The sequence below is a fragment of the Sapajus apella genome, unplaced genomic scaffold (assembly GCF_009761245.1).
Source record: "Sapajus apella isolate SASKATOON/1434 unplaced genomic scaffold, GSC_monkey_1.0 scaffold99, whole genome shotgun sequence".
NCBI classification, from domain to species: domain Eukaryota; kingdom Metazoa; phylum Chordata; class Mammalia; order Primates; family Cebidae; genus Sapajus; species Sapajus apella.
The window spans coordinates 1-63,691 of record NW_022437039.1 but is presented as its reverse complement, the minus strand read 5'-3'; the positions used below and the strand labels follow the sequence as shown (position 1 = coordinate 63,691).

General features: G+C 55.5%; 4 protein-coding genes and 1 pseudogene across 13 annotated transcripts in view; 2 read left to right on the top strand and 3 right to left on the bottom strand.

The window, feature by feature from the left end:
- Positions 1-9,064, top strand: part of PKMYT1 (protein kinase, membrane associated tyrosine/threonine 1) — a 14,383-nt gene extending 5,319 nt beyond the window's left edge. For 2 of the 3 annotated variants that reach the window (XM_032257874.1, XM_032257873.1), the window contains 8 exons: positions 896-1,160; positions 4,866-5,233; positions 6,040-6,533; positions 7,205-7,311; positions 7,445-7,617; positions 7,699-7,856; positions 8,644-8,709; positions 8,791-9,064. In XM_032257874.1, coding sequence (XP_032113765.1) covers positions 1,151-1,160; positions 4,866-5,233; positions 6,040-6,533; positions 7,205-7,311; positions 7,445-7,617; positions 7,699-7,856; positions 8,644-8,709; positions 8,791-8,902 — 1,488 coding nt within the window. In that variant the 5' untranslated portion in view covers positions 896-1,150 and the 3' untranslated portion in view covers positions 8,903-9,064. Of the gene's footprint in view, positions 1-895; positions 1,161-3,365; positions 4,684-4,865; positions 5,234-6,039; positions 6,534-7,204; positions 7,312-7,444; positions 7,618-7,698; positions 7,857-8,643; positions 8,710-8,790 lie in introns of those variants that run through there. The other variant, XM_032257875.1, reaches the window with a different exon arrangement.
- Positions 8,373-12,582, bottom strand: PAQR4 (progestin and adipoQ receptor family member 4). The gene is made up of 3 exons (XM_032257880.1): positions 11,995-12,582; positions 10,476-10,697; positions 8,373-10,338 (listed from the first exon to the last, which is right to left on the bottom strand). Exons 1-3 carry the CDS (start codon positions 12,158-12,160, stop codon positions 9,905-9,907), a joined length of 822 nt encoding a protein of 273 aa, XP_032113771.1. The 5' UTR covers positions 12,161-12,582; the 3' UTR covers positions 8,373-9,904.
- An 858-nt stretch (positions 12,583-13,440) lies between these two features.
- KREMEN2 (kringle containing transmembrane protein 2) lies at positions 13,441-18,018 on the bottom strand. Of its 4 annotated transcripts, none has more exons than XM_032257876.1 (9): positions 17,569-18,018; positions 17,148-17,322; positions 15,616-15,707; positions 15,396-15,520; positions 15,050-15,203; positions 14,580-14,912; positions 14,377-14,502; positions 14,212-14,290; positions 13,441-14,027 (listed from the first exon to the last, which is right to left on the bottom strand). In XM_032257876.1, the coding sequence occupies exons 1-9, from the start codon at positions 17,660-17,662 to the stop codon at positions 13,817-13,819; spliced, it is 1,389 nt and encodes a 462-aa protein (XP_032113767.1). In that variant the 5' UTR covers positions 17,663-18,018; the 3' UTR covers positions 13,441-13,816. The 4 variants fall into 4 exon arrangements, with proteins under 4 accessions (XP_032113767.1, XP_032113769.1, XP_032113768.1 ...); XM_032257878.1 differs by having other exon boundaries at positions 15,050-15,086; XM_032257877.1 differs by lacking the exon at positions 14,212-14,290.
- A 14,024-nt stretch (positions 18,019-32,042) lies between these two features.
- Positions 32,043-58,069, bottom strand: FLYWCH1 (FLYWCH-type zinc finger 1). 5 transcript variants are annotated; one of them, XM_032257869.1, is made up of 10 exons: positions 57,326-58,064; positions 56,234-56,647; positions 55,356-55,829; positions 52,792-53,256; positions 52,395-52,658; positions 49,776-50,039; positions 48,788-49,060; positions 47,511-47,590; positions 36,127-36,132; positions 32,043-33,149 (listed from the first exon to the last, which is right to left on the bottom strand). In XM_032257869.1, exons 2-8 carry the CDS (start codon positions 56,547-56,549, stop codon positions 47,526-47,528), a joined length of 2,121 nt encoding a protein of 706 aa, XP_032113760.1. In that variant the 5' UTR covers positions 56,550-56,647; positions 57,326-58,064; the 3' UTR covers positions 32,043-33,149; positions 36,127-36,132; positions 47,511-47,525. The 5 variants fall into 5 exon arrangements, with proteins under 5 accessions (XP_032113760.1, XP_032113758.1, XP_032113759.1 ...); XM_032257867.1 differs by lacking the exon at positions 36,127-36,132 and having other exon boundaries at positions 47,530-47,590; positions 57,326-58,065; XM_032257868.1 differs by lacking the exon at positions 36,127-36,132 and having other exon boundaries at positions 47,530-47,590; positions 57,361-58,065.
- On the top strand, positions 33,672-35,391 carry LOC116536211 (annotated as a pseudogene).
- Positions 58,070-63,691: the final 5,622 nt, after the last annotated feature.

Here is a 63,691-nt window from a genome sequence, read left to right as displayed (position 1 = left end):
TGACAGCCCCTCTTCCCTGTGACACCCTCTCTTCCCCTGCGACAGCCCCTCTTCCCCTGGGATACCCCCTCTTCCCCTGGGACAGCCCCTCTTCCCCTGGGACAGCCCCTCTTCCACTGTGACAACCTGTCTTCCCCTAGGACAGACGCTCTTCCCCTGTGACAGACCCTCTTCCCCTGTGACAGCTCCACTTCCTCTAGGACAACCCCTCTTCCCCTGTGACACCCCTTCTTTCCCTGTGACACCCCCCTTCCCCTAGGACAGACCCTCTTCCCCTGTGACAGCCCCTCTACCCCTGTGACACCCCCTTTCCCCTAGGATACACCATCTTCCTCTGAGACACCCCCTCGTCCCCTGTGACACCCCCTCTTCCCCTAGGACAGTCCTTCTTCTCCTAGGACAGCTCCTCTTCCCCTGTGACACCTCTTCTTCCCCTGTGACACTCACTCTTCCCCTAGAACAGGCCCTCTTTCCCCAGGACACCCCCTCTTCCCCTGTGACAGCCCCTCTTCCCCTGTGACAGCCCCTCTTCCCGTGACAGCCCCTATTCCCCTGTGACACCCCCTCTTCCCCTAGGACAGCCCTTCTTCCCCTGTGACACCCCCTCTTCCCCTGTGACACCCCTTCTTCCCATGTGACAGCCCCTCTTCCCCTAGGACAGCCCATCTTCCCCTGTAAAACCTCCTCTTCCCCTAGGACAGCTCCTCTTCCCCTGCCACAGCCCCTTTTCCTGTGATAGACCCTTCCACTGTGACAGCCCCTCTTCGCCTATGACAGCCCCTCTTCCCCTGTGACAGCCCCTCTTTCCCTATGACAGCCCCTTCCCCTGTGACAGCCCCTCTTCCCTGGTGACAGCTGCTTCCAGTGATAGCCCGTTCCGTGCTCTGTTCGCCAGGGTTTCCCTACACCCACGTAGGTGAACTCAGCTGCCGCCCTGCCTGGGAGGAACTCACAGTCTATTGGAGAGGTGGCCAGCAGATGTGTCGGGCCCAGTGAGAGGGTGAGGCGAGAAGGTCCCATCACCCAGGTCCCTGGAAGCTGCGGAGGTCACCCCTGCCTGGCCTTAGCTCAGGGACACCCTGGATTCACGTGGGAGCCCCTGCTCCTACCTCCCCCATCCCACCACTGAGGCTCTTGGGCCGGGCCAGTCATGCTAGAACGTAAGTTGTAGGGCCCGTGGGAGAATTGGGTTAAGATGCACAGGCTCAAGTCCCCGAATGTGCCAGGGTTGGGCCTGAAGGCTGTGCCTGTGACCTGTGACCTCGAAGATCCCAACACTCTGGCTCCTCACTTTGAGAAACCCTGGTATGAGACTCTGAGGTAATTAGAGTCAAAGGAAGAGTCTCCACAGATGGAGGGCAGCCTATCAGCCAGGCCCAGGTAGCCTCCCTCCCCTCACCACTCCATTCCCTCAGGGACTGGAGGCTGCTTTTTTTTTTTCTTTTTCTTTTCTTTCTTTTCTTTTTTTTTTTTTTTTTTTTTTTTTCAAGATGGGGTTTCACCGTGTTGGTCAGGCTGGTCTTGAACTCCCGACCTCAGGTGATCCGCCCGCCTTGGCCTCCAGAGTGCTTGGATTACAGGCGTGAGCCACCACACCTGGCCTGGAGGCTGCTTTTTTTTAGATTTTTACTTATTCATTATATATTTATTATTTTGTGACAAAATCTCGCTCTGTCCCCCAGGCTGGAGTGGAGTGGCACCATCTCGGCTCACTGCAACCTCTACCTCCCAGGTTCAAGCCATTCTCCTGCCTCAGCCTCCTGAGTAGCTGGGATTACAGGCGCGCACCACCACACCTGGCTAAGTTTTGTATTTTTAGTAGAGATGGGGTTTCACCATGTTGGCCATCCTGGTCTCAAAATTTTTTTTTTTTTTTGAGACAGAGTCTTGCTCTGTTGTCCAGGCTGGAGTGCAATGGAGCGGTCTCGGTTCACTACAACTTCTACCTCCCAGGTTCAAGTGATTCTCATGCCTCAGCCTGCCAAGTACCTGGGATTACAGACGCCCACCACCATGCCTGGCTGATTTTTGTATTTTTAGTAAAGACAGGGTTTCACCCTGTTGGCCAGGCTGGTCTCAAACTCATGACCTTGTGATCCACCTGCCTTGGCCTCCCAAAGTGCTGGGATTACAAGTGTGAGCCACCAAGCCCGGCCTGCTTTCGAGTCTTTGTTAAATCTGACATTTGGAGGCTGGATGTGGTGGCTCACACCTATAATCCCGGCATTTTGGGAGGCTGAAGTGGGCAGATGGCTCAAGTCTAGGAGTTTGAGACCAGCCTGAGCAACATGGTGAACCCCTGTCTCTATATATTAGGTATGATGGTGCAAGCCTGTAGTCCCGGCTACTCAGGAGGCAAAAGTCGGAAGATCCCTTGAGCTTAGGAGGCGGAGGTTGCAGTGAGCTGTCGTGCCACTTCACTACAGTCTGAGTGATACAGTATGAACCTGTCTCAAGGAAAAAAATCTGACATTTGAGCAGTTTCTGTTGCCTGTTTTGTTTTTTCATGTGTACGGGTCATACTTTCTTGTGTCTTTGTGTATCTTGTAGTTTTGGTGAAAACTGGACATTTTTGGTATTAACTGCATGCTGGTTCTCCACCCTCCTCCAGGGCCTATGATTGCTGTTTATTTGTTGGTGGCTGGCTGGACTACTGCATTGCAGTCTGTTTCCCCTGCACATGAAGCCTCTCATGTCACTCCCCTGAGGGTGCAAACTTGGGCATGTCCATAGCCACCCTGGGGCAAGTGTGGTTTTAGGAGGGCTCACTCTAGTTTTGCCCCCAATGACACCCAGCTATTAGGCTCCACCAGTGATCAGCTTATTGTTCTATTGTTTTTTTATAATACGTTGGGGCATGAGCCTCGCCAGTATGGTGAAACCCCATCTCTACTAAAAATATAAAAATTAGCCAGGTGTGTTGGCACACGCTTGTAGTCCCAGCTACTTGGGAGGCTGAGGAAAGAGAATTGCTTGAACCCAGGAGGCAGAGGCTACAGTGAACTGAGATCATACCAATGCACTCCAGCCTGGGAGACAGAGTGAGACCTTGCCTCAAAAACAAACAGTACCTTGGGCCATAAATTGTTCCACAGGCTGATCCAATTAATTTTTTTTTTTTTTTTTTTCTTTTGAGACAGAGTCTCACTCTGTTGCCCAGGCTGGAGTGTAATGGCCCAATCTCCGCTCACTGCAACTTCTGCCTCCGAGGTTAGAGCAATTCTGCTGCCTCAGCCTACTGAGTAGCTGGGATTATAGGCACACACCACCATGCCTAGCTTATTTTTTTATTTTTAGCAGAGATGGGATTTCACCATGTTGGCCAGGCTGGTCTTGAACTACTGACCTCAGGTAATCCACTCACCTCAGCCTCCCAAAGTATGGGGTTGCAGGCATTAGCCACTGTGCCAGGCCAAATCCAATTAGTTTTGAGCTCCTTTGACGGAGTAGCTTTTGAGGTCAGTGTTTGAGGTTTGCTCTGACTGCAGGCAGGCTCTTCCTCTTTCCCCACTTCTCTGTAGTAGTCTAGCACATGAAGCCTCTCATGTCAGTCTCCTGAGGGTGCAGCCTTGGGTGTGTCGCTGACCTGTGGTTAGTTGGTTGCCCTAATGCAGGTACCAGTCTCTTAACGGCTCATGACTAAAACCTCCACTGATTTTGACAGAACTTGAACTCCCCAACACTGTTTCAAATCAAGCCAATTTTCAGGGGGATGGTGGGTGGGGAGAGCTCTGTTTATGACCTGTGTCTACCCCTAGGCTAAATCTCTGAGTCATGTTGTAGAACTGGGGGCAGTATAGTGCACCTGTGTGCTGCTGCTGCTGCTTTAGGAGCAGGTAGCTGGGTCCGGTAGAGCCTCTGGCCTTCGCTGTTTCCCTTTTCCAGTGTGAAACTTCCTTCCTACAAATGAGCTGGGACTCCTTGTTCCCCGCCTGCTGGGCCTGAGGTACAGCCTCTACTGCATGGGAGCAGGTGGAAGAAGGGAGCCTCCGGCCTGTCTGTCACACTCAGCTGGAGTTTAGCTTCTGCCACGTGGAGTTAGGAGGGTTGAGAAGTGCTGAGAACCTGGCTCTCTTGGCTCTTGACTGGAAGCTGGGGGAGAGGGAGCCCTTGTTGGCCACACCTACCCCCAGTGCTAGGCTAAGGGAGTGGGGTGCTGGGGGTGGGAGAGCAGGAGTGTCATGGCTCAGTTGCCAACAGGCTTGCTGTTATTCCGAAGCTTTGGCAGGTTTTGTGGTGTAAACCTTTGTTTGCTATGTGCCCTGGGCACCATGCCCAGAGGCTTTCAGTGCCTGGGTTTGAATAATTGTCACCAGTTGTGCCTGTTTCACTGAGGGGGGGCGGTCCACGGGCTTTGCCCACTGCCATTCTGGAACTGGACACCACTAAATATGTTTTGGCACAACAGCTATGAAAAGAAAGAAACTTGAGGGATTCTATTTTGTTTTTTTTTACTTTGGAATTGGAGATAAGGGATAGTGGCCCCTGTGGTCTCGGAAGAAGCTGTGTAGTTCAGGGTCAGCGACCTGGCTGTGATGAGGACAGGGGGCAGGTGGAGCCTCTCTGACTCCAGAACCATCTTGGTCTTAACCTCTCTACCTGACTGCAAGACCCTCAAGAACACAGGCCCCATGGGTTTCTTATGTTTCTATCATCTCTAAAATATAACAGCCTGGTGGGCAGGTGAGTATGAATCTGTCCTCTGCCTTTTCCTGGTAGGTGCTTGTTGCTCCCATGGCTGTTTAAAGCAGAATAGAGGGATGGTGTAGATGTAGCTCTCTTCTGTGGCCTCTTTGGGGCCACAGGGTCATGTGGTGTCAGAGTTGACACACTGCCCTGTCCTCAGCCTCTGTCTCTGCCCCCAGGGCCTCCTGCGCTGGCCATGCCCGTGCCCACGGAGGGCACCCCGCTGCCCCTGAGTGGCACTCCTGTCCCAGTCCCAGCTTACTTCCGCCACGCAGAACCTGGCTTCTCCCTCAAGAGGCCCAGGGGGCTCAGCCGGAGCCTCCCACCTCCGCCCCCTGCCAAGGGCAGCATCCCCATCAGCCGCCTCTTCCCTCCTCGGACCCCACGCTGGCACCAGCTGCGTCCCCGGCGGGTGTCATTCCGGGGCAAAGCCTCAGAGACCCTGCAGAGTCCTGGATATGACCCAAGCCGGCCAGAGTCCTTCTTCCAGCAGAACTTCCAGAGGCTCAGCCGCCTGGGCCATGGCTCCTACGGAGAGGTCTTCAAGGTGAGCGAGGGGGCGGCTTCCAGGTCCATCTGGGGGACCTCCTTTGTGTCCCTGCCACTCCCCTGGTGGGACAGGGTCCTGGTCAGCCTGTTCCCCTTCTGTTCCCTACAGCCTCCCTCCCCTCACCCCGCCCCGGGCTCTACATTTGACTTGGCCACTCCCATCACCCGCAATGCAGGCCCCTCCAGGGGCTGCTCTGTACACACTGGCCCCTTGTCCAGAGTCTGGCACACCCTTTGGCAGCCCCTGTGCCATCTCCTCTGGCCCTGGCACCAGCTGTGCAGGGTCCTTGGCAAGTCTGCCCATACCCCGCCCTCCCCAGGCTGGCAGGCTCTGAGCTACTGTGTGCCTGCCACCTTGTTTTTCTTAAACACAGTTTCCAGTCATTTATGTATTTTTTTAAAGAGTAGTTTTCTCTCGTACGAGTCCTGTGTGAAGACAATTTTGTTAAAAAGTACAAACAACATTGCCCCCAGGTCAGCTTTCCCACAGGGGAACCCACTTTTCATACAACAGCCTGTGCTGCCCATGTTGCTCTGCAGCTGCATGAGCAACACATCCAAGAGGTCCCCTGGGGTTGGCTCAGGTCGGCCCGGCTCCTCTATCGCCGGGTCTCCACGGACCCAACCCCAGGGACGGAGGTTTTTCCAGTTTTGCTGTTGCCCTGGGTAGGGGTCTGAGACTTGCTGGCTACACCACTGTCCTGTGTGTGAGCCCTTAATGGAGTCTGCCAGGTTGTCCCCCAACATGGTTGCGCCACTTGTGGCTCTCCCCCACCCTGCCTGTGGGTACCACCTCCTTTCCAGGTGCGCTCCAAGGAGGATGGCCAGCTCTATGCAGTAAAGCGTTCCATGTCGCCATTCCGGGGTCCCAAGGACCGGGCCCGCAAGCTGGCCGAGGTGGGCGGCCACGAGAAGGTGGGGCAGCACCCGCGCTGCGTGCGACTGGAGCAGGCCTGGGAGGAGGGAGGCATCCTGTACCTGCAGACGGAGCTCTGTGGGCCCAGCCTGCAGCAGCACTGTGAGGCCTGGGGTGCCAGCCTGCCTGAGGCCCAGGTCTGGGGCTACCTGCGGGACACGCTGCTTGCCCTGGCCCACCTGCATGGCCAGGGCCTGGTACACCTTGATGTGAAGCCTGCTAACATTTTCCTGGGGCCTCGGGGCCGCTGCAAGCTGGGTGACTTCGGACTGCTGGTGGAGCTGGGTACAGCAGGAGCTGGCGAGGTTCAGGAGGGAGATCCCCGCTACATGGCCCCCGAGCTGCTGCAGGGCTCCTATGGGACAGCAGCGGACGTGTTCAGGTGAGGACAGGGGATGCCAGGTGTTTGGCAGGCTGTGGGAAGCCCTTCCTGGGACAGAAGCTCTATTCCCCAGAATGGAAGCTCCATCCTAGCCCAGGACACCCAGCCTCAGAGCTACGAGGCTGAGACATCGTCCCTGCGCTGCAGTGGAAAGGCTCTGTCTGGTCAGGCTGCCTGTGAGCCTCGAACCCTCCAGAGCCCCTTTGTGTAACTTGCCTCCTCCTCACATCTCCATAGGAGAAACAATTGTCACTTCACTCACAGCCAGGTTTAAGGGCCTTGCTGGAGCCCATTGCTAGCAGGTGGCACAGCTGGAACTGGCTCCAGGTGCTGGGTTCCAGGGTCCACACTGGTAACCACTGCCCTGATCATCAGGATAATAATACCTGTCACCAGTAACCGTGGCACCTGTCCAGCAGGGCACTGGGAGGACCTACCACTGTGGCACGTGGGCTCCCTGGGAACGGGGCCTATATTCCATGATGTCCCCATCCTGCCCGGGGTTCATAATCAGCCCTGCTGGGGCCTCCCTTCCCTCTGCTTCTGCTCCTCCCTCACTGATCAAGGAAGACAGCAGCCCTCTCCCACCCACCTCCAAGAGGCAGCCCGGGACTGAGTCTGTGTTCCAAGGCCAACCCTGCCCTCTTCTGTCCCCATCCTGTCCCTGCCAGTCTGGGCCTCAGCATCTTGGAAGTAGCATGCAACATGGAGCTGCCCCACGGTGGAGAGGGCTGGCAGCAGCTGCGCCAGGGCTACCTGCCCCCCGAGTTCACTGCCGGTGAGTGGGTGAGGGTGGGAGGGGGTATAGCCATGGGCTCCTGGGGAGACAGCAGCTGGGCGTGGAGACACTGCTGGGCTCAGGGTGCAGTTGCCATTCTGGGACCCCTGATGTGGCCTTTCTTCATGGGCAGGTCTGTCTTCCGAGCTGCGTTCTGTCCTTGTCATGATGCTGGAGCCGGACCCCAAGCTGCGGGCCACGGCCGAGGCCCTGCTGGCACTGCCTGTGTTGAGGCAGCCGAGGGCCTGGGGTGCGTTGTGGTATATGGCAGCGGAGGCCCTGAGCCGAGGATGGGCCCTGTGGCAGGTAAGCTCCTGATAGTGGCGGCTGCCTGCCTAGCTCCCCAGCCCTGGGGCCTGCCCACATTCTGAGCTCCTCTCCCCACAGGCCCTGCTTGCCCTGCTGTGTTGGCTCTGGCATGGGCTGGCTCACCCTACTAGCTGGCTGCAGCCCCCAGGCCCACCGGCCACCCCACCTGGCTCACCACCCTGTAGCCTGCTCCTGGACAGCAGCCTCTCCAGCAACTGGGACGACGACAGCCTAGGGTGGGTGCGAGTGCAGGGTATGGGGGGCTGGGGGGACATCACTGGGTCTCCATGGAAATTCATGGTAAATGGGGACCATTCCCACAAACCTGGCCCCCATCACACCGTGGGGAAGAGAACCAAGGCTGGTAGGGTGCGGCCCGGCCAGACTGAATGCAGCTTGGTATGTACTGGCTGCTCAGGGCATGGCTTCACACTTAAGGCACCACCACACCAGGGATTGACCAGCTGCACAGCCCTGACCCCAGTGGAGACTGCCAGTGCCCAGGGACAAGAAATTGTCCCTTCTCTGGGAATAAAAAGCCTCTGGAGTCTGGAGAGCCCTGCTCCGGGAGGAAGTCCTTGGTCCCTGGGGGCTGCTGGCCAACTGAGAGGCTGTAATTAGGAAACTGCTGCAAAGGAAAACCACATGCTCAGGGCAGACAGCTCTTGAGGACTCTGCCATTAGGCCCTTCCTTATAAAAACATCGCCTCATCCCTCGGGGGCACTTTATAGTAGACAAGTTCCAGAAAGGCTTACATTTACTAAACGTTTACTTCCAATCCGCCTCCATCAAGTCTGTATCTTCTGAAAAGGACAGAGGGGCCTTTGAATGTAGCCAGATGGAAGGTCTTTGAAGGCTCTCCAAGTGCTGCTTTCAGAGTGCACCAAGCTTTTATTGTATCTGACCATGGCTCCCTGCCTGTTGGTCAGGTGGGAGCCTAAAGCCTGCCTAGGGACAAAGCTGGTCTCGTCCTGCACTCCCCACCCCTGAACACCTTGCTTGTCTCACCCGCCCTCCTGCAGGCCCTCACTGTCCCCTGAGGCTGTCCTGGCCCGGGCCTCCACCCCCAGGAGCAGGTGCACGCCCAGGTAAGCAGGCCCAGGGGCTGGGGTGGGCAGGGCAGGGCTGGCTTTCGGATCCTGAGTGTCACTCCTCTCCCCTCCTCCCAGGGATGCCCTGGACCTAAGTGACATCGACTCAGAGCCTCCTCGAGGCTCCTTCCCCTCCTTTGAGCCTCGGAACCTCCTCAGCCTGTTTGAGGACACCCTAGACCCAACCTGAGCCCCAGACTCCGCCACTGCACTTGTAATGTTTTACCCAGTGTCCCTCCCATCGCTCTTGAAAGCTGGGGCCCCTTGGGAACTCCCATGGTCTTTTCTGCCTGGCCATGTCTAATAAAAGGTATTTGAACCTTGGGAGCACCCAAGCTTGCTCGTGTGGCAACATGGCCCTTCCTGTCCCTTTATTGATGTCATCCAGCATCTTAGGCCCCTGAGGCTGAACCCTGCTGCAGAACTGTTTTCCTGGCCTTGGGCCAGCAGCCGGAGCGTGTGGCCAAGAGGTTTCCTGAGCAGGCACATCCCTGTGGGCAGCTGGAGCTGTTGGAGCATGGTACTCAAAGTGGAGGGCAGGCACGGCCCAGGGGTCCCAGGATCTGAGGCCACTGAATTCCATGTCCCAGTTGCCTGGAAGAAGCAGCTGCAGCCCTTGTGCCTGTGGCCAGCTGGTACAAGAAGGGTCCATGCCCCCTTGGTCCTTTTGCCCAGAATGCCTTCCTCCATGTCTCGGCAGAGGAAGCCAGGGCGGGCAAGCTTGTGGCTGCTGGGAGAGCTTGTATGCAGGGCAGAAAGATGGAGGTCAAGAAGCCTGGGCCCAAGGGGCTGGCCAGAGGCCTGGTGGGAGTAGCAGGACGGAGTGAGGGCTCTGAGTTGGCAGCCTGGAAAGCTGGCAGGACTTCAACTCTCAGAGCAAGACATGACCCCAGAGTCCCTCTGGTCCAAACCCACAGGTCACAGAGGGTAAACAGGTCCCAAGAGGGAAAGGTTTCCTTCCAGCTGACGCAGTAAAACAGGAGCTTGGAGGGAGAAGGCAGGGAAGTAAGTCGAAGGGCCACCGCATGGCTGAAGAGGTCAGTCCACAGGGAAGAATGGGTGAGGAGGGCTCCTGGCTAGACGTCTCCTGAGCTGGAAGCATCCAGGGAGCCAGCCCCTTGCAGACCAGGAGGGAGGAACACCTGGTGCTGCTAACTCTAGGAGGCTGCTGTGGGCAGGCTGTCTTGGCAGCTCAGTCCTGGGGACAGGCGTGGTGGGCAGCCCAGAGCAGGTCGGGCACGACACCGGCGTGCAGCTGTAGGATGGAGCCCACGCTCAGCAGGTGCATGATCTGGTGAGAGTTGCCCCAGTAGTCAAAGCGGCCGGGTCCCCAACGCTCGGGCAGGCGGGCCACGTTCACCAGCCCCCCAAGCAGCGCCAGTGCGTCCATGCGTAGGTAGCAGGGCAGGGAGCCTGGTGCCCCTGAGCCCAGCCCCACTCCCCGGGCCCCAAACACCAACAGGCGGGCAGCAGCCTGCCACCCAAATGCCCGGAGCCGAGCACTGGTGGAGGGGGCGGTGAGGGCACGCCAACCAGCCACACCCGACAGCAAGGTGTAGCCCACCAGGGCAGCTGGGCGCAGCCAGGGCCTGCAGGCCAGGGTGCAGTGGATGATGGGCAGGGCCCCTGCACAACGGAGAGAGCAGAAGAGGGCACGTCAGTCTGAGGGTCCACCTACCCTTCGCTACCCAGGGCTTGTATGAGTCTCCCATGCCTCCCCGAACCAGTGGCCCCAGATCCCATCCCTTGGGGCCCTGACTCACCAAGTGTGTTGACAAGGCAGACCCCACACATGTCCAGAGCGAGGAGCCGGGCATACACAGCGCTGCCCCCTTGATGGCACATAAAGAGGTGATAGAGCACAGAGCCTGCAGGAGGTGCCAGGCAGGCCACGCAGTGTGTGCCCCCCAGCCAGCCATCCTTGCCCAGCTGACCCCAGGGCATGGTCATCGGCACCAGCACCAGGAAACCCAGCAGGGCCAGCCCTAGGGAGGGAGACAGTCATCCACCAGACAGCCTCAGTCACGTCCTCAAGGGGACCCCAGTCCAGACATAACACAGGACAGAGCAAGGCAGGTCCAGGTAATGGTGTCATCCAGGTGGCAGCCTGGCTTTGGCCAGAGGCAGGCCCTGGGCAAAAGGCTTTTGGCACTGGTTACTTATGGCTCAGGATGGTCTGGGAAGTGGAGACCATGATCCCCACTTTGCAGGTGAGCCCAGTGGGTAAGCAATGGCAGAGGACAGGCCTGGGCCATCCTACTCTCACACTGCTTTCCCCCAGCAAGCAGGAGGCCACAGGCCCCTGGCCTAGGTCAGCAGAAGCCTAAGGTGGCAAGACTTCAGACTGAGTTGTAAACAGGACACATGGGCAGTGATGCCAGCCCATGGGCCACTGGGCTTGCTCTTTCCAACCCAAGTCCTCCCCTCTCCATAAGTGTCCATGCAAATGGAGGCATTGGGCCTTTTTGTCTTCCATAAAGGGGTGAGGCCTGGCAGGGGAAAGCAAGTCCAGAATGAAGGGAAGGGGACCCCGAGGGGCTTGTGTCATCTCCCGAGGCCCCTCCCGGGGAGTTTCATTCCTCCCTGCCTAAGCCTTTCTGGGAGGTCCCCACCCCTTCCCACCAGCCTCTAGCATTGGCCTCCCAGGGGCCAAATGGGGCTCCGCAGACTGCCCACTCTCGTGGGATCTGACCTGGTAGAAACTCGGAGAAGCTACCCAGGCTGGGCCCGGCCGCTCAGGGCCCCTCGCCTAGCTGGGGCAGCTCAAGGACGGGCTCGGCTGTGTCAGCAGAGCTCCGCGGGGTGCGGAGGAGGGGCCGGGTGCCTGTTGGGGGAGGAAGGAGCCGCCACCAGGTGGAGCCCCAAGACCGAGCTGCCTGGGTCGGGGGCGTCAGGGCGGCTGAGTTGGGAGGGGCGCGGCGGCTCCTCCCGGGCCTTCCGCATGGCAGTCAACACCATCTCCCGCCTGGGTGCTGGCGGGAGAGGGTGCCCGGGGCGCTGGGATTACAGAGGCCAGACACCAAGCTCCCTATCCCTAGGACTCAGAGGGATTAAGCAGGCTCAGCCCCCCACTCTGCTTCCCTCTCCTGACCCGGCCCCCACCCGCCGGGAAAGCGGAAGCTGGCAGCGCGGCCCGCCCGGGACAATGGCAGCTTTGTCACCAAGGCTTCTGGCCGTGCCAGCCCAGGTCTTGGGCGCTGGGACGCTTCTCGGCCTCAGCCCCCGGCCCAGCACGGGTAGGGCTGCCCGAGGTGTGGGAAGTGCGTTAGGGGCGCGGCTCACCGTGTGTGTAGATGTTGCCCAGTTCGTTGTGCAGGTAGAAGAGGCTGCGCAGGCAGCCCGAGCCGCTGCTGGCGGGCCGGTATCCGGTCAGCACGAACTTATTGAACTGCAGGTGAGGCGGCGAGCTGGCCCAGTCCAGCAGGCGCGGGCCGGCGAGGAATGCCATAGTCCGCACCGCGCTGGCGGCTCGCGCTCCTCCTGTCCTCGAGCCTCTTCCTCAGTGGGGTCGCAGCACGGGGAGGCCCATCACGGCCCGGCGCCCACTTGCCGCCCTGGGCTCGATTGGCGCACGCGCTGGTTTGGGGGTCCCAGCCCGCGCCCCTCCTGCGCTGCGCACGCGCGAGTCCAACGCCCCCGCGCCAGGGCGGAGGCTGGGGACGCGCCTGAGGCCTGGGCGCACTGCGGTCGGCTCCGCCAAGACAAGCGCGCTGCAGGGACAGCTCGCGGCAGGGGCAGCGGCAGCGGCGGCAGCCGGTCGTCTCTCCGCAGCCGGGAGGACGGGTGCGGCCGGCCACGGGAGGGGACGCCAGGCTCCGCCCCAGCTCCTAGTCCCCGCCGGCTGGCCGGTGTTTCGCGCGCTGCGCTCCTGACGTCGGCTCAGCGAGAGCCAATGGGCGCGGCCGGCGGGGAGGCTCCGCCCCGAAGCCGCCCAGGCCTCGCCTGCTAGTACCGTGTGCGCGATCCCAGCCTTATTTGCATAGGGTAGCTAGGGGCTTGCGACCCGACCTTCTGGGTCCTCGGACTCCGCTAGAGTGACCCGGGCACCTCGTGTCCCTCAGCACTGTGCATCCGGGCTTTCCGCGTGAATCCCAGGTCTCCGCACCTTTGGGCACCCCCCTCTCGAGGGCACGGTCCCGCCACCCAGCACCACCCTGCAGACCGGGCTCTGTCCAAGGTGCTGCCGGACGGGTCCGCCCTAGATCCCGTGAGCCCCCACTCCAGAGTGATCTTTCCGCCGGCTAGACTCCTCCCGAGTGCAGCTGGGCACTCCGGGGTACCCAGATCTCTGAAGGCGTCTGATGCGCCCGCAGCCGCCAGGCAAGTCACTGCCCTTCGCACCAGGCTTCTTGGAGCGTGGGCTTAGCACAACTCGCTCCCTGTTATCACCCACAAGGCGCACTCTTGCCGTGCCCTGACCAGGAGAGACAGGAAACAGTGAAGATATAAGGTTGGTGGCCAGGGGACCAAAGTCGGCCTCTGTCCCGTCCACCCTGAGCAGGTACCTTCTTCACCATAATGTTGCCCACGATCCTCCTCCCTTTCAATCCCTGCCTTCTACAGGATCCCACCCACCCATATGTCTGCGTTCTGGGTCCTTCTCTGCATTCCAGGCAGCTCCGCCGAAGTCTGCGTGCAACGCCCTTCATTTGCATGGACACAGCCCTCGGCGCCTGGACGCTCATTAACATGCTCCTCTTCCCACTACGGAAGAACTTTGGAGATCCATACCAAAATAGACCCTTTATTCAAAGTTTGTGGGGGTCTTTTTGACCATTTTGTTGACCTGTGACCTCTCACTGAGGACGGCAGTCCAGGACCACCCCAAGAGGGGTTCAAAGATCTCTAAAACCAGAGACCACCCTCACATAAAGGTCCATGGACAGGGGCTGGATTCCTCTTGCCCTTTGGCCTGGAGCAAGAGGAAGGTCAGGCCAAGTCTTGGGTAATAGCAGGATGTTTCCTGTCCGAATTCTGGTCTCCCCAAGGCGACCAGAGGTCGAACTGCCCCTAAACAGTCACAAGGCCGAGATAGGGGGCGCACACAGCATCTCAGGTGTCTATCTCGCTGATGGCGGGTCCAGCAGACCCTGGGGGCCTGGAGTCAGAGAGCAGAGATGAGGGAGCGCAGGGAGCTCTGGCTGGAGGCACTCAGAGGCCGGTAGCCTGCGGCAGGACCCTCAGCCTGGAGGTCTCCGGGGGGGCAGGGCAGGGCCACCCCTCGGGGCCGTCGGTACCACACGGCCCAGCTTCTTCTGGGGCCCCTGGAAGGCCCCAGAGCCGGGGGCCCTTTTCCCGGAGCCGGCAGACAGCTCCTAGAGAGGGAGCAGACATCAGCCGAGCCAGTCCAATCCTTGCGATCCTACGCGCTATTCTGTGTATGGACCCAAAGGCTAGCTCCCTTAAGAACCCAGGAGTTCCTTCCTGGCTCTTTTCCCCTCTGGGGCCCCAGCTCCCCACCACGGGTCCACCCTCAGGCCCTGCCCCAGCGCCCCGCACCGTCGGCGCAGCGGACGCAGCAGCCCTAGGAGCAGCAGCAGCAACACCGAGACAGCCATCACCGTCGAGAAGACCCGGGCTGCGGGCACACAGCTGCGGTGAGGATGGGCGGGAGGGGTCGGCTCCCTAAGTCCCTCCCGTCCCGGTCCCGCGCGCCCGCCTCACCCCCCATCGCGGCCTGCGGAGCCCCAGGTCTGGGGCTGCAGCTCACGTTGGCCCCGTCGAGGGGCGCTGCGGGGGTCTGGGCCGAGCCCTCGGGGGGCCCGGGGTCTTCTGCGGCGTCCGGCAGCCCTGCGGAGAGGGGCGTGAGGCTGGGTGGGGAGATGGGGGTGGGAATAGTGGGCAGGGCGCGCCGGGCCGTGGCTCACCGCGGTAGGTGAGCGCGAAGCCCTGCGCGTGGCCGCGCGCATCGCTGCGGAAGGTGAGCAGCAGCGCGGCGGTGCCCAGGCGTAGTGGCCCGGGCGGCGGCGGGCGGGCGCCGTCGAAGGCTCGGAGCAGGCTCCCAGAAGCCGCGTCGCGCAGCTCCAGCCGGTCGCGCGAGTCGGCCAGCTCGAAGAGACGGAAGGTGAGCTCCAGCGCGGCGCCCGGCGGGCCCAGGGCCCAGCTGCAGTTCCGGTCCGGCCCGTACTCGTCCGGGAAGTCCGGGGAGTAGATGACGCCCTGAGGCGCCGTCCAGTTCCCCTGGCAGGAGCCCACAGATACTGCGGGCGGGGCCGGCAGTCAGGACCCTGAGGTCCTGAGGCCTCAGGGAGACACCCACGAGACACCGCGGCTCTCCGGCCCCGCCAGGCCCCACCCCGAGGCCCGCCCAGGTCCCTGGCCCCCGCTCACTCCTCACCTTCATAGACGCCCAGCCGCCCATCGCCGCCGCACAGCTGTCCGGGGTGGCCGAAGCAGATCTGGTCACAGTCGGTGGCGGGGGCCAGGCGTCCCCGGGCCAGGTCGCTTTCAGAGCCACAGAAGCAGGCGTAACCGGCCTCCACGCCCGCCAGCTGGGAGCACAGACTGGGTGACCCCAGGGCAGGGGACGGGGTAGGGGTGAAGCGGTGGGGGCCAGGGATCGGGGTTGGAATCGGACTGGAGGTTCAGAAATAGGTGTCTGGGTTTGGCAATCGACTGCTGGGAGTTGAGTGGGATCCTTAGGTCCAGGTCAGGGGTCACCGGTCTGGGCCAGTGAGCAGTACCTGGTAGCCCTTCATGCGGCAGAAGCGAAGGCACACCTGGACCGTGAGCTTCGTGGAGGTGCCGCTGGGGCCGCTGAGGGCTGGGGGCGCGCCGGAGTCCACGAAGCAGCCCAGGTAGCCGGGCACTGAGGGGACAGAGAGTCAGCCTTCCATGCCTCCAAAATTGACCCTCCTCCCAGACACGGCAGCGTTCCCACCTCTGTGCAGCCGTGCCACTCACTGTGACATGTGGGAATGTCGCAGTAGCGCCAGTAGATTCCCTCCTCTGTCTCCGCCACGTAGCACCACGGCTGCACATCGCCGTCTGGGTTACTGGGGGCGGGAGGGAGGTGGTCGGGGTCCTGCCACCCCAAGAACAGCAAAGCCAGTCTCTGCTCAAAATGGCCGTCAAGGCTCTGTGCCTGTGACCAGTGTGTTTCCCCCGTCCACCCACAAATTCCAGTTTGGTCTACACAGAGCTCTGCCTGATGAAGGTACTGGACGGGGACTTCTGAGTGGACAGTGGGAAGTCATTAAAAGGGCCATGAGAGCTGTTTTTAGGCTTCAGCTGTTACTAGACTTGAGCTTTGAGGCCATCTGTAGTCTTTACCCCCACCCGGCATGACTCTCAGCCACTTCCGTCCCTCCAACCCCACTTGTGTGTGGGTTTTTTTTTTTTTTTTTTTTTCTTTTGAGATGGAGTTTCTGCTTTTGTTGCCCAAGCCCGTGCAACGGCGGGATCTCGGCTCACTGCAACTTCCGCCTCCCGGGTTCAAAAGATTCTCCTGCCTCAGCCTACCCAGTAGCTGGGATTGCAGGAGCGTGCCACCACGCCCGGCTAATTGTTTGTATTTTAAGTAGAAACGGGGTTTCACCATGGTAGCCAGGCTGGTCTCGAACTCCTGACCTCAGATAATCCGCTCACCTCATCTCGGCCTCCCAAAGTGCTGGGATTACAGGTGTGAGCCACCATGCCCGGACCCAATCTCACTTTATTTATTTTTTTTATTTTTTATTTATTTATTTATTTTTTTTTGAGACGGAGTTTCACTCTTGTTACCCAGGCTGGAGTGCAATGGCGCAATCTCGGCTCACCGCAACCTCCACCTCCTGGGTTCAGGCAATTCTCCTGCCTCAGCCTCCTGAGTAGCTGGGATTACAGGCATGTGCCACCATGCCCAGCTGATTTTTTTTGTATTTTTAGTAGAGACGGGGTTTCACCATGTTGACCGGGATGGTCTCGATCTCTTGACCTCGTGATCCACCCGCCTCGGCCTCCCAAAGTACTGGGATTACAGGCGTGAGCCACCGCGCCCGGCCTTCAATCTCACTTTAAAGCAGAAGTGATGAGCTTCTGAGATTTGAGGCTCTCCTCCTGCTCTGTCCGTCCTGCCTCAGGCCGCAGCTGTGGCTCTGATCCCCAATGCTCCAACGCCCCTCAAATAAGTTGGGTGACAAGAGCCCTCACTCCAGGGCCCTCCTCTGACCAGGCCCACCCATAGGGGTCCTTTGAATTCCCAGGTCCGTTTCTCTCCTGGCCCTGAACCGAGGCTCTGCAGAAATTGTGCACCTGAGGAGGACCCCTTTTGCGCCAGGGTTCCGCGCGTCCCGCCCCGTTCCGCCCCTCGTTCTGGCCCCGCCCTCAGGTTCTCCGGGGCGGCCGGGCTGCCAGTCCACCGCAGACCTCCACCCCGCGCGCATTGAGGCCCCGCCTCGGGCCGTCCCAACAACGGTGCGCCCAGCCTCGCCCCCAGCGCAGGCCCGGCCCCTCACCGGCAGAAGTTGTGTGCGCCCAGCCCCCAGCGGCCCTGGGGGTCGCTGGCGCTGCTGTAGCTGTGCTGCTGCGTCTGATCCCAGAAGAGGCACGGGCGGCCCGCCCCGCGCGGGCCAGTGCGGTTCTGGTGGCCGCGGTAGTCAGCCCCATTCACCTGGAAGCACTCGGACAGGACTGCATGGCAAAGGCAGGGCCTGGGGAGGTCCGGACCCACGCTGGGCATCCTCGAGCCCCTGCGCCACCTCCCGCCTGGGTCCCCAGCCAGCGCCCCCTCGCACCCGCTCCCGCTGGCGCCCTCCGGCTGCTCAGCTGCTCCAACCACCTGCTGTGTCCCCTTCCCCAGCCTTGGGGGCCTGGCCCTGGGGACGGAGGCCAAGGAGGGGATGGTGAACACGGCCCGGCAACCGTGCCCGGACTTACCTGGACTGTGCAGGCTCCCAGCCGAGGCCCCACGCGGCTGTAGCAGTGGGAGGAAGAGTAGAAGGAGGAAGCCCTGCGCGGCCTGTGTCCCCATCGCACCCAACCAAGATAGGTCGCCCTGGCCCGGACACGGCCCGGGCTGCCCCTGGGTTCGCTGCGGGGTCTCTCAGGCGACCTGGGGGGCGTTGTCCTCTGACCCTCTGCCCTCGTCCGACTCTGAGCCGCGCTCTCTGTCTGGGGTGGGTTCAGGGAGGTCTTTGCCTCCCAGGGCCTGTGCCCCTGGAGGCGTCTCTCTGCCCCAGTCCCTACCCGGGTCTCTGCGGGGGGATCTGGCTGGGGGCGTTCTCAATCTCCGTCTCAGCGAGCTCTGGGCGGTGCCTCGGACTCCACACCCGCCCCCTCCCACTGCGCCTTGCACTAGGCGTCTCCCTCGCCCAGGTCTCCAACGCGCTGGTTTCTGCCCCCCTTGCATCCTCCGTGGGTCCCTCCCCCCCGGGTCTCTCCCTTGCCCCAAGGGAGGCCAGGGAACCCCGCCCAGGACTGGAGCGGAGGCAGCAGGTCCAGACGCCTCCCACGCCCGCCCCCCCGGACCCCAGGCGTCCCGCGCCTCCCCGCCCTCTCCCCCTCAGGTCGGTGCCGGTTCTAGCGAGAGGGTGTGGTGGCGGACAGGCCTGGCAAGCGGACGGAAGGCCCTTAAAGTGGGAGATACAGAACCCCCTCCCGTGGCCGCACGCCCCGGGACACCCTGAGTCTCCGAGTTACAAGCGCCCTCCTTCCAGTGCACGCACGCGCTCGCACTGTCACCCATTCATTGACAGGCGCTCACTCGCACACTTTCTCCGGATCCACACGCCCCTCCCGCCCTGGTCCAGACGTCGCTGGCCTGAAGGAGGGAGCGCCACTCCCTGCCCCCGTGCCCACGAGACAGGCGGGACTCGTGGAAGCTCAGTCCGGGACAGGCAGGGCCAGCTGGTGTCTGGGGAGAAAGGCAGCTGCGCCTCAGGTCCCAGTCTGTCCCCTCCCCCTGCCCCTCCCCCGCCCCTCCCTGGGACCCCCAGCTCAGACTCTCCCGAGCCTTCGCACTGCGATGGAATTCCCCCAGCAGTGCCCCCCACCCGGCGGGGGAGGGGGAGGGGAGCAGGTCCAGGCAGGCGTGGGGGGAAATTCCCCGCCCCCTCCTCCTGGGCCCGACTCCTCCGAGTCCTCTGATCTCCCAGCGCCACCCGCCCGCTGCCCCCAGGGCTTGGGGGGAGGCCAGCGCAGGTGCGTGGGAGGGTGGAGGCGGGGCCGGGGGAAGGAGCTGGTGGGGACCGGGCGCCCAGAGCGGCCCCGCCCCACCCAGACCCCTTTGCCCCTGCGTCCAGCCTGCCCAGCCAGCACTAGGCCCTAGCCAAGCTGTCGAGCCCAGGCCAACCTGTCCTCACCCTGCAGCCTCCACACCCTCTCTGCCCCGGGGCCGAGGGAGAAGCAAGATGGGGTTCAGGGAGGTTTTGCCGGGCCCAGGTGCCCACTGCGGTGCTGGTACCCGCGGGGATCTTCCAGCTAGTGCCTCACACGAGTGTTCTGGAGGCGGGGCGTGGAGTCGAGGTGGGGGCATTTGAAGGAGATGGACTCGCTGAGACTCTAGACCAGGGTCCCCTGGCCTCCTCCGGGAGCTCCCTCAGCGGCCAGGCTGGCCGGGCTCACTGAGCCCTGAGCTGGGGTCTCCAGCATCCACAGACTCCCTGGAACCCAACTGGGCTTCCTGAGGAGGGAACAGGCTGGGGGGCACCCTCTCCAGCCTGTCTCTCTTGGTGGAGCTCATTGAAGTCGTCCCAGGCTCCAGCCCACAGAGAATGTCCTAGGGGCAGGCCTGGGAGATGGTGGTGCATGGGGAGCTTCACCCCCACGGCCACAGTCCTCTGAGGATGAGGCGAGGTGGGGACAGGGACAATTAAGGATTCCATGTGCAGAAAGGAGGCCAGGTTGGCACGCTAGTGGAGAAATCAGCCCCTTCCCTGGAGGAAGCTGGGCCTGAAAGAGCCTTCCTTCTGCCCTTGGCACTGTGACACCTGGTTCCGTCCTCCCAGGCCTGTCTCCTGCAGAGGGCACAGTGGGTGAGAGGAGGGGGGACTCAGTGCTGAGGCTGGGGCACTGAGATGGAGTGGGGTGGAGTATCCATGCTGCAGACTTTACTCTCACTCAGGTTACTCATGGAACCTTCCAGAACTAAGAAGCCTCCGCCCCACCACACTTCCCACGCAATCGGCATTCAGTGCTGTGCAACCAGCGACGTGTCTGCCCTCCTGACACCCTGCGAGGGAGGACATCCTCATCTCTCCATTCTGCAGACGGGGTGCAGAGGCGGTAAGTGACTCGCAGGGGTCACCAGGTATTAAGTGTTGGAACTGGGCTTCAAACTCCAGTTGGTCTGACCCCAGTGCTGGGCGCTGACTCTCACCTCCATCCTGCATCCAGGGTCTCTGATTCTTCTGGGACCGCTGGGTACACAGAGATACCCTCTCGTCTGCCCTGCGGAGGCCCCTCACCCTTCACATGTCCTTGCTGCCAGCTGACACCTCCAAAGCAGAATCTCCAGCAGCCCATTTCACAGACGGGGAGACTGAGGCCAGACTGGAGTCCCTAGGGCCTGACAGGCTGGGTTTGTCACCTCTGAGGGAAGCAGGTTCGCAGGTGCAGATTGGCCACATGGGGGCGGCAGAGAGAAAGAAGCCAACGAGATACGTGCAGAAGCAACCCAGGAGCCAGGCTCGCCTTCCTTTCCTTTGGAACATGGGACATGGCATTTGCTCTGTCCAGGTGGCAAGAAGGTGAGAAGTTGGGGGACCTGGATGAGAGGAGGGACCAGGCCACTTTGTCCCAGTCAGCCCCCCAGGAGGGGGAGGAGCAGGCTCAGCACTGCCCCTCTGACCACAATGTGGGGTGGGCTCTGGGTCAGGGCTGGACCCAGGGCAGTCAGGATGCCTGGGTTCCTCCTCCGCCTACTCAGCTGCCCTTGGTCTTCCTTTTTTTTTTTTTTTTTTTTTTGACAGAGTCTTGCTCTGTCACCCAGTCTGGAGAGCAGTGGTGGGATCTTGGCTCACTGCAACCTCTGCCTCCTGGGTTCAAGTGATTCTCCTGCCTTAGCCTGCAAAGTAGCTGGGATTACAGGCGGGTGCCACCACACAGGGCTAATTTTTGTATTTTTAGTGAGACAGGGTTTTGTTTGTTTGAGACGGAGTCTCTCTCTTGTCACCCACGCTGGAGTGCAATGGCGCGATCTTGGCTCACTGCAACTTCAAGATGGGGTTTTGCCATGTTGGCCAGGCTGGTCTCGAACTCCTGACCTCAGGTGATCCGCTCCCCCCTCCTTAGCCTCCTAAAGTTCTGAGATTACAGGCATGAGCCACCTTGCCTGGCCCGTCCTTCCTTTGGGGACAGTGTTCCATCTGGGGCCCACTAGTGCCTCATGGCAGGGCACATGAGGGCCACCAAGGCAAAAGGGGTCCCTGGAAATCTGTGGGCAGGGGTTCTCCCCAGAGGCCACTGAGGAGGCTCTGGGAGAGACGAACCAGGCCAGACCTCACCTCCACGCTCCGTATTCAGGAGGGTCAGTGGGCTACCTCTCCTGGGTGACAGCTAAGTGTGTAATGGGTGGGGTAGGGGTTTGGGGGCCCCTCTGAGACCCTGAGAGCAGCCCTGTGGGCTCTTTTGGGCCTTCCCAGGAGTTCAGAAAGAGGCCCCTGATGAGGGGCCGCAAGTCCCAGTGGTGACCTCACCCACTCTCAGCAGCAATGATACTTTGCCCTGTCCCCCTTCCTGGGACAGCCGTGTTCCTCCTGCCTGCTTCCTAGCTGCACCCCTACCTGTGTTTACTGACCCCGATTCTTTCAGCTCCTGCACAAACGCTGGGCTTGGTTTCCCCACCTCCCCTACATGAGGTGCAGCTAGCAGGGCAATGGTGAGCATGGCACCTCTCAATGCTCAAAGTTCGGTCCCTGGACCCACACCATCATCACTGGGGAGCTTGTTAGAAATGTGGTGCTGGCCGGATGTGGTGGCTCATGCCTGTAATCCCAGTGCTTTGGGAGGCCAAGGTGGGCTGAGGCAGTGGATCGCTTGAGGTCAGGAGTTCGAGACCAGCCTCCTCAACATGGTGAAACTCCCTCTCTACTGAAAAAAAAAATATATGAAAAGTTGGCCGGGTGTGGTAGTGAGCGCCTGTAATCCCAGCTACTCGGGAGGCTGAGGCAGGAGAATCACTTGCACCTGGAGGCGTTGTAGTGAGCCGAGATCTCGCCATTGCACTCCAGCCTGGGTGACAAGAGCGAAACTCCATCTCAAAAAATAAAACTAAATAAACAAATAAATAGAGACAGAGTCTACTTATGTCATCCAGGCTGGTCTCGAACTCCTGGGCTCAAGTGATCCACCACCTGGGCCTCCCAAAGTGCTGGGATGACAGACATGAGCCACCACACCGGGCTAGAAATTTTCACAAGATCCCTGGAAAGCCCCTGCCAGGTCTGGCCTGCCACAGCCTCAGTTTCTCTCTTCTCCGTCCACCGACTGAATGGAGGGGATGCCTAGGGGAGGGTGGAAGGAGCTGGATCCCTGAGTGACCTTGTGGAAGGTGCCTGCCAACCAGAAGTCTCAGCGCAGATCTCTGAATGACTGAAAAATAAACATCTGTGGGTTAAGCCACCAAGACCAGGGGCTTGCCAGGCACAGAGCTGACCCAGTCCCTCCTCCCTTGCCCATCCTACTCTTCTTCTGTGTTGGTGTCCTTGGTTGTAGAAGCCTTACTCTGTTTTCGTCTTCAGATAGTGTTCCTCCTGTGTGCAGCTCTGTGTCCAAATTCCACCCCTGCCCCTGTCACCTTATTTATTTATTTATGAGATGGGGTCTTGCTCTGTCGCCCAGGCTGGAGCGCAGTGGCCGATCATGGCTCGCTGAAGCCTCAATCTCTCAGGCTCAAGTGATTCTCCCACCTCAATCTCCCAAGTAGCCGGGACCACAGGGACGTGCTGCCACACTCAGCTAATTTATTTTTATTTTTCATTTTTGAAATGGAGATTTGCTCTTGTTGCCCAAGCTGGAGTGCAATGGCACGATCGTGGCTTACCGCAACCTCCGCCTCCCAGGTTCAAGATTCTCCTGCCTCAGCCTCCGAGTAACTGGAATTCCAGGCGTCCACCAACACGCCCGGCTAATTTTTTGTATATTAGTAGAGATGGGATTTCACCATGTTGGCCAGGCTGGTCTCAAGCTCCTGACCTCATGATCCACCTGCCTTGGCCTCCCAAAGTGCTGGGATTACAGGCGTGAGCCACTGTGCCCAGCCTCAACATGTGAATTTTATTTATTTATTTATTTATTTATTTTTGAGACAGAGTCCTGCTCTGTCACCCAGGCTGGAGTGCAATGGTGGCATCTTGGCTCACTGCAACCTCTGCCTGCCAGGTTTAAGCAATTCTTCCTGCCTCAGCCTCCTGAGTAGCTGGGATTACAGGCACCTACCACCACACATGGCTGGCTAATTTTTGTGTTTTTAGTAGAGATGGGTTTTTGTCATTTTGGCCAGGCTAGTCTTGAACTTCTGACCTCAGGTGATCTGCTTGCCTTGGCCTCTCAAAGTGCTGGGATTACAAGCGTGAGCCACTGCACCGGCCTTAACATGTGAATTTTAGAGGATGCAACTCAACGTGTAACATCTCTTGAGGATCTCTCGTCTCTTTTCCGCCCTGGCTGGCACCTCCAGCTCTTGCCTGGACAATGGCTCACCCAGGTGAGGTCCAACTCCTTACTCTCACCCTCTACCATCCTCGCCAGCAACCAGTCCTTTATCTGGTAATTAAACATTGAGCTATCAGATACATGACTGGAGAGTCATTAAACATTAAGTCAGATTGAGCGGCTGGTCTGATAAGCATCCTTTGGAAGCTTGCCCGGCTCAGTGGCTCATGCCTGTAATCCCCGCACTTTGGGACACTGAGATAGGTAGATAACTTGAGGTAAGGAGTTTGAGACTAACCTGAACAACATGGAAAAACCCTGTCTCTACTAAAAATACAAAAATTAGCTGGGCGTGATGATACTTGCCTGTAATCCCATCTACTTGGGAGACTGAGGCAGGAGAATTGCTTGACCCCAGCAGGCGGAGGTTGCGGCAAGCCGGGATCACAACACTGCACTCCAGCCTGGGTTAAAAAAAAAAAAAAAAAAAAAAAGAACCCTCTCGAAGTTCTCAGAACACTTCAAGGCGCTGCCTGGGCTGACCTGTGCCTTCCTGTGTGACCTCAGCCCCACCACAGCCCCACGCCCCAGTGTGATCTCCTCCTGGTCCCCAGGCCGTGTCCTTTCTTCCCTCTGGGCCATTGTCCTGCGGTTCCCGCGGCCTGATGTGCTTCTTCCTTACATTTTCACTTGGTAAATTCCTGCCGCAGAGCTCAGAGCTGCCTCCTCCAAGAAACGTTCCTTGATCCCTGCTCCTCCATCCTGTTGTCTGCCCTTGCCGACATTGCCTCCTGAGCTGCCTGGTTCCTCTGCGCCTCCCCCTTCCACCTGGGGAACAGGTGAGGGTGGGATACAGCAGGGGGCGAGATGCCCAAATCCAGGCTTGTTTCGGTGGGATGGGGTCACCTGCTGCCGGCTTGTCCTAGATGCTCTGGTCACCAGTCTGGGCAGAGCCAGGGAGGTACCCTGATTTGGAAACTCAGACTTAAACTCAGCTCATGAACTCCTGGGTAGATGAGGAGGGGTTTTCCCGTGAGGATGCTGGATGACTGGCCGTTACCCCCAAGGCTTGGTCTGCAGGACCTGCCCCTCTCAGATGAGGACACTGAGGCTGGCAGGGCCGGGAGTGCCCAGGGCTGGCTTCATTTGGGACCCAGGCCAGCCGGCTTAGAATGGCTCCTGGGGCACCTGTGGCCTCGACCTCCAAAAAGTCTGCATGATTTGCTGAAAGCAGCCTTGCCCTAGCTGGGCTGGGGTTCTGTCTGTCTGTCTGTCCGAACAGCCCACAGTGTTCTTGTGCAGGGCAGGGAGGAGCCCACCCAGGCAGCTCCAGGGGCCAGGCAGGTGAGCTAAGCCCTTTCTTCTTGTTCCTCCCTCTCAGATTGAGGCTTCAGTTTCCATCGAGAGAGTCCCCTTCCTGCATCCTGGGGAAGGAGGCTGTCCACAGGCACCCCAGGCCTGGTCAGTGGTGTGTGGCCTAAGTAGGGCGTGGGGGATGGGGAACCCCGGAAGGAGACCAAGAACCTTAGCTAGTCTGGGGGCTGATGTGGGGATGAGCAGGCCAGTTCGGCCCTTCCCAACGAGTAAGGACAACCATGACCTGGCCCCTGGAAGGGGGGACAGGGAGGGGAACCTGCCTCCACCCCACATGCCCTTTTCTCCACAGGCTCCTCCCCCAGCACCATGGTGGGTGGAGGGCTGCCCACGTCCCAGGGACCCCCGTTGCCCTCGGAGTCCTGGCCATCCTCACCTCCAGACTTTGATGTGCCTCGGCGCACACCACCCGCCCCCCCGACTTTCAGTGGCTCCTTCTGCTCCCAGTTTCCCACCCCTGGCTCCCTTTGCCCCAGGCCTGTAGGTCCGGTGAAGCCTGGCTGGCAGGGCTGGGGCGCCTCGGCCCCAGGAATGCCGAAGCTCGTCTCCACCCAGCCCAAATGCCGGCTCCTTGGTGGGCCCCCATCCCTCCCAGCTGCCTACCCTGCCATCCCCACCCTGAGGGCTTGAGGGGCACTAGAAGGGCCCTCAGCTTTGGATATAAGGAGGGCCCCCACCCCACATTGCTTCATAGAAGGGAGGAGTATTTGCCTCGAACATAACAAGTTCTCAGAACAAGGTCCCCTGTCCCCTGAGTGACAGCAAATCCGGGAGGCGAGGGTGGCGTCGACCCACATGGGCTCCTGCCACTCCTGTCTCTGTCTCACAGATGTCAGGTGTGGAGGAGGGAGGGACTGGGCAGAAGCTGCCCCTCCCTGGCCTGGGGCTTGGGATTTTTGGGGAAGTAGCAAAGGCCACTCTCCCGCCAGGTGGCACCCTTCCCTGCAGGCAAAGCCCGAAAGGCAAGCCGAGGGGCTGGTGAGGACCAGAGCAGGTGAGGAGAAGGCTGGGTGGCATGGAGCAGGTGGGGGTCCCAGGTCCTGGCACGCCATGCTGTCCTCATGTCTCCCAGTAGGCACGGCTTGGTCCCTGGCCTAGCCCCCAGGGAGCCTTCCCACGAACCCAGCCTTCCCAGCAGACTTCTGAGGCCCAGGCAGGCCTCTTCCCAGAACCCCAGGAGGGGTCCTGCTCTGTCACCCGGGCTGGAGTGCAATGGTGGCATCTTGGCTCACTGCAACCTCTGCATGCCAGGTTCAAGCAATTCTTCCTGCCTCAGCCTCCTGAGTAGCTGGGATTACAGGCACCTACCACCACACGTGGCTGGCTAATTTTTGTGTTTTTAGTAGAGACGGGGTTTTGTCATTTTGGCCAGGCCAGTCTTGAACTTCCAACCTCAGGTGATCTGCCTGCCTTGGCCTACCAAAGTGCTGGGATTACAAGCATGACCCACAGGAGGGGCCACCTGGGCACCCCACACAGCCCCCAAGGCTTCCTGCCTTAGACTGGGCAATACAGAGAAGGGGAACCCACAGGGTCTTTTCTGGAACCACATGGCTGGCAGGGGCACAGCCCAGCGGGGTCCTTCTGAGCCAGGGCACTTCTCCGAAGGCAGGCCCTCACACCCCCCTTCCCTGTGTGGCGCCCCTGTCGGGTCAGGGAAGGAGACTGGTGATAAGTAAGGGGGTGCGCTGGGAGCTGTAGCAGGCGGGATTCTGCTCTCCGTGTCTCCGCTCCCTGGAGTATGGACCACCCCTCCTTTGATGGGGTTGTTCTGTGGCTAAGGGATTCTTTTCTTTTCAACTCTCCTGTGGTGCTGCGGGAAGGGGTTTTGCAGCTGTGACTGGGGTCTCTCATCAGGCCACTTGGAGTTAATCAGAAGGGAGATTGGCCTGGGCCGGCCTGGCTTGCTCAGGTGTGGCTTTGAGAGGCTAGTAGCCCCAGAGCCGCCCCTTCCTACTGCCAAAGAAGCAAACGGCCATGGGCTCCACAGCTGCAAGAAATGGATCCTGCCCACAATCACGTGCGCTCCGGAGAGGACTGCGGGCCTTGGGTGAGATCTCAGCCCCAGCTGACAGCTTGAGTGCAGCCTGTGAGACCCTGAGCGGAGGACCCATTTCAGCAGTCCCTCCCCGGCGACCCTGAGCGGAGGACCCCCTTCAGCAGTCCCTCCCCGGCGACCCTGAGCGGAGGACCCCCTTCAGCAGTCCCTCCCCGGCCTCCTGCAACAGCCGAAGCCCTGAGAAGGTAAGTGTGCTTTCGAGACATTATGTTTCTAGTGGTTTGTTCTGCCAAGTTGTGCTCTGGAGTGTAGACGAGCTGGCAGGGTTGGGGGTGGTGAGTGGCGAGGCTCATTAGGCAGGGTATGGACCCCCAAAGGCAGCAAGGACAGCCCTATCAGGTCAAATACCCTCCCGTCAGCGGGGGCCTGGTCAGCCCTGGGCACAAAGGGACGCCTGCTATGGTTAATTGGTACCAGATGGGCCTGTTCCTCTGGGGCTTCAAAATGGGGATGGGGTGACTGGTCTCCTTCCTGGGGAGCTGGTTGTCTCCTGTTGGCCACACAGGAGGGGAGCAGAGCAGGTGGCTAGAGGCAGGAGGAGGGCCGGCGGAGCGGGTGGCTGGAGGCAGCTGTGGCTGGCGCTGGCAGACTGAGGCCAGGGATGGTCGTGCCCTTGGTCTCCAGAGAACCCCCTTGGGTATGTCTGGCTTCTGGTCCTTGAAACAGGTAGTTGTACCTGATATGAAAACCCGAGAGAGTACACCTGGGGCAGGTGCTGTGTGCTTCGATTTGCATTTTTAGGCCTGGGCGAGGTGGCTCACACCTGTAATCCCACCACTTTGGAAGGCTGAAGCAGATGAATTTCTTGAACGCAGGAGTTTAACCAGCCTGGGCAACATAGACTGTCTCCACGAACTTGCCCCAACCCTCCCCGCTGCAACCCCAGAACCCTGCAGATCCTGCCTCTCCCCACCCAAAAAAAAAAAAAACTGTCTCTACAAAAAAATTAAAAAATTAGGCAGTGGCTTGTGCCTGTAATCTCAGCACTTTGGGAAGCTGAGGCAGGTGGATCACCTGAGGTCAGGAGCTTGAGACCAGCCTAACATGGTGAAACCCCGTCTCTACAAACAAAAAAGCAAAATTAGCCAGGCATGGTGGCACATGCCTGTAATCTCATATACTTGGGAGGCTGAGGCAGGAGAACTGCTTGAACCTGGGAGGTGGAGTTTGTAGTGAGCTGAGATTCTGCCACTGCACTCCAGGTTGGGTTACAGAGGGAAACTCCATCTCAAAAAAAAAAAAAGTAAAAAATTAGATTGGTGTGGTAGTGCACACCTGTGGACCTAGCTCCTTGGGAGGCTGAGGTGGGAGGATCGCTTGAGCCCAGGAGTTTGAGGCTGCAGTGAGCCAAGGTCTCATGACTGTACTACGGCCTCGGTGACAGATGAGAGTGTTTCAGAAAGGAGGCCAGGGAAAGCACACGTGGGCAGGTGTGTGTGCTGGGATGTGCACTGAGGAAGCATCCTGTTCTCACTGAGCTATGGTGGGGCTGGGTTTTGCAGAGCGACAAATAAGAGACGGGATTGGAGACTGCGGCGGTCACACCCACCAGTGGCTGACCCGGCATGGGTCAGGCGCTGTGGGATGGGAATGTTTGAGTACAGGGACCCATGAAGGGGTTTCCTGTGCTGTCCCAGTTCCTTCCTTGGGTCCTGAAGATGCTCCCAACATTACACTCTAGAGGAAGGGGCCCCATCAGCCCCTCAGCACTTGGGTTAAGTAAATAGGCAGAGGGGTGGGGCGCAGTGGCTCGCACCTATCATCCCAGCACTTGGGGAAGTCAAGGCAGGTGAATTGCTTGAGCCCAGGAGTTCGAGACCAGCCTAGTCAACATTTTGAAACCCCACCTCTAGTGAAAGTACAAAAATTAGCTGGATGTGGCAGTGCACACCTGTAATGGCAGCTATTCAGGAGGCTAAGGCAAGAGAATTGCTTGAATCCGGGAGGCAGAGGTTGCAGTGAGCTGAGATGGCATCACTGAACTCTATCCCGGGCAGCACAGTGAGTCTGTCTCTAAAAAAAAAAAAAAAAAAAAAAAAAAAAAAGGCAGGCAGAGGGAGGGACAGCTTTTTAGGGTGATAAAAACGTTTTCAAATGAGATAGTTGTGATGGATGCACACTCTGTGGCTTTACACATATCAAAAGCCGTCGATATGAACACTTTTAACAGATGAATTGTATGGTATGTGAATTATATTGCAACAAAGCTGGTTTTTTTTTTTTTTTTTTTTTTTTTTTTTAAAAAAATTTTTTTTTCTCTCCCCAGGCAGGAGTGCAGTGGCACAATCTGCTCATTGCAACCTCCACCTCCTGGGTTCAAGTGATTCTCTTGCCTCAGTCTCCTGAGTAGCTGGAATTACAGGCATGTGCTACCACGCCTGGCTAATTTCTGTATTTTTAGTAGAGACAGGGTTTCACCATGTTGGTCAGGCTGGTCTTGAACTCCTGCCCTCAGGTGATCTGCCCACCTGAGCCTCCTAAAGTACTAGAATTACAGGCGTTAGCCACCACACCTGGCCACAAAGCTCTTTTTTTTTTTTTTTTTTTTGCTCTTTTTTTTTTTGAGACGGAGTTTCGCTCTTGTTACCCAGGCTGGAGTGCAATGGCGCGATCTCGGCTCACCGCAACCTCCGCCTCCTGGGTTCAGGCAATTCTCCTGCCTCAGCCTCCTGAGTAGCTGGGACTACAGGCACGCGCCACCATGCCCAGCTAATTTTTTGTATTTTTAGTAGAGACGGGGTTTCACCATGTTGACCAGGATGGTCTCGATCTCTTGACCTCGTGATCCACCCGCCTCGGCCTCCCAAAGTGCTGGGATTACAGGCTTGAGCCACCGCGCCCGGCCCACAAAGCTATTCTTAAAAGGCAAACCAGGCCAGGCACAGTGGCACACGCCTGTAATCCTGGCACTTTGCAAGACGGAGGCGGGTGGATCATATGACAGCAGGAGTTCGAGACCAGCCTGGCCAACATGGTGAAACTCTGTCTCTACTAATAATACAAAAATTAGCCAGGTGATGGCACACCTATAATTCCAGCTACTGAGGAAGCTGAGGCAGGAGAAACACTTGAACCCAGGAGGTGGAGGTTGCAGTGAGCCAAGATCACACCATTGCACTCCAGCCTGGGTAACAGAGTGAGACTCCCTCTTAAAAAAAAAAAAAGACAAACCAGGCAGGTGGTAGGCCCCGATGACTGATGGGATGCAGGACAGGCGTCGCAGGGATGCAGGGCGTCAAGGATGACTGGCTGTCTCACTCATCGTTGGTCTCCTCCCTCAGATGAGGACGGGGGACTATCCCCTCTGCCACCTGCACTGCTGGTGCTCATGGATGATGCTGGGCAGGGCCCAGGAGGCAGCTGGACACAGTGCTCAGGTCTCAATTACAGAAGTGAGGGCGGACTGACAAACTGAACCCCAAAGTGGCCGAGTAGAAGAGTGCTGAGGTCCACCCCCAAATCACCAACCCCCACTCCAAGGGTGGGCTGGGCCAAGGTGCACACCATGGAGGCTGGGAGGGGAAGCCAGAGGAGCCGGCACTAGGAGGGTCTTGGGGAGAGTGGTCAGTGCCCTTGGCCAGCTCAGAGACACACCTGCTGGCCTTAGCTACAGGGGTCCTGTGCCACCCTGTCTTGGCAGAGGTGGGACAGCAGGCTAGGTTGGGATCACTGGGGGATGGGGCCTGCCCTACAGCTGTGGGTCAGGGCCTGGGGGGCCAGGGACTCCCAGAGCTGGCCACTGTCCTCACCCTTGTTTTCAAAAGTAGAGTTCCTTGTTGATACCTTTCTGATGGCTTGCAAATTGTTTTAAATTTCATGAGACATCTGGCTGGGCATGGTGGCTCATGCCTGTAATGCCAGCACTTTGGGAGGGGGAGGCCGGTGCAAGAGGTCAGGAAATCGAGACCATCCTGGCCAACAAAGTGAAAACCCGTCTCTATTAAAAATCCGAAAATTAGCCGAGTGTAGTGGCACATGCCTGTAGTCCCAGCTACTCAGGAGGCTGAGGCAGGAGAATCACTTGAACTCGGGAGGTGGAGGTTGCAGTGAGCTGAGATCGTGCCACTGCACTCCAGCCTGGTAACAGAGTGAGACTCCATCTAAAAAAAAAAATTCACGAGACATCACTCACACTGTTGTGTCCAAGGGCACAGACACACCACGTGGTGCAGATGTCATAAAACGGGGTTTGTGGGGGTAGAAGCAGCTGAGCCAGGGCCCCGCTGAGCCGATGCTGGGCTACACACTCCACAGCTGGCACTCACCCACACACTTCAGCTCTGACAGTGACCGGGCAGTGGACATCTGGTGGCCCTGGAACTTTCCAAGAGGAAGGCTCTGAAGCTTACTCAATGGCTGATATCAGGCCCTTATCGTGGCTGAGTGGCCACCAGGGTGGGGGTAGGTGGCCGTGAAGCCACCCAAGGCAACAGCAGCATCCAAATTCAAGTCCACTGGGGAGTCTTAGCCCAGCGACGTGGACTGTCATCTGTCCTCTAAGGTCAAAGCAGGCGAGAGCCAGAGGAAGAGTGGGCCAGCCTCAGTCAATGACGCAGTGTCCAAAAAGGGAAGAGAAGCCGGTGTCCTTCCTCTCACTTGCCTCACACCTGCTTAGAGATGCCCAGAGCCCAGCCAAGGTGACAGGGCATGATCTCATGTGACTTGCGGCAGGAAGGTGCTGGCCATGGAGCCCCCAGGTACAGAGGGTGCGGTGACTCAGGCTGCTGTGACCTGGGCATGTATAGAGCTTTCCCCTCTGCAGGGAGCCTGACTGGAGGTGGGACACACTGGACCATCTTTCAGCAGGTATTTCTCAGGCGTGGCTGCCTCCTGTGGGTGTGCACACTTGTAACATGCAGTGGGAGTCGGGATTGAAGTGCTGGGTCTGCGGCCTTGGCCGTGAGTCCAGCTGAGGGCAGTTCAGCCTCAGGGAAGGATGCTCCAGGGCCGAGAGCACCACTCGAAATGGAGCCACTGTGCTGTGTCCCGGCAAAGGATGGACAGGTGGGCAAGTCCGCCTGGGCTTATGTAAATGAGTCCCGGGGAACTCAGGCTAATGGCCAGAGCAGAGCATCTGCCTCTTTCAGCAGCGTGACCTGCCACATCGGGGCCTGGGAGAGGCCACGGGCTGCAGCAGCCTCTCAGAGGCCCCAACTCCAGGCCCCTCATCCACTCTTGGTCCAGGGTACATGTGGGCCAGGTGACCGCAACTGCCTAGGTATTGGGGGGTCTCCCAGGCGTTGGCATGGAGACATGATGGGGTGTGGCTTCACAGTGGCTGACTGTGCCTGCAAGGGAGCCGTGAACACGCAGCAGCTACACGCAGTGAGATGCAAAACAGGATTTATTGGGGGAACCACACAAGCAGAGGAGAAGCATGGGCGCCTGGGCTGTCCCAGCCTTGCAGTGGATGGCGGGGATGTGCCTGCTGCCGGCACTCCCCCACAGTTACTTGGTGGGATGGAGCCACCTCTCGGGGCTGAGGACAGGTCCTTGTTGGTAAGCAGGAAGCTCTGCAGTCCCGGTGGGGTCATCTTGCCCCTCCGGACTGTTCCCTCTGACTGAAGCCGCACTGTGTGAAGCTGCTCCACAGAAGGGCACGTGCCTCTGCTGCCACCTGTCTAAGCTTCAGGCTTTAGTTGGACGTGGGCCACCCAGGACCCCACTGGCCTCAGCCAGGGCGTGTGTACCCAGCACTGGCCCCTGCCGACCTCTGGGCTGGCTCTAATCTCGGGACAACACCTGCCGTGGGTGTTGTGGAGAGGTTTAAGTTGGCAGGAGCACAGGGAGCAAAGTCTGGAGCGCGGAACAAGGCATGTGCTTTGGCCGGCTCTGGCTGCTGGGGATGGCCGCACTGTGGCAGCAGGCAGCCAGAGACCAGGAAAACCTACCCAGCACCTGTCCAGAAAAGACCAGTGTGGCCTGACCCAGCCTACACACGGCACAGCTCCCTTTGAAGCAGGAACTTCCCCAAGTATGCCCAGGCTCCAAGACAGTGGCATTCACTTTGCACTGTGCTGAGCAGAGCAGGGCCTTGCCAGGCGGAAAGCCCAGGGAAGGTGGCGTGCTCTGCAAAGCCAGGGGCGCTGGTAGCCAGACAGCAGGAGTGTCCACAACCAGGCAGCTTCCTTACATATTCCAAAGCTCAGGAAGGCGCCACTGCGCTGCCCCCCGCACCCGAATCTGCAAGCACCAGCTCTGAGCACCGTTCGCTGCCGACACGAGGACACCATCCAAGAATTCCTCCTGGGAGACCGCCTGAGGATATGTGAAGGCCAGTGATGCTTTGGAAGAATGAAGTTTCTGTCAAGCAAAACCTAAGTAGATGGGAAGCCTGCGTGGATGTGAAGCCGCCTCCTGTGGGCGGCACAGAGCCCCTCTGCGTGTGTCGCCTCACTGGGACTCGCCGGTCAGTCTGATGTCTCTGATGTCCCTGATTACAAAGAGACACATGTTTATCACACACATCAAAACATGGTGGAGATAGATAACACGGGAAGTTCAGGGTTCCTGGAATACTTTTACCTAGAGATACCACAGGCTACATAATTTACTTTTGAGAGGGAGTCTTGCTCTGTTGTCCAGGCTGGAGTGCAGTGGCGCAATCTAAGCTCACTGCAACCTGGGCCTCCCTAGTTCAAGCCATTCTCCCACCACAGCCTCCCTAGTAGCTGGGATTACAGGCATCCACCACCATGCCCAGCTAATTTTTTGTCCTGCCAGCCAGAACTTTTTTTTTTTTTTGAGACACAGTCTCGCTGTTGCCCAGGGTGGAGTGCAGTGGCATGATCTCAGCTTACTGCAACCTCTGCCTCCTGGGTTCAAGGGGTTCTCTTGCCTCAGCCTTCTAAGTAGCTTGAATTAAAGACATGTGTCACCATGCCCAGCTAATTTTTCTATTTTTAGTAGAGATGGGTTTTCACCATGTTGGCCAGGCTAGTCTTGAACTCCTGACCTCAGGTGATCCACCCACCTCGGCCTCCCAAAGTGTTGGGATTAAAGGTGTGAGCCACCTCGCCTGGCCAGCTAGATCACTTTTACACACACTTCCATCTATATCGATTCTGTTATGAGGTTGCTTCCTGACACACACTTGGGGAATTCCCTGCTTCCTACACCAGCATGATCGGGGAGAAACACCTAACACTTGCACAGAGCTTCAATTCCTGCCCTGGAAGTCACGGGCATCACAGCTGAGCCTTTTCAAGGTTCTTCATCAAGAAACACAAAATTGTCCTTTTATTACTTTATTTTCTGAGATATGGTCTCGGTCTGTCACCCATGCCTGAGTGCAGTGGTGCCACCACAGCTCACTGCAGCCTCGACCTTCTGGGCTCAAGCGATCCTTCCACCCCAGCCTCCTAAGTAGCTGGGAGCACAGGTGCACGCCAACACGCCTGGCTAATTTTTTTTTCCTCAGTCACCGCCACTAGCCCGCATGCAGTGTTCTTGGGCCGCTCCGCTGCCTCACTCCTCCTCTGGTCAGAATGGAAGAAGAAATCGCCATGCTCGTCATTGACAATGGCTCCGGCATGTGCAAAGCTGGCTTTGCTAGGGATGACGCCCCCCGACCCGAGCCGTGTTTACCTCCATCAGGCACCCCAGCACCAGGGCAGGGTGGTCGGCATGGGCCAGAAGGACTCCTACATGGGAGACGAGGCCTGGAGTAAGTGCAGCATCCTGACCCTGAAGTACCCCATTGAGCACAGCATCGTCACCAACTGGGACGACATAGGGAAGATCTGGCACCATACCTTCTACAACGAGCTGCGTGTGGCCCCAGAGGAGCACTCCATGCTGCTGACCGAGGCCCCCCTGAACCCCAAGGACAACAGACAAGATAACTCAGATCGTGTCTGAGACCTTCGACACCCCAGCCATGTACATCGCTATCTAGGTCGTGCTGTCCCTGTACAGCTCTGGGTGCACCACTGGCATTCTCATAGACTCTGGAGACGGGGTCGCCCACATGGTGCCCATCTACGAGGGCTACACCATCCTGCATCTGGACCTGGCTGGTGGGGACCTGACTGACTGCCTCACAAACATCCTCACGGAGTGGGGCTACAGCTTCACCACCGGCCGAGCGGGAGGTGGTGGGCAACATCAAGGAGAAGCTGTGCTACTTCGCCCTGGACTTTGAGCAGGAGATGGCCGCAGCTGTGTCCTCCTACTCCCTGGAGACGAGCTGCAAGCTGCCCAATGGTCAGGTCATCACCATCAGCAACAAGTGCTTCCGGTGTCAGGAGGCTGTTCCAGCCTTCCCTCCTGGGTGTGGAATCTTGTGCATCCATGAGACCACCTTCACCCCCATCGTGAAGTATGATGTGGACATCCACTAAGACCCGTACGCCAACACGGTACTATCTGGCGGCACTACCACGCACCCAGGCATCACCAACAGGACACAGATCACCGCCCTGGCGCCCAGCACCAGGAAGATCAAGATCATCGTGCATCCCCCCAGAGCACAAGTACTCGGTGTGGATCGGCGGCTCTATCCTGGCCTCGCTGTCCACCTTGCAGCAGATGTGGATGAGCAAGCAGGAGTGCGACGAGTCGGGCCCCTCCATCGTCCACCGCAAATGCTTCTAAATGGCCTGCAAGCAGATGTGTAGCATGTGCTGCATGGGTTAACTCCGAAGTATAAATTTGCCCCTGGCAAATGCATATACTTCATGCTAGCCTCATGAAACTGGGAGCTTTCGAAAAGAAATTGTCCTCGAAGCTGGTATCTGATATCAGCTCTGGATTGTAGAACTTGTTGCCAATTTTGACCTTGTGTTCAAGTTAACTGTTCCCCTTGGAATTTAATACTCTTTGTTTAATACAATATGTTTAATACAAATCTTTGATTTCAACCCTTAGTCCATGTGGCTTAGTCACTTTGTGGCTAAGAGCGTGCTTGTGGCAGACAAGCCTGTGGCTTGGTGACTCTACGTGGCCAGCAGTCTTCAATCTGTGCGGGGTAACCGTGTGTCAGGGCTGAGTGTTCTGGGATTGCTCTAGAGGCTGGCAAGGGCTCCCCGTCTGTCAGGCTGGAAAATCCAAGCCCTAAGATCCAGTTTCCTTTCTTAGCTGAATGTTTTCCTGCCTGACCACCATGGGCTGTTACTTGCCTTGAGTTGAAAGCGGTTTGCATTTACAGCTGTAAATGTATTCATCCTTTTAAGGTTTTTCTGTACGCAACTCAATTCTTTAAAGAGATGACAACAAATTTTGGTTTTCTACTGTGAAGTGAGAACGTTAGGCCCCAGCAACACGTCGTTGTGTAAAGAAAAAAGTGCTGCTGTAACTGGAAAAAGAAAGAAAAAAATTTATTTTTTGGTAGAGATGGGGGGCGGTCTCCCTATGTTGTCAAAGGTAGTCTCAAACTCCTAAACTCATGTGATCAGGTTCTCCTTTAGTACCGTCAGGGATTTCTTTTTTTTTGAGATGGCGTTTCACTGTTGTTGGCCCAAGCTGGAGTGCAATGGTGCACAGCAGCCTCTGCCTCCCAGGTTCAAGCGATTCTCCTGCCTCAGCCTCCCGAGTAGCTGGGATTGTAGATGCGTGCCACCAAGCCCAGCTAATTTTTTGTATTTTTAGTAGGGACGTGGTTTCACCATGTTAGCCAGGCTGGTCTCGAACTCCTGACCTCAGGTGATCTACCCGCCTCGGCCTCCCAAAGTGCTGGGATTACAGGCATGAGCCACAGCACCCGGCCAGGACTTTTAAGAGCTCTACTGAGCTATAATTCACAGACCATAAAGTCCATGTAAAATGTACAATTCAATGATTTGTAGTGTAGTCAGAGTTGTGCACCCCTCCCAAAAGAAACCTCAAATCCTTAGTATCACTCCCCAACCAATGTGCTTTTTGTCTCCCTAAATGTCCCTATTCTGGGCATTTCATATGAACAGAATTATATGTGCGCTTTGTGACTGGCTTTTTTCACTTAAGATGGTGTGTTCAAGGTTCATCCTCATTGTAGCATGCATCAGTACTTCATTCCGTTTTATGGACAAATATCTCACTGTATGAACAGACTATGTTTCATTGATGGACATTATGGGTTTTCAATTTCTGCCTGAAGGAATAACAATAAGCACATTCGTGTATATTTTTGTGTGGACCTGTGTTTCCAGTTCTCCTGGGTAGGTACCTAGAAGGGGAATTGCTGGGTCACAGGGTAACTCTATGTTGAACATTAAGAACTCCCACAGTGTTTTCCAAAGTGGCTGCACCATTTTGCATTGCCACCAAGAGTATGAGGGTTCCAGTTTCTCCATGTTCTCGCCAACACTTATGTCTTGTTAAATGCCATCCTAGTGGGTGTGAAGTGGTATCTCATAGTGGTCTTGATTTGTATTTCCCTGAAACTAATGATGTTGAGAGTCTTCAGTTATCCCTATTGGCTATTTTTATCTCTTTCAATTAATTGCAGAAATTAAATCTTCTTTGGAAAACTGTTTATTCAGGTCCTCTGCCGATTTGTTAACTGGGTTGTCTTTTCATTGTTATAAGAGTTCTGGGTGAGGCATGGTGACTCACTTCTATAATTCTAGCACTTTGGGAGGCCAGGGCAGGTGGATCACCTGAGGTCAGGAGTTGAAGACCAGCCTGGCCAACATGGTGAAACCCCATCGCTACTAAAAATACAAAATTAGTTTGTTTGGTGGCACATGCCTGTAATCCCAGCTACTCAGGAGGCTGAGGCAGGAGAATTAGGCAGAGGTTGCAGTGAGCTTGCACCACTGCAGTCCAGCCTGAGAGTCAGCGAGACTCCGTCTCAAAAAAAAAAAAAAAAGGAAAACCAAAATCAAAAAACTATGTTCTGAATACAAGTTCCTTATCAGGTATATGATTTGCAAATAGTTTCTCTATTCTGTGGGTTGTCTTTTCATCTTTTTAAAATTCCTCTTTTTATTTTATTTAGTTATTTTCATCTGTTTACTTTTTTTTTTTTTTTTTTTTCAGAACATAGTTTTTTGATTTTGGTTTTTTTTTTTTTTTTTTTTTTAAGATGGAGTCTTACTCAGCTGCTCAGGCTGGAATGCGATGGTTCGATCTTAGCTCACTGCAACCTCTGCCTCCCAGGCTGAGGCGATTGTCCCTGTCTCAGCCTCCCGAGTAGCTGGGATTACAGGTGCCCCCGCCCCACACCCAGCTAATTTTTATATTTTTATTAGAGATGAGGTTTTGCCTTTTGGCCAGGCTGGTCTTGAACTCTTGACCTCAGGTGATTGATCCACCTCAGCCACCCGAAGTACTGGGATTACAGGCGAGAGCCACCAAGCCTGGCCTGGTTACTTTCTTGATAGTGTTACGTGTTTTTAATTTTGATAAAGTCCAGTTTACTCTTTGATTGCATACGGTTTTGGCATGCTATCTAAAAACCTTTGTTGGCTGGGCAAGGTGGCTCACACCTGTAATTCCAGCACTGTAGGAGGCTGAGGTGGGTGGATCACCTGAGGTCAGAAGTTTGAGACCAGAATGGCCAACATGGTGAAACACTCTCTCTACTAAAAATACAAAACAATTAGTCAGGTGTGATGGCACATGCCTGCCTGTAATCCCACCTACTCAAGATGCTGAGGTAGGAGAATTGCTTGAACCCTGGAGGCAGAGGTTGAGGTGAGCTGACATTACGCCACTGCTCTCTAGCCTGGGTAACAGAGCAAGACTCTCAAAAAAAGAAAGCTGGCCAGGTACTGTGGCTTATGCCTGTAATCCTAGCACTTTGGGAGGCAAAGGTGGGTGGATCACCTGTCAGTTCTAGACCAGCCTGGCCAATATGGTCAAACACCATCTCTACTAAAAATACAAAAATTAGCTGGGTGTGGTGGCATGCTCCTGTAATCTCAGCTACTTGGGAGGCTGAAGCAGGAGAATCGCTTGAACCCAGGAGGTGGAGGTTGCAGTGAGCCGAGATTGCGTCACTGCACTCCAGCCTGGGCAACAAAACGAGACTCTGTCTCCCAAAAAAAAAAAAAAACTGTGTCTAATTCAAGGTTACAGGTTTACCTTTTGTGTTTGTTTTGTTTTTGAGATGCGGTTTTTATTTCTTGTAGCCCAGGCTGGAGTGCAATGGTGCCATCTCTGCTCACTGCAACTTCTGCCTCCTGGGTTCAAGTGATTCTCCTGCCTCGGCCTCCCAAGTAGCTGGGATTATTATCCTAAATAGCTGGGATTATAGGCATGCACTGTCATGCCCAGCTAATTTTTTTTGTATTTTTAGTGGAGATGGAGTTTTACCATATTGGTCAGACTAGTCTTCAACTCCTGACCTCAAGTGGTTCAGCTGCCACAGCTTCCCAAAGCGCTGGGATTACAGGCATGAGCCACCATGCCTGGTCTCCTTTTTGTGTTTTTAAAGAGTTTTAAAAGTAGCTGTTACCTTTAGGTCTATGACCCAGTTAGAGTTTAGTTTTTGTGTATGGTGTGATGAAGGGATTCAATTTATCTTTTCATATGAGGAAATGTCGTTGTCCCAGCACCATTTAGTGAAATTCCCCATCACACTGTCTTGGTATCTTTGTGGAAAACTGACCCTGTGTGTTTATTTCTGGACTCTCAGTTCTGAATCGGTATTTCCCCCTCTGCCAGTACTACAGTTTTGATGACTATAGCTTAGTAATGAGTTTTGAAATTTAAAAGTGCGAGTCCTCCAGTTTTCCTTTTTTCAAGATAGAGTCTCCCTCTGTTGCCAGGCTGGAGTGCAATGGCACAATCTCGGCTCACTGCAACCTCCACCTTCCAGGTTCAGGTGATCCTCCTGCCTCAGCCTCCCCAGTAGCTGGGACTTCTGGTGAACGCCACCACACTTGGCTAATCTTTTGTCTTTTTTAGTAGAGACGGGGTTTCACCATGTTGGCCAGGATGGTCTCGATCTCTTGACATCATGATCCTCCTGCCTCGGCCTCCCAAAGTGTTGGGATTACAGGTGTGAGCCACCACGCCTGGCCAAGTCCTCCAGTTTTGTTCTTTTTCAGGATTGTTTTGGCTATTCTCGGTTACTTGAGTTTTCATATAAATTTCAGGTCTTCCAATCAATCCATGAACATGGACTATATTTCCATTTAAAGTCATGTGTCACTTAATGACAGGAAAACATTCTGAGAAACGTCCTTAGACAATTTTGTTGTGTGAGCAGCACAGTGTACTCACACAAGCATAGATAACATGCTGTGTGGTTTACAGCCTGCCGCTCCTGGGTTACAGGCTTGTGCAGCATGTTACTGTACTGAATACGGTAGGCAACTGGAACACAACGGTGTCTGCGTATGTAAACATCTAAACATACTAAGGTACAGTATGTTTGGTATAAACCATAAAAAATGGTATACCCATATAGGGCACATAATATGAATCGAGCTTGCAGGGTGGGAAGTTGCTGTGGGTGAGTGGATGGGGAGGCTTAGAACATGACTGTACAGTACTATAGACTTAGCACACACCACTGAATACTCGGCTACACCACATTTATTTATTTTTTGAGATAGAGTTTCGCTCTTGTTGCCCAGGCTGGAGTGCAGTGGCACGATCTTGGCTCACTACAACCAACCTCTGCCTCCTGAGTTCAAACATTTCTCCTGCCTCAGCCTCCCAAGTTGCTAGAATTATAGGTGCCCACCACCATACCCAGCTAATTTTTGTTATTTTTAGTAGAAATGGGGTTTCACCATGTTGGTCAGGCTGGTCTCAAACTCCTGACCTCAGGTGCTCCACCTGCCTTAGCCTCCCAAAGTGCTGGACTGCATGCGGCCTAAATTTATTTAATTTTTTTTTTAAACAGAGTCTTGCTCTGTCGCCAGGCTGGAATACAGTGGCACGATCTCGGCTCACTGTGACCTCCAATTCTCAGGTTCAAGCCATTCTCCTGCCTCAGCCTCCCGAGTAGCTGGGGCTACAGGTGTGCGCCACTACGCCCAGCTAATTTTTGTATTTTTAGTAGAGATGGGGTTTCACCCTGTTGACCAAGAGGGTCTCCCTCTCTTGGCCTCGTGATCTTCCTGCCTTGGCCTCCCAAAGTGCTGGGATTATAGGCTTGAGCCACCACACCTGGCAAAGTTTTCATGAGTAATAAATTAATCTCAGCTTACTGTAACAATTTTTAAACTTTTTGCTTTTGTAGTGACACTTGGTTTAAAATACAAATACACTGTAGAGCTGTACACAAATATTTTTAGAACCTTATTCTATAACCTTCTATTTTTAAGGATTTTAAAAAAAATTTAGTTGGACTTTTTTTTTTTTTGATAGTCTTTGTTTTTTTGAGATGGAATCTCTCAGGCTGGAGTGCAATGGCATGATCTCAGTGTACTGCAGCCTCAGCCTCCTGAGTAGCTAGGATTACAGGCACATGCCATCATGCCTGGCTAATTTTTGTATTTTTAGTAGTACAGATGGGGTTTCACCACGTGGGCCAGGCTGGTCTCGAACTCGTGACCTTAAGTGATACGCCCACCTTAGCCTTCCAGAGTGCTGGGATTACAGGTGTGAGCCACTGTGCCTGGCCAAGGATTTTTTTTTTGTTTGTTTAAAAACTAAGACACACACACACACACACACACACACACACACACACACACACACACACACACACTAGCCTAGGCCTGCAAAGGGTCAGGGTCATCCATGTCACTGTCTTGCACCTCCACATCCTGTCCTGCTGGAAGGTCTTCAGAGGCAGTAATGCACTTGGAGCTGTCATCTTCTATGATGAGAATGCTTTCTTTTGGATACCTCCAAAATGTCCTGAAGGACCTGTCTGAGGCCATTTTACAATTAACCTTTGTTTGTTTGTTTTTGAGACAGAGTCTCACTCTGTTGCCCAGGCTGGAGTGCAATGCTGTCATCTGGGCTCACTGCAACCCCCACCTCCTGGGTTCAAGTGATTCTAGTGCCATAGCCTCCCAAGTAGCTGGAATTATAGGCACCTACTACCATGCCTGGCTAAATTTTGTATATTTAGTAGAGATGGGGTTTCACCGTATTTCCCAAGCTGATCTGGAACTCCTGACCTCCGGTGATCAGACCGCCTCAGCCTGCAGAAGGGCTGGGATTACAGGTGTGAGCCACCTCGCCTGGTCTACAGTTGACTTTTTAAATATGTAGGAGTATATTCTAAAGTAATGATAAAAAGCATAGTAAATACATAAACCAGGAACATACAGCTAGTGCTTGACTTACGACCATGGTCGGGACCTCGGACCAGTCGTAACATGATTTGGTTGTAAGTTGAGTAGGCTATATGCACGCGGAGATGGTAGTGCTGCCGGAAGCTGGTCCGCATTGTCGTACGTCCAGCTGGGCAACGTTTGCGCTGCCAGACGCGGAGCAGTTGTCGCTAGTAATTGTGGTCGTAAAGTCGAATGTTCGTAAGTTGCATAGGTGGTAAGTCGATCAATACCTGTAGTTGTTTAATCTCATTATCAATATTATGTACTACATAGAATTATATGTGCTGTTTTTGAGACGGGTTCTCTCTCTGTCCCCAGACTGGCACACAGCTGCATGATCATGGCGCAATGCAGCCTCAGCCTCCCAGGCTCAGGTGACCCTTCCATATCAGCCTCCCAAGTAGCTGGGACTATAGGCATGCACCACCACACAGAGCTAAGTTTTAAATTATTTGTAGAGATGGGATCTCACTATGTTGCCAAGGCTAGTCTTTTTTTTTTGAGGGGGAGTCTCTCTTTCTTGCTCAGGCCAGAGTGCAGTGGTGTGATCTCAGCTCACTGCAACCTCCACCTCCTGGGTTCAAGCAGTTCTCCTGCCTTAGCCTCCCGAGTAGCTGGGATTACAGGTGTGTGCCACCATGCCCATCTAATTTTGTATTAGTAGAGACAGGGTTTCACTCCACCCACCTCGGCATTCCAAAAGTGCTGGGATTATAGGCGTGAGCCACTGCACCTGGAGCCCAGGCTAGTCTTGAACTCCTGTCTTTGAACTCCAATCTTGCCCTCCCAATGTGCTGGGATTACAGGCATGAGCTACCATGCCTGGCATGTGCTTTTTTTTTTTTTTTTTTTGCTTGAGATGGGAGTCTTGCTCTGTCGCCAGGCTGGAGTGCAGTGGTGTGATGTTGGCTCACTACAACTTCTGACTCGCTGGTTCAAGTGATTCTCCTGCCTCAGCCTCCTGAGTAGCTGAGATTATAGGTACGTGCCACCATGCTCAGCTAGTTTTGATATTTTTAGTAGAGATGGGGTTTCACTATGTTGGCCAGGATGGTCTTGATCTCATGGCTACGTGATCTGCCCTCCTTGGCCTCCCAAAGTACTGGGATTACAGGTGTGAACCACTGCGCCTGGCCTTATTTTTTATTTTCTGAGATGGAATGTCACTCTGTTGCTCAGGCCGGAGAGCAGTGGTGGGATCTCGCTCACTGCAACCTCTGCCTCCTGGTTCAAGTGGTTCTCCTGCCTCAGCCTCCCGAGTAGCTGATATTACAGGCATGCACCACCATGCCCAACTAATTCTGATATTTTTAGTAGAGATGAGGTTTCACCATGTTGGCCAGGATGGTCTTGATCTCCTGACCTCGTGATCTGCCCGCCTTAGCTTCCCAAAGTGCTGGGATTGCAGGCTTGAGCCACTGCGCCCAGCTCTGTGCTCTTTTATATGACTGGCAGCACGATAGGTTTGTTGACGTCAGCATCACCACAGCCTCATAATGCACTGTGCTAGGATGGCAATATCCAGCTACGGTCACTTGGTGACAAGAGTTTTTCAGCCCCGTTACAATCTGACCGAGGGTCACTGCACATGTGTTACATTGCTGACTGAAATGACATTATGCAGCCCGTGACTGTGTTTAGGTGTTCTTCAATTTTTCAAAGACTATTTTCTAGTATGTAGAGTATATGTTTTACATCTTTGTTAAATTTATTCCTTTTTATTTTGATGCTATTGGAAATAAATTTTAAAAGGAAAATTTTTTTTTTTTTTTGAGGTGGAATCTCTCTCTTGTCACCCAGGCTGGAGTGCAGGGACGAGATCTTGGCTCACTGCAACCTCCACCTCCCAGGTTCAAGTGATTCTCCTGTCTCATCCTCCTGAGTAGCTGGGATTACAGGCATGTGCCACCACGCTCTGATAATTTTTTTTTTTTTTTAGTAGAGACAGGGTTTCACCATGTTGGTCAGGCTGGTCTGGAACTCCTGACCTCAGGTGATCCACCCACCTTGGCCTCCCAAAGTGCTGGGATTACAGGCCTGAGCCACCACACCCGGCTTGGATGTCTTTCATTCCTTTTTTTTTTTTTGCCTAATTGCCCTGACTGGAAGCTCCATGCAATGCTGAATAGAAGCAGAGACTGGAGATCCTTGTCCCATTCCTGATCTCAGAGAGAAAAATCCAGTCTTTCACTATTATGTTACCTGTGGGGTTTTCTCTTTTTTTTTTTTGGTAATTTTTGTTTTAGTAGAGACGTAGTTTTGCCATGTTAACCAGGCTGGTCTTGAACTCCTGACCTCACTCAATCTGCCCTACTCTGCCTCCCAAACTGCTTGGGATTACAGGCATGAGCCACCCCCGGCCTAAATTTTTTTTTTTTTTTAGACAGTTTCGCTGCACTTGCCCAAGCTGGAGTGCTCACTGCAACCTACGCCTCCTGGGTTTGAGCAGATCTCCTGCCTCAGCCTCCAAATAACAAAGATTATAGGCGCCCACCACCACGCCCAGCTAATTGTTTTATTTTTAGTAGAATGGGGGTTTCACCATGTTAGCCAGGCTGGTTTGTTGTTTTTATCAGGAAAGGGTGTTGGATTTTGCCAAATGCTTTGTGTCTATTCGGTGATCACATGGCTTCTGTCCTTTCGTCTACTGATGTGGTGTGCAGGCATCCCCAGATCAGTCCTAGGTTTGGCGATTTCACCAGGAGTCACAGGACAGCCTGTCGTTATACTCCTAAGATTTACTATGGAGAAAAGATGTGATGCAGAATTTGCAACAGGAAAAAGCAGGTGGGGTGAAGTCTGGAGGAAACCAGGTACAAGCTCCCAAAGTCCTCCCTGCCTGGAGTCACACAGAATGTGCTTAATCCTCTAGCCACAAGCTGTGACATGTGCAGGGGTTTTATTGGGGGTTGGTCATGTAGGTACATTGTGCCTGGGTGACTGAATATGGTCACCGAAATTCCAGACTCAGAAGAAAAGCAAATGTTCAGCGAATCTCACGTGATTTGTACAGAGAAGATTTGCAGTTGTTACTTAGGGATACCACTGTATCCACGCAGGCGCGCTCTACCAGTCAAGTTACAGATGCTGGCTGTGTGCGGTACTCTTATCTGTAATCCCAGCACTTTAGGAGTCCAAGGTGGGTGGATCACTTGAGGTCAGGAGTTTGAAAGCAGCCAGGCCAACATGGTGAAACCCCATCTCTACTAAAAATACAAAAAGTCAGCTGTGTGTGGTGGGCACCTGTAATCCCAGCTACTTGGGAGGCTGAGGTTGCAGTGAGCCAAGATCATGCCACTGCACTCCAGCCTGGCCGACAGAGTGAGATTCCATCTCGAAAAAAGTTCCTGGGTGCCAAGTAAGAGTGAACCTTGCACACAGGCTGTTCTTAGGGCAGCAGTCTCAGGCCTGCTGTGTTAAGTCTGATCTGTACATATGGTGTATTACATGAATTGGTTTTGCATGTGAATGAATTCCTAGGAGAAATCTTGGTTGTGGTATATAATCCTTTTTTAGGTTGCTGGATTCTGTTTGCTGGTATTTTCTGGAAGATTTTGTATTCTATATTCCTAAGAAATACTGGTCTGCAGTTTTCTTTTTGTGATTCCTTTGCTTGGTTTTGGTATTGGGATGACACTGGTCTTACAGAATGAGCTGGGGCCAGGCATCGTGGCTCATGCCTATGATTGCAGCACTTTGGGAGGCCAAGGCAGGTGGATTGCTTGAGACCAGCCTGGGCAACATGGCAAAACCCTGTCTCTACTAAAAATAAAAAATTAGCCAGGCGTGGTGGTGCGTGCCTGTAGTCCCAGCTTCTCAGGAGGCCGAGGTTGCAGTGAGCTGAGATGACACCACCACACTCCAGTCTGAATGTGAGAGGGAGACCCTGTCAGAATGAGGTCCATAGTAATGTCCCATCTTTCATTCCTGATTTTAGTATTTTCAGTACTCCTTCAGTTTTTTTGATCTTTAGCTAGAGCTAAATATTTCTCAGTTTTCTTGGTTTTACATTTCTTTCCTTCTGCTTTAGTTCTTTTTTCTAATTTTTGCTTTTTTGTGTGTGTGTGTGTGTGTGTGGAGATGGGGTCTCACCCTGTTGCCCAGGCTAGTATCGAAATCCTGGGCTCAAGTGATCCATCTTGGCCACCCAAAGTGCCAGGATTACCGGTGCAAGCCCCTGTGCCCAGCCCTGTTTATTCATTCAGAGATGGGCTCTTGCTGTCACCCCGCTGGCAGCGGTGGTGTAATGCCTCACTGCAGCTTCCACCTCCAGGTTCATGCGCTACCACCAGCACATGCTACCATGTCTGGCTAAGTTTTTGATTTTTTTGGTAGAGACGAGGTCTCACTACGTTGCCCAGGCTTCTTCCTTTTTAGTGTTTTTAGATACAGATTTCTCTCTAAGCGTGGCTTTCAGTGAAGCCCATAAGTTATGTCTCCATTTTCATTTATTTCAAAGTATTTTGTAATTATCTTCTTTGGCTCATTGTTCTAAATTACAGACAGGGTCACGCTCTGTTGCCACAGCTGGTTTCAAACTCCCGGGCTCGAGTGATCCTCCTGCCTCTGCCTCCCACAGTGCTGAGATTATAGGTGTGAGCCACTGTACCCAGCCTGACTCACTGGTTTCTTATAAATATGTACAAATTAACACACTCTTGAGTTTCCCACTTTTTTTTTTTTTTTTTTTTTTTTTTTCATTGACATGGTCTTGGCACAATCTTAGCTCACGGCAACCTCTACCTCCTTAGTAGCTGGGATTATAGGCATGTGCCATCACACCCAGCTAATTTCTGTATTTTTAGTAGAGATGGGGTTTCACTATGCTGGCCAGGCTGGTCTCGAACTGCCAATCTCAAATGATTTGCCAGCCTTGGCCTCCACAAGTCCTGGGATGGTATGAGCCACTTCGCCCAGCCCTAAAAGGACTGAAATCATACAGAGCATGTTCTTTGACCACAATGGGATATTACAGTCAACCACAAGGCCGGGCAAGGTGGCTCACACCTGTAATCCCAGCACTTTGGGAGGCTAAGGTGGGCAGATCATTTGAGGTCAGGAGTTTGAGACCAGCCTGGCCAACATGATGAAACCCTTTCTCCACTAAGAATATAAAAATTAGCTGGGTGTGGTGGCACATGCCTGTCATTCCAGCTACTAGGGAGGCTGTGGCAGGAGAATCACTTCAACCTGGGAGGTGGAGGTTGCAGTGAGCTTAGATCGAGCCAGTGTACTTCAGCCTGAGCAACAGAGACTCCATGACAAAAAAAAAAAAAAAAAAAAAGGTACCTTGCTTTATGGCCTGGCTGTGGTTGACCCTCAAGAGCATTCCACATATCTTGAGAAGAACTTGAATTCTGCTGCTGGCAGCTGCCCTCTCGTTCTTGCTCTGGGTTACTCACTTTGGGGGATGATGGCTGCCATGGGAAAGACACTCAAGCTGCCCCCAGGAGGGGTCCCTGTGGTGAGAAGCAGCTCTACCAGCCCACAGCCATGAGGCAGCAGATGCTCCAGGTGGCTGCTGCCCTGGCTCACACATTCTATTCATCCCAGCCTAGCCACTCCTAGCATGTTGACCCACAAAAGCCGAGACGGCACGTACTTGTTAATGTAACCAGTGACGCACCATTAGATAACCAGTACAATTACCCAGAAAGCAGCGGGCCTTCAGCAGAACATGTCTTGAAGCACAGTTCAACTTGGATCTTTTCTGAGAAAAAAAAAATAATGAAAACATGAATTAAGGCCATGAAGATAAAGACAGCCGGGTGGAGGGTGCTGGGAATTCAACATGTCAAGCTGCCTGTCCCTGAAAACATAAGCTACTTGAGATCTTAAGAGTCAGTCTTCAGCTGCTGTCATAGAAAGTACTGGGAGTCAACTAGACATCAAAGACAGGAGGCCAGGCCCCCAGCATAGCTTCTTGTTTAAACCCAGTAGTGGCTTTCTCGGCTGGGCGCAGTGGCTCACGCCTGTAATCCCAGCACTTTGGGAGGCCGAGATGGGCAGATCACCTGAGGTCAGGAGTTCAAGACCAGCCTGACCAACATGGAGAAACCCCATCTCTACTAAAAATACAAAATTAGCTGGGTGTGGTGGCACATGCCTGTAATCCCAACTACTCGGGAGGCTGAGGCAGGAGAAATGCCTTGAGCCTGGGAGTCGGAGGGTGCAGTGAGCCAAGATCATACCATTGTGCTCCAGCCTGGGCAACAAGAGGGAAATTCCGTCTCAAAAGAAAAAAAAAAAAATAGAAAATAGTGGCTTTCTCAAATCCTTTTTTCAAAAAAATTTTTTGTACAGATAGGGTCTTGTTCTGTCACCCAGGCTGGATGGCAGTGGTACAAACATGGCTCACTGCAGCCTCTATCTCCTGGGCTCAACTGATCCTACCCCCTCAGCCTCCTGAGGAGCTGCAGCCACCAGCATGTGCCACCACACCCAGCTGATTTAAAAAATTTTTAATTGTGTTTTAGAGACAAGGTTTTCCTATGTTGGCGAGGCTGGCCTCAAACTCTGGGGCTTAAGCGATCCTTGTGCCTTGGCCTCCCAAAGTGCTGGGATTACAGGGGTGAGCCACTGTGCCTGGCCAACTGAATTTATTGTTTTGAGACAGAGTCTTAATCTGTTGTCAGGCTGCAGTGGCACCATGTCGTACTTCAGCCTGAGCGACAACCTCCACCTCTGCCTACCGAGCAGCTGGGATTACAGGTGTGAGCCACCACACCTGGCCGACACACAGTGCTTTCTAAAGACTGGTTTTATATTCTGTTCATGTGAAGGGAACCCATTTTAGGTAAAATTCTTGTAAATATGTATGTGCACACAAGCACAGTCTCCTCCATGGGTGCTGGGCCTGGGGCATCAGTTCTGAGGGATAGGAGATGAAGATGTCCCCTGTCGGTACCTGGGTCCTCCTGCTGCGCCGTGCTGGGGAGCCGTTCCCGCTGCCTCAAGGCCTCCAGGCCCACCAGGTCGGGCTGGTGGCAGTGGCTGCGCATGACCATGACCCGGTGGCCCTGGGTGATGGCACGGCTGCGGCAGCCCAGCCGAGCCTGGTCCCGGCACATCCAGTACACCTTGTCCCCGGCCGCCTTCTCCTTCCTGTAGAGGAAGGACTCGTGCACCAGGAACCTGCCCCCCAAAGAAGTCCTCAGGAACTCCAGGGGCTGCAGGGGTTCTGAAAGGGAAAGTGACACTGTTGAGTGGGGCCTGGGTGTCAGGGTTGTGGGTCTATTTCATCCCCCTAGTAGGCCCCGTGGTGGTCCCTGCCCTCCTCCCCTCTACCTGCTCCTCCAGCCCCAACTCCCACGCTGGCTATCTCTTTCCAGGGGCTCGGGGGATGCCTGGGCAGGTGGCCTGGCAGCCGCTGGACCCTGAATGCTCCTAGAGGCCTATCCTGACCCCTTAGACCCATCCCCCAGGGCAGGGACTGGGCACCAAGGCCTCCTGGCTCCCTGTCCACATACCCCTCAGCCAGTGGGCAACCATTTGGACTCTGACTTTTAACAAGCTGAACTGAAAGGTTACATGATGTTGTGGTGGCCAGAGAGAACCCCGTGAGACAGGAGGCAGTTGGGGTGGTGCAGGGGTAGACACAGGGTGTCCAGGGTCCACCCTTTGGCCCCTCAGCAGATGCGAAGCACTATCTGCGGCTGCTGATGCCATCCCCGGCCGCCACCCCCAGCTGCCACCCCCTTCCTCTAGAGAGCTGAGTGGGTTTCTACCCCGACAGCAGAGGGCCAGCAGCAGGAGCGTGGAGCCTGCAGGTGGAGTTTACAGCCCAGGCTGCTGGACCACCATGTACAACACACACACCATGTCCCACAAGCAGCCTCCAGCCAGCCTGTGAGGCACAGGTTCCTGGAGACCGGGGTCACCGAGCCTGCCCGCACCTGGGCTGTCCCAGTGTGCCAGATTGGGGAAGTGCTCCCGCTGCCGCAGGGCCTCGAGGCCGCCCAGGTCCGGCGGGTGGCAGTGCCTGCGCATGACCATGACCCGCTGGCCCTGGGTGATGGCGCGGCTGCGGCAGCCCATGCGGGCCTGGTCCCGGCAGGTCCAGTACACCTTCTCCCCCGCCGCCTTCTCCCGCCGGTAGAGGAAGGACTCGTACACCAGGAAGCTGCCCCCCAGTGGTGTCTTTAGGAACTCAGGGCCTCCTGTTGAGAAATGGGAGAGGCAGTGAGGGCAGGGGAGGGAGGAGGAGAGGACACCAGCTCTCAGAGCGGAGATCAGCAGGGCAAGTGGTGATGCCACCATCCCCCCAACTCTGCTGGGGTCCCCCTCCGGAGGCTGGGGACTGGTCAGTGAGGCCCCACTGCACAATGCCTGCAGGGAGACAGTGTGCGCTGTGCCACACTTTCCCGGCGCCCACCCTGCTTAGCACGCAGGTGTGCCTGGTTGCTCAGAGGAATGACCCAGGGCCTTCAGAGACAAAGCAGCTCAGAAGCTGGATAGGGCTGAGAGGGGTCGCCCCTGGGAGCCAGGCAGGTGGAGATGTGACCCAAGGGCTGTGGGCAGGAAGCAAGGGAGCAGCGCCCACTGTCCTGGATGTGGTGAGGGCAGGACCCTGGGGGTTGGCTGTGCCTTGCCCAGAGGATGCCCTTTCCTCCGTGCAGGCACAGGGGCCACAGAGGCGGGGAGGCAGACTGGGGTGTCTGGGGAACATCAGGTAGCAGTGGAAGCAGGGGATGGGGGTGGGTAGCAGCCCTAGAGGAGGAGGGGACAGAGGGTGGAACCACCTTCAAGAGGGACCGAGAGGGTGACACAGAGCAGGGAGACTTGGAGGTGGGAGGACCCTGCAGGGCACAGCAGCACAGGAGTCTGGGGACAGAGCTGGCCAGAAGGAAGGTGGGACCCCCAGACCACAGGCACACTGCATCCCCTTCCACATGTGAGGAAAACACCCAGCAGGGGCTGGGCGTGGGGGCTCAGCCTTTAATCCCAGCACCTTGGGAGGCCAAGGCGGGTGGATGATCTGAGGTCAGGAGTTTGAGACCAGCCTGACCAACATGGTGAAACCCCATCTCTACTAAAAATACAAAATTAGCCAGGTGTGGTGGCACATGCCTGTAATCCCAGCTACTTGGGAGGCTGAAACAGGAGAATCACCTGACTCTGGGAGGCTGGGGTTGAAGTGAGATTGTGCCACTGCACTCCAGCCTAGGCAACAGAGTGAGACCTGGCTCAAAAAATTAATTTGAAAAAAATTTAAGTTTCAGACAGTACTGCAAAAATGACCCCTCAGGCCAGGCATGGTGGCTCACACCTGTAATCCCAGCAACTTGGGAGGCGGGCGGATCACCTGAGGTCGGGAGTTTGAGACCAGCCTGGCTAACATGGTGAAACCCTGTTTCTATCTATTTAGAGACGCGGTTTCACCATGGCCAGGATGGTCTCGATCTCTTGACTTCGTGATCGGCCCACCTTGGCCTCCCAAAGTGCTGGGATTACAGGCATGAGCCACCGTGCTCAGCCTTGAAACCCTGTTTCTACTAAAAATACTAAAAATTAGCCGGGTGCGGTGGTGGGCACCTGCAATCCGAGCTACTCCAGAGGCTGAGGCAGGAGTATCACTTAAACTCGGGAAGTGGAGGTTTCATTGAGCCAAGATCTCATTATTGCACTCCAGCCTGAGCAACGAGTGAAACTCCATCTCAAAGAAAAAAAAAAAAAAAAAAACCACCACACACCAGACACTGCGGGGGGGGTCTGGGCCGACTGCATGGATGACGACAGAGACAGTCATGACTCTCATGGGCCCGCCTTTCCGGACATTATGTGTGTCTATGGAACTGCTGGCCCAGAGGAGAAGCTGCATGCATGTAAATATCACCTCCTCAATCCTTATCTCCCCACCTTAGGACAGGCTCACACCATAGCAACATGAGACTGACCGTGTGCAGTCACTGGCCTCTATTAAACACCATGAACTCTTTTTTTTTGAGACGGAGTTTCGCTCTTGTTACCCAGGCTGGAGTGCAATGGCGCGATCTCGGCTCACCGCAACCTCCGCCTCCTGGGTTCAGGCAATTCTCCTGCCTCAGCCTCATGAGTAGCTGGGATTACAGGCACGCACCACCATGCCCAGCTAATTTTTTGTATTTTTAGTAAAGACGGGGTTTCACCGTGTTGACCAGGATGGTCTCGATCTCTTGACCTCGTGATCCACCCACCTCGGCCTCCCAAAGTGCTGGGATTACAGGCGTGGGCCACCGCGCCCGGCCAACACCATGAGCTCTTAAACAGGAGGAGGAGAGCAAGGAGGTCTAGCCCTGCTGCGGCTACTGTGGGGCAGGCTGGCCAGAAGGGTGAGGCTGGGCAGGAAGGCGGGACCCCACCATTGAAAGCAGAACCAGGGGGGCCAAGGAGGAGGCCAGGGCCATAGGTCCTTCTATGATGTTCAAAGAAGCGAACAGGACGTTTGCCAGCAGGACATGCAGGGTTTAGGGGGAAAGGCAGCATGGGCTCCTGCCTGCTTCCCAGGGCCCAACTCCCCGCCCATCCCCAGGTACCTGTGCTCCCCCGCTGCACCGGGTTGGGACGTTTCTCCCGCTGCCTCAGGGCCTCCAGGCCCCCCAGGTCGGGTGGGTGGCAGTGGCCGCGCATCACAGTCACCCGCCGGCCCTGGGTGATGGCGCGGCTGCGGCAGCCCATGCGGGCCTGGTCCCGGCAGGTCCAGTACACCTTCTCCCCGGCCGCCTTCTCTCGCCGGTAGAGGAAGGACTCGTATACCAGGAAGCTGCCCCCCAGGGGCGTCTTCAGGAACTCAGGGCCTCCTGGGGAGATTGGGGAGGCCATCAGAGGAGGAGGCAGGGGCTGGGCAGGCCTGATTCCACCCACTCCCATCCCTGGACCTCTGGAAGCAAGAGTCCAGGCAGGGCTGGCGAGCCCCAAAGGAAGGAGGCTCACCAGGGTCTGCGTCCATGCCCTGGTCCTCGTCTGGGGATACTTCGGGGGCTTGGGGCTGGGTTGGCAGCTCCTGGTCCTCGAGCTTTGCTCGCTTTCTGGGCTGGGGCCTGGTGAGAGTCAGGGGGCCGGGGCCCCTGCGGTAGAGCAGACTGTCCACGCCTCGAAGCAGCGTGTCCACTTGGCTCCCAGGGCCGTCCTGCCCAGCCTGAAGCATCTCCATGGTCTTCTCCTGCTGCCGCCGGGCCTCCAGGCCCTCCACGTCAGGTGGGTGGCAGTGGCCACGCATCACGGTCACCCGCTGTCCCTGGGTGATGGCGCGGCTCCGGCAGCTGTACAGCGCATGGTCCCGGCAGGTCCAGTACACCTTGTCCCCAACAGCCTTCTCCCGCTTGTAGAGGAATGACTCATGCACCAGGAAGCTGCCCCCATAGCACGTCCTCAGGAACTCGAGGGGCCGGGCCTGTCCTGGAGGAGGGACTCAGGCGGTCACAGCCCCTGGGGATGGGGAGGAACCCAGGACGGGGCAGCCACTGCAGACTCTGGGGGCTCACATGAGCCTTTCTCCTTTACGGCTGAAATTTACTCTGGCCTCTTGAGCCAGATGTGCTGGAGCCCCCAGTGAAACCTCCCCACCCAGCAACCCAGTAGGGGTCTCGTTCCTTTCCCAGTGGTCAGCGAGGTCAGCCCAGCACACGGCTGTTACGTGCTGCATCAAGGTCACACCTGGAGGGCCAACCTGGACTTGGACTCGGGGGCCTCTGCTGTCACTCCTGCTCATGTATTTTTTTAGGATTTAAAAAATTTATTCTTTTGTGTTCTGGCCGGGTGTGGTGGCTCACAGCTGTAATCCCAGCACTTTGGGAGGCCAAGGCAGGTGGATCATGAGGTCAGGAGTTTGAGACCAGTCTGGCCACTATAGGGAAACCCCATCCCTACTAAAAATACAAAAATTAGCTGGGCATGGTGGCAGGCACCTGTAGTTGCAGCTACTTGGGAGGCCAAGGCAGGAGAATTGCTTGAACCCAGGAGGTGGAGGCTGTGGTGAGCCGAGATCGTGCCAACGCACTGCAGCCTGGGCAACAGAGCAAGACTCCATCTCAAAAATTAAAAAGTACCCATGTTTGAATAACACACGTTATAATACACTCAAATGGCTCCAAAAGATCACAGTGAAAAATAAATCTCCCTCTTCCTCGCCTCTCCCTTCCTGCCCCAGACACACCAGGGCAACGGCCTCAGCAAATTCTTAAAGCCGTGTCAGGAAGTGCCTGGCCTCCTTGAACTCAAGCCCACCTCCTAGTTACTGGTAATAAAACACCCAGAACTCCCACCTGCCACTTGCCAAGCCCCAAATGTGCAATTTAAACGATCCAGGTTATCATAGCAGGCTTAAGATAAAGCACCTGAAACTCGAAAACTGAAGCCCATTTTCTAAGGCTACCATCAGGCAAGGCTGGGATTTCAATCTAGAACCAAAAACCCAAGACTGTTCCACTAGGCGTCTTTCCTGAACTTAATGGACAGCAGAATCGCTCGGGGAACCAGACACAATTCTAAACTGAGACACGGTCTCACTCTTGTCTAGGCTGGAGTGTAGCAGCATGCCTCCCGCTCACTGCAGCCTCCATCTCCACGGCTTAGGAGACTGAGGTGGGCGGACCACTTAAGTGGTGAGACCAGAGGTGCACATCACAACACCTGACGGAATTCTTATAAATGTGAAGTCTCACTATGTTGGCCAGGCTGGTCTTGAACTCCTAGGCTCAACTGATCCTCCTGCCCCAACCTCCCAAAGTGCTAGGATTATAGGCATGAGCCACTGTGCCCAGTCCACATTTACATATACATACCTTTTTCTATGAGACCAAATCTTGCTCTGTTGCCCAGGCTGGCGTGCAGTGACACCATCTCAGCTCACTGCAACCTCTACCTCCCGGGTCCAAGGAATCCTCCTGCCTCAGCCTCCAGAGTAACTAGGATTACAGGCAGCTGCCACCACACCTGGCTAATATTTATATCTTTAGTAGAAACAAGGTTTTACCATGTTGCTCAGGTAGGCCTTGAATTCCTGACCTCAGATGATCCACCCACTTTGGCCTCCCAAAGTGCTGGGAGTACAGGTGTGAGCCACCACGCCCAGCCACATTTATAGTTTTAAAAGTTATTTTAGCTTTGAATAGTTTTTTTTTTTTTTTTTCTGAGCCGAAGCCTCGTTCTGTCACCCAGACCTGAGTGTGGTGGTGCAATCTCGGTTCACTGCAGCCTCCGCCTCCCTGGTTGAAGCAATTCTCCTGCCTCAGCCTCCCAAGTAGCTGGGACTACAGATGTGTGCCACCCTGCCCAGCTAATTTTTGTATTTTTAGTAGAGAGGGGATTTGACCATGTTGGCCAGATGGTCTCAATCTCTTGACCTCATGATCCACCCATCTCGGCCTTCCAAAGTGCTGGGATTACAGGCATCAGCCACCGTGTCTGGCCAGGACCCCACATTACCCCACATTTCTATTTGGACTCAGGACGGGCCCCTGGGTCCCCTGCCCTGCAGTGGGGTGGAATGCACTCACCCAGCCCCAGGATGGAGCGCTTCTTGGGCGGCAGGCTCAGCAGTGACAGGGTACGCGGTCCCTCGTCCTCCTCTCGGGCTGGCTTGCTTAGCACCAGCCCAGGAGTGGGCTCCGACTGTAGCTCCTGGGGACACTGCCACGGGCCCACCCCCTCCAGTGGCTCCTCTACTCTGCCTCCAGGGCCCTCAGGACCCTGGGGATCTCCCAAGCTCTCTGGCAGAGCCAGGCTGGGCAGCTTCTCCCTCTGGCGCCGGGCCTCCAGGCCTTGCTCATCGGGCACGTGGCAGTGGCCCCGCATCACTGTGGCCCGCAGGCCCCGGGTGATAGCCCGGCCGCGGCAACCCAGCTCAGCATGCTGACGGCACTTCCAGTACACTTTGTCCCCCACAGCCTTCTCCTGCTTGTACAGGAAGGACTCCAGCACCAGGAGGCGGCCCCCGAATGGTGTCTTCAGGAACTCCAGGGACTGGGGGGCTGCCAGGGGAAGGGGAAGACTAGGTTAGCTGACCTAGAGCAAAGCTCAAGGCCACAGGCGCGGACGAGAACCAGGGAGGGCGTGGGGGTCCGGAGTGTGGCAGGTGCCGCATCCTCCTCCTGCTCCCAAGCAAAAGCCTGACTCTCAGCGCTGGTTATTTTGGGGGTGGTGGTGGAAGTTTTTAGGGAGCTGAAGGAATTCTGCACATCACTGCAACTCCCATTTGGCGAGGCAGGGCCTGGTACCTGAGTGTGATCATTGCACAAGCCTGAGACAGGATCAGAGAGCAGGACGCTCAACTGGGAGCAGGGCAGGATGCTATGATAGAAGGGTGTGTGCAGGGCCTGCTGTGAGCACCGGGACCCACGGGGTGGCTGGGCAGGGGCAGCAGGCCTCGCCTCACCTGCGTCCAGCTTGCTGCACTTCTGTTCAGGCATCTGGGGGGCTGGCTGGACCACCCCTCCCTGCTCCTCAGCTGGCAGGATCTGCAAGGTCCTGGCGAGGGTGGTGGGGTCAGCCATCTCCAGGGAGAGGACGCAGTGCACTTCCTGGGGGTTGCAGGCCACCCCATCCTCATCTTGGGTGGAGGCCGTGAGCAGGACCAGTTTGGAGAACTTCCTGGGAGCTGCCGGGATGACGTCTGTGCCTGGCTTGGGAGATGGCTCCTGGCCAGCCTTCACGCTCTCGCCCTCCTGCTCGTTGGACTCGGGCAGGGGCATCCCGGGACCCAGGGCCTGTCCTTCAAGCTGCACTCAGCCCCCAGCAGGTGGATTTCTCCTACTCCCAGGCAAGGAACCTGGAGTCCAGTGGTACTGTCCTGAGGAAGGAAGCAAAATCCCGTCAGTGGAGGAAGCCCTTGGGCCAGGGCTCTAGATACAGAGCTGGGAAGGAGATGGGGCTGCCTCACTGCTCACTGGGGCCAAGGCTGGTGTGGGGCCTAATGGAAATAGGGACCCTGGCTGGTCCTTCTGCTCCACCAGTTCCTTTCCTGGCAGCCTTGGGTACATCACCCTGCTCGAACCCCACTTTCTTCATCTGGAAAATGTACACAATAAACAGCCCTCACAAGGGGCTATCAGGGTGACTAATGACTAAGAGCTGAGCCACTACCCATGGGCCTTCCCACATGCTGAGCACGGACAAAGGGTTTCCACCTTCGTTTCCAGTCCCGCCCCTATGTTTTGCAGCAGGCCCTTCTTATGGACCCAGTTACAGATGAGGACAGTAAGGCAGACACCCATGATATACCTGAGGCTGAAAAGGGGGGACACTGAGCCCCATTTCTGCTCAGATGTCTGGGGACTTGGCAGGACCTTTTTGGAAACTGCGCTTCACCAGGATGCTGGGCACCTATCTCAGGGGTGTGGGCCTGGCACACAGAGCCGTTTCCAGAGGACAGCACCACATCCTGGCCTAGGGGACAGAAACCCCTTTCTGGGCTCCGGCAGACCAAGCCCCCGTCCTAGCCTGCAAGCAAGCCACGGGCCACCCCCACCTCGGGAGATGCCAGGGCCACACCATGGCAGTCACCTTGCACCTGAGCAGTTGCTGTTGCTGCTTCGGCTGGTCAGGGACGGGGCTGAGGCAGCGTCTGGAGAATCATGAGGTCACCGCAGGTTCCCTGGGTTCTAGCATAGAGAAGCAGAGGGCAGACAATGGGGAACCTACGCAGGGCTGTGCGGAGGGGCCTGGGGGCAGTCAGCGGCAGTCATGGTGTTGGGGAGACACTGAGTGTGAGCAGATGGTGGGGTCTTTGCCACCTCTCAGCCTGTAATCGAGACTGCACTCCCTGATGTTTTTAGGGTCTTTACCCCCACCCCACGTGTTGCAGCTCCAATGCCCACTGGTCCCCCACTTTGCTCCAAAGTTCCCTGGCCTGGGAGCCCGGGCAGCTCTGAAGGCCCCATCCCCAGGAAATCACAGGTACCGAGAGGGCTGGCCCCACCACATCTCGCCCAGCCCCAGCCCAGTGCATTCCTCTATGCTGTCCTTCCGAGGCTGCTCATCCCACCCCACAGGGTGACACGAAGTGCAGGGGACAGAGGGCCAACCGGGGATCAGCTGCAGCAAAGACCTCGCCAGTGCCTCCAGAGCAAAGCCGCTCCAGGAAGGAAAGAGTTACGGTGGGAAGCCCCGCCTCCAGTGCTGACTGGCCCTGGCGCAAGTCCCTCAGCCACAGCCCGCATGGCTCCCACGCTCTGCGCTGTGGGTATAAATGGGAATGGATGCGGCTGAACTGGGAAGGAAGAGGCTAAGGGCAGCATGGGGCAGGACTGGATGAATGGGAATAAACGCTGACGGATAGACCGTGGACTTAGCAGGTTCCTTGACCCTGCATCCTCCCGGCTCCCGGCTCCCGCGAGGCCCCCGCCCTCTGGAGAAACTACCCGCTGTTCCGGGGCTGGCCAGGCCCCTAAGAGCTGCTGTCCTTACTGCCGGCCCTCCCCGTGGCCTCCCTCCCAGCCTGGCCGCTTCTGACAATGGCCTTCCTGACAACGCAGGCCGGCACAGCAACTCGCACAGTCCACCCCTCCAGCCGGTCCTGCAGGACGCCGGAGGGCAGGCGGGCAGGGGCCTCGTCCCAGCGGTCAGAGTGGAAGTGGGGACTGAAGTGAGCTTAGCCTGACACTCCCAGGGAGCTGTACCCAAGTCACGGGAGGTGACAGGAGAGAGCCCGGTCCTCCTGGTGAACAATTCCCACTTCTGTTTAAAGGGATTCCAAGACGCATGCGCTTCAACAGATCTGGAAAAAGTTCCAATACAAGAAAAGGCCCCGTCCACTGGCTTGTGGAAGGCTGATGACCTGTTCCCACTCTTGCCCACTGAGGCTCTTGGGTGGCAGATGTTGACCCACCACCACTCCACCCATTAAAGTCCACAGGCCCTTAGGCAACTGGGCTTTGTCTCCACCTGCCTGAATCTGGACTGGGGGTGGGGGGGGGCGGCGGCGCTTGCGTGACCAACAGTGTGGAGGGAAGGTAGGGTACACGTCTGCAGGCCTCACCGGCCAGAGCCCCAGACCTGCAGGGAAGGCAGCTGTAGGAGAGGCTACCTGCAGGGCACTGCCAGATTCCGGGAGACCACCTTATACCCTCCAGCCCAGCAGCCTCTTAGCTGTGTGCAGACGTGAAGGAGCCCCGGGACCCCACAGAACCCTCATCACCAGCGAATTCCTATTATTTTAAACCAGTAAGATCATGGGTTGTATGCTACACAACAGTAGTTGATACATTTGGCCAGTGACTCTACCGGGTTCCGGCTTTTTACTTTTTAGATAGGGCCTTGCTCTTCACCCAGGCTAAATGCAGTGGCAAGATCTCGGCTCACTGCAACCTCCACCTCTTGGGTTTCAGTGATTCTCCCACCTCAGACTCCTGAGTAGCTGCAATTACAGGTACCCATCAACATGCCTGGCTAGTTTTTCTATTTTATGGTAGAGACAGGGTTTCACCATGTTGGCCGGACTGATCTCAAACTCGTGACCTCAGGTGATCCACCTGCTTTGGCCACCCAAAGTGCTGGGATTACAGGCGTGGGCCACTTTGCCCAGCTGGTTCTGGCTTTTTGATAAAGGAATACTATGAACAGTTATGAAATATCTGACATAAAAGCATTTGTGAGCTCCAGAGGACCATGTTACACAAACACTGCATCCCCCAGACAGACGCACACAAAGGGCCTGTATCAATGTGGGAAACAAAAATCTGAAATAGAAGGGACAGCAAAGGAGAATTATGCATTTTAAAACACCTGCACTGGCCAGGTGCAGTGGCTCACACCTGTAATCCCAGCACTTTGGGAGCCGAGGCGGGTTGATCACCTGAGGTCAGGAGTTTCAGACCAGCCTGACCACCATGGCGAGACCCTGTCTCTACTAAAAATACAAAAATTAGCTGGGCCTGGTGGTAGGCACCTGTAATCCCAGCTACTGGAGTGGCTGAGGCAGGAGAATCACTTGATCCCTGGAGGTGGAGGTTGCAATGAGCAGAGATTGCACCACTGCACTCCAGCCTGGGCAACAGAGCGAAACTCCATCTCAAAAATAAAAACAAACAAACATGTGCAACATATGATGTGCCAGGCACAAGGGGACAAACACTGCCTGATTCCACTTGTACGAGGTCCCCAGGGCAGTCAAATCATGGGGACAGAAAGTAGAATGAAGGTGCCAGGGGCAGAAAGGATAGAACATGAGGAGTGTTTCCTGGGGACGGAGTTGCAGTTGGGGGAGGTGAAAAGGTTCCGGAGATGAACAGTGGTGACTGTAAACCAATGACCAGGAGGCTTCAACATTGAGCTCAGTGAGAACAGCTGGTCACAAAGACCAAGGGTTGTATGGTGCAATTTACATGAAATGACCAATATGGTAAATTTTAGGTCATGTATATTTAACCACACACACACACACACACACACACACACGCCATCTGTAACAAACTATACACAAAACACTCCATTTCCCTAACATCAGTGAATGAGGTTCTCTATGCAAGGTACATTTCCTAATAACTAGTTACCCCTCCATGATTTAGAGGCATATTATTTTTATCTGATTCAAAATGTACCCATTTAGGATGGAGTTTTTGTTTGTTTTTTTTTTTGTTTTTTTGGGGACAGAGTCTTAGTCACCAGACTGGAGTGCAGTGGTGCGATCTCGGCTCACTGCAACCTCTGCCTCCTGGGTTCAAGCAATTCTCCTGCCTCAGCCTCCTGAGTAGCTGGGTCTACAGGTGCACACCACCACACCTGGTTAATTTTTGTATTTTTTGGTAGAGACAGGGTTTCACCATATCGGCCAGGCTGGTCTCGAACTCCTGACCTCATTATCTGCCCGCCTTGGCCTCCCAAAGTGCTGGGATTACAGGCGTGATGCACTGTGCCCAGCCAGGATGGGATCTTTTAATTTTATTTTAGAGGCAGGATCTCACTATGGCCCAAACTGGAGTGTGGTGGTGCCATCTCGGCTCACTGCAGCCTCTTCCTCCCAGGCTCAAGCCATCCTCCCACCTCAGCCTCCAGAGTAGCTGGAACCACAGGCGGACACTACCACAACTGGCTAACTTTTGGATTCTTTGTAGAGATGGGGTTTCACCATGTCCCTCAGCATTGTTCTTTCTTTATTTTTTCTTTTCTTTTCTTTTTTTTTTTTTTTTAGATGGAGTTTCGCTCTTTTTACCCAGGCTGGAGTGCAATGGCGCGATCTCAGCTTACCGCAACCTCCGCCTCCTGGGTTCAGGCAATTCTCCTGCCTCAGCCTCCTGAGTAGCTGGGATTACAGGCACGCACCACCATGCCCAGCTAATGTTTTGTATTTTTAGTAGAGACGGGGTTTCACCATGTTGACCAGGATGGTCTCGATCTCTTGACCTCGTGATCCACCCGCCTCGGCCTCCCAAAGTGCTGGGATTACAGGCTTGAGCCACCACGCCCGGCCTAATTAAATTTAAAAAAAATCTTTGGTAGAGACAGGGTCTTGCTATGTTTCCAGGCTGGTCTTGAGCTCCTGGGCTCAAACAATCCTCCCACTTCAGCCTCCCAAGCACAGGCTGGATGTCTCTGTAAGCTCCTCTCACTGCCTTCCCCATCCCGGGAAAGTGAGCACCTGTCCTTCCTCCAGCTTTAGAAGCGTCTCCAGGCCAGGTGTGGTGGCTCAGACCTGCAATCCGAGCACTTTGAGAGGCTGAGGTGAGCGGATTACCTGAGGTCAGGAGTTCGAATTCAAGATCAGCCTGGCCAACATAGTGGAACCCCTTCTCAGTCCTTTGTCTAGGGGAGGGGGGCGGGAAAGGCAGCATCTCCAGCAGCCCCCATAGCAACACTCCTTCAGAGCTCTGGCACCTCTGCTGTGTTACTTCCACTGGGCTCATCAAGGTACTTAAGTTTTTTTTTTAAGGACACAGGAGATCTGACACAAACTCCTCCTTCCCTCAACCACAACTTTGCCTGAGCAGCGCCCCACTTCCTTGTCACCTCGGCCATCTGCAGGCTGCCCCCAGCTCTACAGACATCACCCTCCTCTGAGGACACTGTGCACGTGGATCCAGCTTGGTTCTCCCACCGTCAGGGTCTCCCTCGCACACACCTGCTCCGACCTGGGCCTGGCCTTCAGGGAAGGGAGTTCTCCACACAAAATGTGGTCTATTCAAACAGTGGGATGTTACTCAGCAAAGTCAAAGAAATGAACTTCTGATACACATTACATGCAGACAGTCACAAAGACCAAGGGTCACATGATTCCATTTACATGAAGTGTCCAGAATGGGCCAATCTATGGAGACAGAAAGCTGACTGATGGTTGTCTAGGGCTGGGAGGAACCGAGGGGTTGGAAGTGATGGCGGAGGGGGGTGGGGTTCCTTTCTGGGATAATGAAAATGTTCTCAAACTGATGGTGGTGACGTTTGTACAACTTTCTGAACATATTAAAAGCACTGAATTGTGGACTTCAGATGGGGAAGTTGCATGGTATGTAAATTCTATCTCAGCAAAGTTGTTGAAAACAATCCCTGGCCGGATGTGGTGGCTCACGCCTGGAATCCCAGCACTTTGGGAGGCGGAAGTGGGCGGATCACGAGGTCAGGAGTTTGAGAACAGCCTGGCTAATATGGTGAAATTCCATATCTACTAAAAATACAAAAATTAGGTGGGCTTGGTGGCACGCACCTGTAGTCCCAGGTACTTCAGAGGCTGAGACAGAAGAATTGCCTGGACCTGGGAGGTAGAGGCTGCAAGGAAAACAATCCCTGTCCGAATGACTCACATCCCAAGGGTTTTTGTGAAAAGCAGTTTTTTTGTTTTTGTTTTGAGAAGGAGTCTCACTGTCACCCAGGCTGGAGTGCAGTGGTGTGATCTCAGCTCACTGCAACCTCTGCCTCCCAGATTCAAGCGAATCTCAGGCCTCAGCCTCCTGTGTATCTGGGATTACAGGCACCCACAACCACACCCAGCTAATTTTCTTGTATTTTTAGTAGAGATGGGGTTTCACCATGTTGGCCAGGCTGGTCAAACTCCTGACCTCTAGTTACCTACCCACCTCCCGCACTACTGGGATTGCAGGCACTCTACTAAACAGCAGAAGTTTCTCATTCCTGGGTTTGGTTTACTCATGACAGGAGAGGGGTGGCATGCATTATAAGTTGTGACATTTTCCAAGTTCTAATGTCATATTCTAAAAATATAAAAACTATTTCAGAATATTAAGATTATAATAGTAAATCACCCCAATCTTGTCACTCAAATGCACAAACTACTTCCACTGCTGCATTAATGCCTTTAAGACACTTTCTTTTCTACAGCACACACTACGTTCAACCATGTCTGCTAACATATCCCTCTTGAGTAGGAAGCCCCCACCCGAGGCCACCTGGAGTCTTTCTGGAGGACCATTACGTAATGCAGGACCACCGGTATGGGAAAGCGCAAATTTAAATCCTCAGCAGCAATACTCGAGATGGCCACAAGATGGTGGTGTTGCTCCTGAAATGTTTCTATCTCCTAGGTAAAATTATGTGGGTGGTAATGTTTTCAAACTGGATATGGGAAATGTTTCCATGTTGGAAAAAGCAATTCAAGAAGATTTCTTAAATGTTATATTTACATAAAGTATTAATTAGAACTGGGCATGGTGGTACGTGTCTGTAGTCTTAGCTACTTGGGAGGCTGAAGCGGGAAGACACCGTGAGCCTGGAGTTTGAAGCCGTCCTAGGCAACATCAAGAGACACCATCTCAAGAAACAAACAGTGGGCCGGGCGCGGTGGCTCAAGCCTGTAATCCCAGCACTTTGGGAGGCCGAGGTGGGTGGATCACGCAGTCAAGAGATCAAGACCATCCTGGTCAACATGGTGAAACCAGGTCTCTACTAA

Bases quoted from the DNA above. Each gene is read 5' to 3' on its own strand.
- PAQR4 (XM_032257880.1), bottom strand. From the start codon at position 12,160: ATGGCATTCCTCGCCGGCCCGCGCCTGCTGGACTGGGCCAGCTCGCCG. The intron at 10,698-11,994 runs GTGAGCCGCGCC...CTCCCTCCCTAG, and splicing joins GGGCAACATCTACACACACG to GGCTGGCCCTGCTGGGTTTC. The intron at 10,339-10,475 runs GTGAGTCAGGGC...TCCGTTGTGCAG, and splicing joins CTGCCTTGTCAACACACTTG to GGGCCCTGCCCATCATCCAC.
- KREMEN2 (XM_032257876.1), bottom strand. From the start codon at position 17,662: ATGGGGACACAGGCCGCGCAGGGCTTCCTCCTTCTACTCTTCCTCCCA. The intron at 17,323-17,568 runs GTAAGTCCGGGC...TTTGCCATGCAG, and splicing joins TGGGAGCCTGCACAGTCCAG to TCCTGTCCGAGTGCTTCCAG. The intron at 15,708-17,147 runs GTGAGGGGCCGG...TCCCGCCCCCAG, and splicing joins GGCGCACACAACTTCTGCCG to TAACCCAGACGGCGATGTGC.
- FLYWCH1 (XM_032257867.1), bottom strand. From the start codon at position 56,549: ATGCCCCTGCCCGAGTCCAACGAGCAGGAGGGCGAGAGCGTGAAGGCT. The intron at 55,830-56,233 runs GTGAGGCGAGGC...TTCCCCTGGCAG, and splicing joins GTGCAGCAAGCTGGACGCAG to CCCCCCAGTCCCTGGAGTTC. The intron at 47,591-48,787 runs GTACCGACAGGG...TTTTTTTCTCAG, and splicing joins GGCGCAGCAGGAGGACCCAG to AAAAGATCCAAGTTGAACTG.